The 60059-nt window shown below is 52.1% G+C and overlaps 1 protein-coding gene across 1 annotated transcript; it reads left to right on the top strand.

The window, feature by feature from the left end:
* Positions 1-6293: 6293 nt before the first annotated feature.
* SPOCK2 (SPARC (osteonectin), cwcv and kazal like domains proteoglycan 2) lies at positions 6294-32723 on the top strand. The gene is made up of 11 exons (XM_047825354.1): positions 6294-6774; positions 20661-20669; positions 21011-21056; positions 21299-21413; positions 22694-22808; positions 24605-24719; positions 25065-25181; positions 25653-25871; positions 27222-27284; positions 28668-28805; positions 28933-32723. The coding sequence occupies exons 1-11, from the start codon at positions 6586-6588 to the stop codon at positions 29076-29078; spliced, it is 1272 nt and encodes a 423-aa protein (XP_047681310.1). The 5' UTR covers positions 6294-6585; the 3' UTR covers positions 29079-32723.
* The last annotated feature ends 27336 nt before the right edge of the window (positions 32724-60059 follow it).

Here is a 60059-nt window from a genome sequence, read left to right as displayed (position 1 = left end):
AGAATCGGAACTTCTGTTATTTAAAATTTAGAGGCAACTGTGCATTTTAAGGACATATTGTATTATTAAGTAATTTTTCACAAGTAATTTACCTCTTTCAGTCTCCTCTCACGACTTTATGGTGGATTTTTCCAGAGGCTACGTGATGTAGTGACATCATCACTCTGATGGTTAATGGAGCGTGTGCTTATGTATTTTTGTATTTCCTAGAATCTTGTAAGTTGTAGAAATTCGTAAGACTCTCTCAAGATTCAGGGTCCCCTCTCACCAAATTGTAATGCGGTTCCTATTGGAAGATTTGCTGTGTTTATAATCAAATCTCCTTAAATATTATCAGTTAGTATTTCATCCTGTATTGAAATAGAGTTAAATTGCAGCTAACATCACTCCAGCCAGTTTTTGAGGCACTGACTTCACCCAGCTCCTCAAAGAGGAGGAGGGAAGACAATCCCATTGCAATTATTACACAAGATCTGTACTGTTATATAAGGAATTTTGGCATGGAGAATAATTTTGATTTTTTTGGAGGGGACACAGTTTGCCCCAGATGAACTCCTTACCCATGGTAGAAACATGATAAATGTTACTTTTGGTGGTTATTTTTTTAAGTGAGCTCCAGAGTTTACTACATTGGACATTGATGAGAATCCAACTTCATAAAGACACAAAGTTTGCTTCAGGTTCGCTTTTGTGTTGTGCTCTTTTCCTGGAGCTGACAGGAACCCGATGGCACCAGAGGTATATTGAGTTGAGAAACACCTCTCAAATTCTTTTAAAAATTTTTTATTTTTTATTAATTTTTTTTAACGTTTATTTATTTTTGAGACAGAGAGAGACAGAGCATGAACGGGGGAGGATCAGAGAGAGGGAGACACAGAATCTGACAGGCTCCAGGCTCTGAGCTGTCAGCACAGAGCCCGACGTGGGGCTCAAACTCACGGGCCGCGAGATCATGACCTGAGCTGAAGTCGGCCGCTCAACCAACTGAGCCACCCAGGCGCCCCCCCAAAAAATTTGTTTAATATTTATTTATTTTTGAGACTGAGAGAGACAGAGCATGAACGGGGGAGGGTCAGAGAGAGAGAGGGAGACACAGAATCTGAAGCAGGTTCCAGGCTCTGAGCTGTCAGCACAGAGCCCGACGTGGGGCTTGAACTCACGGACCATGAGATCATGACCTGAGCCGAAGTCGGAAGCTTAACCGACTGAGCCACCCAGGCGCCCCTCAAATTCTATCTTAATGCCTATAGGGAACATGGATATCAAAGCCCCAGGATGCTATAGCTGTTGTGGCTGTTTGGTTGTTAATAACAAAATTTTTTAATTTTTTTTTCAATGTTTATTTAGTTTTGAGAGACAGAGCTTGAGTAGGGAAGGGGCAGAGAGAGAGGGAGACACAGAATCCAAAGCAGGCTCCAGGCTCCAAGCTGTCAGCACAGAACCGACATGCGGCCTGAACCCACCAACTGCGAGATCATGACCTGAGCTGAAGTCAGAGGCTTAACCAACTGAGCCACCCAGGCACCCCTAATAAAATGTTTTTTAAACAAAAGATAAAATAAATTCACTTTGTGAAAAATAATCTAGCGGTACATTCATGCTTTATGTTTTTTTCAATATGCATTTTATACTTCAGTTTAAATGTTGTTTTAAAAACAAATTTCATCCTCCAGAGGTTAGTCCTCCCTATGCATTTAAGCACATATCATATATCATACTGTTAAATAGTTTTTCACAAATAATAAATAATATTCGTGGAATGCTCACATTTGTCATTTATTTGTGTATACGCTCATTTAATCTTTGCAACAGCCCACTTAAGTTGGTATTATTCATTACCCTCATTTTATGAACTGAGGCTTCACAAGGTTAAGAAATTTGCCTGAGGTCACAACAAGCTTATACCACCAATTCTTAAAATGTGATCCGTGGACCCCCTGTGAGTCCCTGAGAACCTTTTAGGGCTGTATGTGGTCCACACTGTCTTCTTAAAAATACTAAGGTATTATTTGCCTTTTTCACTCATTCTCTCATGAGTGTACAGTGGAGTTTTCCAGAGGCTATGGGACATGGTGACATCATCACTGATGGTTAATGGAATATGTGTTTGTATATTTTGTGTTTTCTAGAATTTTGTAAAGTTTTTTGTAAAGGTTTACATTATGTTTTTAGACTTTAACTCCTTTTGCTCTCAGTACTTCTGTACTCCAGCTACCTGTTTTCAGTTTTATCTGCTGTTACGGGCTGAATTACATGCCTGAGAATTTATATGTTGAAGCCCTAACCCCTCAGTAGCTCAGAATTGCAACTGTGTTTGGGGACAGGGCCTTTAAAGAGGTGATTAAGTAAAAATGAGGCTGAGGCTTTTAGGGTGAGCCCTAATCCAGTCTGGCTGATGATGTCCTTATAAGAAGAGGAACTTTGGACACACAAAGAAACATCAGATCCCTGGCCTCCAAGGTCCACCCCCTGGGTCTGTCTTCAAAAAGGGTTGGCGATGACATCACCAAGGCAACCGGTGATTGCAAGGGTCTGAGGATTACAGTGAAACTGACCTTCTAGCACAGACAGGCCCCAATTGAGGTAGTTCCTTCTGCCTTGCCCTGATCCAGGGGCTGCAATGCTGATGGCTGCTAACTTCTTGACATGAACAGTGATGTGGGGAAATGTCCAGTTAAGAACTAGAAAAGAAAATATTTCAATAAAGGATTGTTTGACAACCAAAGGGAAAAAAAAATCTGTGCATGCACAGAGGAAAGACCATGTGTGACACAGCAAGAAGGCAGCTAGCTATCTGCAAGCCAGGAAGAAAGACCTCAGGACAAACCAAGCCTACCAACACCTTCATGTTGGACTTGTACTCTCCAGAACTTTGAGAAAATGCATTTCTATTGTTTAAGCCACCCAGTTTGTGGTATTTTGTTATGGCAGTCCTAACAAACTAATATGCCTGTGCTTTTTTTTTTTAAGTTTATTTATTTATTTTGAGAGAGAGCATGAGTGGAGGAGGGGCAGAAAGAGAGAAAGGGAGAGAGAGAATCCTATGCAGGCTCCACACTCCTAAGCGTGGAGCCTGATGTAGGGCTTGAACTCCTGAACCATGAGATTGTGACCTGAGCTGAAATTAATTTGGACACTTAACTGACTGAGCCCCCCAGGCACCCCAGTAATATGCTTATTCTAACGCAGGAGCTAATCTGTGTGTCTTGAGCCAGACATTAAAGAAACTTGCAAAAATGTAAGTGCCCTCTTCTAGATTTTTTTTGGGGGGGAATATAGTTGTGTTTCACAAAATACGTTATTTTGTTAATATGTATTGGGTTCATTACTCTTCTTTTTAAATAAGCATTTTTTTCCGCGATTCTCAGGGGTTTCTTTAAAGATCTGATTCTTTTTAAAGAGCAGTTTTAAGTTCACAGCAAAATTTAGAGGCAGGCTTAGTTTTATTTTCAAGTACAATAGATGATATCTATATCTATATATCTTACATAAACCAAAGTTACATAAACCAAAGTTCTATTGAGGATTCCTCAATACACTTTTAGTGTAAAGGACTCCTGAGACCAAAAAGTTTGAGAACTGCTATACTACACTATACTTCTTCCAAATAGGATCATATTACACATGAGCTTCTCTAACAAGGTCTTCTCATCCGGCAATATATAGTGGGACATTAGTTGTCAATACAGGTTACATTATTATTATTATTATTATTAATTATTTTGTTATTTTAGAGCAAGCACATGTGCACAGGGGAGAGGGGCAGAGGGAGGGAGAGAGAGAATCCCAAGCAGGCTCCATGCTCATCATGGAGCCCGACAAGGGGCTTGATCCCACAACCCTGGGATCATGACCCCAGCTGAAATCAAGAGTGGGGCGCTCAACCGACTAAGCTACCCAGGCGCCCCCTACCTATATTATTTATAATGTCTGTGCACCAGTCCATTGTGTGTATGTATTGTACTTTAACTAGTTGGTCCCTGAGTAATGGACAATGAGTTGGTTTCCAGGTATGGCTATTATAAACAATTCTGGATTGAATATATTTATGCATTTTTTTAATGCTTGTGAAGTCATGCAGAAATGAGATTAAATGGTTTTAAAGATGTGGTTAGATTTAAATTTCTTATTTGGAAATGAGGGTTCTTCCATTTTGTATTGCTAAATATTAAATACAAACAGAAAAATGCATAAAACATACGTACCATTTAACAAACACACCAGGCAGCTTTGGGGCCCATTGGCCTGAAAAGGCTGACCTGCTAGTAATTCTCTCATAGTTTGGGAAAAACTTTTCTTCTTTATAAATTTCAACTCTCCATTTTCTACAGCTCTTTTACCTGTCATCTGGAAAATTGGATTCTCTCTCCTAAATTAGCTTTCCTATTATTAGCTTAACTAACAGTCCTGGACTCCTGTGGGTTTGCTTTCAGGGCAAATCAACTGACCCAGCTTGAAGGTGTGGCCCAAGACCAGTTTCTCTGGAGGAGCTGCCCAGGAGTGTGGGAAACATTTTGACCTTCAAAAGTCTGGAAACATCTATTGTCTTATTGATGGGCATCTTGTCAGTGCCTTTCCAAACTCTTTATCAGGCAACTTTGGTAATTCTAGAAGATAAGGGACTTCATGAGATAGTACTAGAAAGGGAGAGCTATATCTAGAATCTACTGCCTCAGTGCCTTGGTGGTCCACACTTAGCTTTGCTAGAAGACTAGGATTGAGATGATGCGGGGAAATGGCAAGTTTTAGTACATCTTCAGAACTATGGTACATCAGAGCCTTCTCTTCCCAACCTGAGAGAAGAACTAACATTTTGTAAACGCCCACTGTGCTCAAGCACTTAATATGTGATTTTGCATGAGTTTCACAGCAATCTTCTGAGATCTTCTGCAATCTGTAATGGAAACGAGATTAGGGAACTTGCCCAATAACACAGCTAACAAGCAGGATCACCCCCAGTCTGACAACAGACTGTGTTCTTCCACTATACCATGCTGCTATAAAACCCGGCCAGGTAGCTTTATTTACTGGGAGATGAAGAGATCAATGGCCAGGGCCTCACTGCAGCACCACCTCTAAATCCAACCGCAAAGCAAAAAGAAAACACGGAAAAGGAGCTATTGTTTTCTGTTTTCCCAAAGGGATCCCAACCCAAGCCATTGATGCGATCAGAATTCCCAGGCAGGCCAGATTCAGGGTGACTATGAACCGTATTACCTGTGTTTTTTCCCTCCTGATTAAGATCATGTGTTTCATTGCCTTTGTTTTTTTTTTTTTTTGTTTGTTTTGTTTCTTTCTTTTTTTTTTTTTTTTTAATATCACAGCAGCCAAGTCTTTTTATAAAAATACAATCTAGGGCTTGGGTCCCAAAAGTTCCTTATGTTTTGTCCTGTCAGATTCTCTGTTTCCTCTTCAATTTATCTGTAATGTAAGCCTCACCCCATTTCTGCTCTGATCCTGGGACTGCCCAGCCTCCAGCCTTTCCAACTGGTATGTCAACACATTTCTACAGGTAATGATAAGGGTCACAATATTAACAAAAACCTGGACACCTCAAAACCAGCCTCCCCCCGCAACCCCCTTCCCCAGTGGCTTATTAAAATCAACTTGAAGTCAAAACCATGAACAAATGTGCCTTTTCCAAATTTGCAGCCTCAAGGCAGATGAAATGGTCAAACGTGTTTGCCTTTTAGGGTTGCCCTAGGAAGAGCTAACAAAAGGGGTGACGGCCCTTAAACAGCTGCTTGGGGAGAAGGACATCTGCCTCTTTTACCAGCCATTCAGTGCTCAGGCCTTGCCTTGAAAAGAGCACGCCGGGCTGGGAAGCAATAGTTCTGGGGCAGCCAGTTGTTATATGGCTTTTGTCTTAACGAAGTCACCCATTACTGTTGGAGCCATAAGTCTGCAGGAAGCCAGCTGTCAGGGCTGTGGCACAGGCCCCTCTGGGTGGCAGGCAAGGGGAGACAGAGTGTCTGTGGCCAAATTCCCTTTTAGACACCTGAGCCTGGCTGGCTTTGTAACTGGAGAGATTTGTGTCCTCCCCACTCCCATCTTCCCTGGGGAGACCACGGGGCGCTTTCTCTTGCCCTCCACCCTTGGAGAGACATCGGGGACATCTCGGGCTTTGGATTCCTTGGTTTGCAACTCCCCAAGTGCTTAGCTGGGCTGGGTTCTGCTTCGGTTGGCTGGCGTTTGGCGCTCTCATCTAGCGCTTCCCTTTGAAATCTACCCCCTCCTTTTTTTTTTTTTTTTTTTTTTTTTTTTTTTTTTTAAACCAGGTATGATGATGTCAAACGTGATGCTGATGCTACAGTTACAGACACGGCCCCTGCTGGCGCAGCCTCTCTGATTTTCTCTCCCTCTCCGCGTCCAGCGCTGGGCTTTTTCAGACAAGTGCATCTCCTAACCAGGTCACATTTCAGCCGCGACCCACTATCCGTCTGTCACCGGAGTCAGACCGCAGGAGGAGGGCGGAAGAAGACGACGGCGTTTGCTTCTCCGACCGCGGGGTGGGAGGAAGGACATTAAAATACTGCAGAAGTCAAGACCCCCCCCCCCCCCCCCCGAGGTCGGACCCTGACCACGATGCGCGCCCCGGGCTGCGGGCGGCTGGTGCTGCCGCTGCTGCTCCTCGCCGCGGCCGCCCTGGCGGAAGGCGACGCCAAAGGGCTCAAGGAGGGCGAGACCCCCGGCAATTTCATGGAGGACGAGCAATGGCTGTCGTCCATCTCGCAGTACAGCGGCAAGATCAAGCACTGGAACCGCTTCCGAGACGTGAGTCTGCAGGGCCGCGAGGGCCGGGGGCGCGGGTCTGGGAAGGAAGGCTCGGAGCAGAGCCCCGGGCGCCGGAGCGGCGGCTGCACGTCGCAGCGACCCGCTCCGCAGCCCGGGCGGCTGACCGCACCGAGAGTAAACAACGTGCACCCACCCGGCTCCCGCCGGCCGTCGCCGGGACGGCTCGGCGCCCCCTCCCCGAGGCCCCCGGGCCCAGGACACCAAGCCCCACAACCACCCAGGGCGAGTCCTGGGCAAGGAGTTGCTCCAGGGGCGCGCGCTCCAGACGCTGTCTCCACTGCAGGCCGGGCGCGGAGAGGGGCGCGGGATGCAATGGGGGTGCAGGACGGGAGGGGTGGGGGCCCCGGCTGCGGCTGAACCCCCGACCAGCTCCCCCCCCCCCTTTTTTTTTTTTTTGGTGGCAAAAAAAAGGAGGCCCCCAGGCCTGCCCCCAGCCGGGTGGATGCTGCAGGCTCCACATACGGGGCACTGCAGAAGGGGCAGGTCTGGGTGCGGCCGGGAAGGTAGCGTCGTCTTGTGCGAGTGCCCTCTGTTCCCACCTTGGGCTTTGGGGGAGGGAGGACAGAGGGGAGAGAGCCCTTGGTTGGGGCTTTGAGTTGGGGTTGGGGGGGGGGGTCCTAGCAATCCTCATTAGGCGACATGGTGAAAGGCGTGTCCATGACTGGGGGCGGGTGACAGCAGTCGAAAACAGCCGAGCCCACCTTTGGGTGGCCACCAGAGCCAGGTCTGGGGTCCCCATGCAGGGTGGCGCGAACTCATGGAGGCTGGTTTTCCAGGACCAACCTTTCGTGGGGGAGCCGGGCCCAGAGTAGGTAGCGGCTCCCATCCAGAAGGAAGACTGCGGAGCCCGGTGGCCTTGAAAAACCAGAGGGGAGGGCCCAAGAGCTGGATCTGGGGTCTCTTCGCGGACGCCTGCCCGAACCCTGGCTTAACCTTGGGCCGAACTTAGCCTGGTGGGGGTTGGGGAGGCGGCTGCGGACTGACTGGCGCTGGCGTTGCTGCAGCACTTTGTTTACGGGCACCTGTAGATTGGAGGGGAAACCAGAGGCTGCGTTCCCAGAAGGGGGAAGTTGGGGCGAGGGGGGCGGGGGCGGAGAGCAGAGGGAGTGGCTGGGACCCAGAGAAGGGGGGGCGGGGTGTGAGGTGGAGGATGGGCCCGGATGCAGATGCACCAGAGGAGAACGCTGGTCCTGGCCACCTAGTGCTCTCAGATGGCTCTAATGTGACCCCGGTTCTTGCTTTTCATTTGCCACATTCCCTCATCAGACCCACCTGGTACAACACTGACCACACCGGTGACCTTTCTCATCTTCTCTTAAATTGTGAGCGTCCAGAAGTTCCTTAGAAATGTGTTTAAAACACACATGCTTCATATGATCTCCAGCCAAATGATGGAAAGAGGCAGAGATAAGGATTTTTTTGTTATGGTGAGAGAAGTGCCGGTTTCTCTTCAAAGTCTAGGGTAGGTTGTAATTCATCAGAAAGAATCGCATTCAGCCAGGTGCTGGGGCAGAGTGGCCAGGGCCCCAGAGCAGGTAGTTTGCCCCTCCTACGGCTGATCCAGCCAAGGGAGGCAGGACCCTCAGCGAGGCCTTTTCCGAGGCCCCTGCAGGCCCAGCACAGATTAGCTGCAACCGCCTGCCGCTGCCTGGGAAGCAGCCCCACGGCGGCAGCAGCAGCGAGGGGGCGGCCGCAGGCTGGTCCATCCCAAATCCACGTGTCACTGGTCCAGGCCTCCCTCTGACTCGCTGGCTGTTTGATCTTCCAAAGTGAGACTGGTGAAGGTCAGAGGGAAAAGAAATGCTTAATCAGAACAGTAAAGGTGTAAAAATAAAGATGCCTCCCCATCTCCCTTCCTCCACCTGCTTCCAATAGCCAACTCTGTAGGTGAGGATAAATGACTGACTGCTTGGCCCCCTGACACAAGGCTGCCCACCTGTCTCCCTGTACTGGTGCCAATCACTTCCTCCTTCCTCCAATGCTTATCACAGGAAAGGCAGCAGATTTGAAATTCTGCAGGAGCTGACCCCATAGGGTCCCTGGAAAGCTTTAGGGCATGTATTAATTTGGGTGGCCTCAGGCTTTTATAGTGTCCTCTAAAACACCTTTTAAGGTAGCCTTGGCTTTGGGAAGACAGAATCAGGGAGAGGAGGACAAAGAAAGCTAGGCAGGAGGGTCTGGCTCTGGAGTTCCACTGGCAGCTTCTGCAGAAGGGCAGGAGGCTGCTAGCTCAGAGCCACTGCATTGCACAACTCTAGAGGTGCCACAGTATGAATGGCGCCCCCTGGAGTTGTGCAGTGCTCAGACCTTCCACAGGGACTGTGCCACCACTATAGACTCTTCTCATCCCTCTTCTGTTAGTAGAGGCCCCGCTTCATACTCTAAAGCCTGAAGCCCCTCTAGTTGTTCACAGTAACATAGGGCTTTATATACCTTTCATCAGGCCAGCTTTCCTGAAAATATGCCCCTTGGATCCTCAAAGGATCCTGGCATCGCCAGGTCGAACCAGAACCTAGTTCATAACCACAAAATGGCGCAGCCCCCCCCCCCCCCGTTTTCCCTCAGTAGAAGGGAAGCAAGCGGGAGGAGTGGAATGTTGTTGGGGAATAGGATGGAGGAGTCAGTACGGAAGGTGAGGGACAGGTCTCATTAAATGCTGTTGACTGAACTGAGGGGAGAAGACTCAGGGAATCACGTGGAAGAGGTCAGGAGGATGAAGAAGAGGAAGAAAGCGTGGGCAGTTGCTGCAACATAGAATTGGCCTGAGCTGGTTAGAAGGGAGTTCAGTTTCGAATTCTTTCTCTGAGCACTAGGATTATAGGGAGGCAGGATTTACCAGCAGAGTAATCCTCGCCTCCAGTGGGTGCAGGGCTCTCGCATCCTGTGCTTGGGTAGATTTCCTCTAATGCCCAGTGCCTTGCTGCCAGGGAGGAGAGAACGTCATGCCAGAGGAGAGGAGGAGGTTGGGATCTAGCTGTGCTCTACCCTAGGCAGGCCTGGGCTTTTCAGAGGCTTGCTCCCCAGTGCTATTATCTCCAGATTCCCTCCCTGCAGAACTGGGTGGGATTTGACTACAGGTCTCGGAATAGAGCATCCAAGGCCTCATAGATAGAGATGGACACGTGAGAGGAGGCAGGCCCATTACACAGCATTCTTCCCGGCGGGCTCCAAGAGCCTGGCTGGGCAGCACTGAGTGTTCTTTTTCTTCTTGGCTCTTCTCTACTTTGTACTCCACCTCCATTAAACTTTAATGATATTTATGGGCGTCTAGCACAGTGCTCGGCCCCCAGGAGGCATGCAGTTAACTAAGGTACCTTGAATCACCGATTGTGGTGAGTGCTTACATCTGCCAGTCCCTGCAGTAAACACTTGATCTGCATTGCCTCTCATGCCCCTTAACATCCCGTAACATCCCGTGAGCTATTTATCATTCTTTGTGATGCACCCATTCTATGGTTGAAGAAACGCCCCCGCACAGAGAAGTTAAGGAATGTAACTTACCCAGGGGTTGAATAGCTGGTAAGTGGTAGAGCTGGGATTTGAATCCAGGTCATCTGATTAAAATCTGCTTTTAGGGAAACTCTAGGCCTAACCCTTAGTGAAAAATGGGAAGAAAGAAGTCTCCCCTAGTTTGTGCCCTGTGAGCCTTCAAGGTTGCCCTGGGCTGGAGCCGCTCCTCCTAGGAAGAGGGGGGCAAAGCCCTCAGTGTCTTCAGTAGCCTGCCACCAGCTTGCTCCCCACCCCATGACCTAGTGAGACCCGAAAGGCGAGGCAGGAGTGCAGTATGCTAAGAGAGCTCCGGCCTGGGAGTTGGAAGGCCCGGGTTCAGGTTCTGACGTTGCCACTGGCTGGCCAAATGATGCCAGGTCCGTCCCATCCCCTCTCTGAGCTTTGGTTCAGGCTGGGAGGCTAAAACGAATGTGTAAGCATGGAGGCATCTTGTCAGAGGGCTGCAGGGCACCCCGTTTCAGGCACTCTCCAGCCCCGTCAAAAACTGCCAGATGGATCATCATTTCTGTGCCCCCGTCCCCATGAGAAAGACTTTGATGTATGCTCACTCACTCACTCGTTCGCTGCAGATCTGAGCACCAACCCTGTGCCAGGGGCTTCACCTGATCCTGGGAGCTGGCTCAGGGAAGTCATGCCTGCTGGTTACTCATGATTCTCACTGTTTTATGACCACCAAGTAAGCCAGTAACAGGTTTTAGCCACAAAGGGGCTCCCTTATCACCACCCCTCCCCTCTCCCCACTCCATACACCTAAATCGATGCAAGTGTGGGAATGAGCTGCACAGGTGTTTGTGAATAAGTGTGGGTGTGTGAGAAGAACCCCAAACTGGGTCAGAATGGATTCCATAATTGGGATTTGGGGATGGGAGGGTAGGTCCTTTCCTGGCCTCCTTCCGCATTCTGATTTTGAATCCTCTCCCAACTGGTGGGGCTGGCATCTCCCAGAGCCTCGTCAGCATGGTGAGGGGCACTTGAACACCCGGCGGGGCTCCAAGCCTTGGGAAGAGAGGGAGAGAAGAGCACTCTTTGCCTGGAGAGGCTGTCGTATGGTCCTCTCATCTTCCAGGGAGGCTAAAGAGGGTGGAAGATCAACACCACCCCCTCCCATTCTCCAGAAGGTCAGAAGTCTGTCTAGAGGAGCAGAAGAGTGCTATCCTGCCCCAAGGGCCCAGGGAGAACACTCAGCCTGTCTTCCTCATGGGAGGACAGAACTAGCTGTGTGACCTTGCGAGAGCTCCTTCCCGTTTCTAGCCCTTGATTTTCCCATTGGTTTAATGGGCTGGCTAACAGAAGCATCTACAGAGCTCTTATCATTCTTTGACTCTAGGAGGATGGCACCAGAGTCAGTCAACAGCCCCTTCACCCGAAGATGTACCCCACCCACCCCCTTCCGCCTCTCCCACGAGCTGGGCAGCACAGTCTTTGGGTTGAGGGAAGGGATTTTCTCTTTGCTCCAGAGGAAGTATCTGTGACCAGAGCAGGGTAGGGTTTGCATTAGCCAGAGACAGAGAAACCTGAGAAATGGGGCCTTAATGATATCTTGGGGCAAATACCAGGAGGTAGTCCTACGCCCCTGTGTATGTTTCCCTGCAGGTGTAACATGGGTCTTCTTCGGGTTGTAAACAGGGAAACTGTATGCCTAGGCCTAGGCCTGGATACACCGCTGTACCTTACCTTGGTGGGCAGACCTAGGCCCACCTACAGGCTATGGGGTGCTGTGGTTCTTGACATGCGACAGCCTCTTAGCTCCTAAGGGCTCAGCCAGAGTTCATTTGCGGGTATAGCCCCTTCCTCAGGCTTCCCACGGTATTTATTGGTCATAAATTCATTTGGCACATGTTGGCACTGCCTCACGATATCACCTCCACTGTGGGCTTGTATCTCAAAAGTCCTCCCGCCGGCCTTTTAAATGTGTGTTTATCACGTTCCTCCCACGGTTAAACTCCTGAGGGCAGGATCTGGGGACAGACTGCTTGCACACCTTACCCCCCTGTCCTCCGGGGGGCTGTGCACACAGTAGGTGCTCAGTGTAGATGTATGCATTGTGGAATGTGCCAGAAAGGATCTCAGCTAACTCGTCCTGTGAGCCACCCTCCTCACCGTCCTCTCTGGGTAGCAGCATGGTGGGTGCTGGGGCTCTGGGCTGAGCCATGTTGCTTATCTGGGGAGTTCTCTTCCTCTTTCTGGACCCTGGAAGGTTGAGGCAGTCCAACTAGAACCCTGGCACCCTGACTCTCCAATGATTCATTTGGAGGAGAAGGGAGTGCATGATGCCTTGAAGGCAGATTGTCCTTCAGCCCCTGTGTCTGTGGGCCTGGACCTGGCTGATGCCAGCCTCACCCTTTCAGCCTCCTCCGCATCCTCAGTATGCCTCCAGAGCAGTCCATCCACCTGTCAGACCCTGGAGCAGCTAAGCACAGGACTCTCGCAGGCAGGGCACAGGTTCCCCACGGCAGGACCTCCTGCCCCCCCCCCCCCCCCCCCCCAGCTCTCTTCCCTGACATCAGAAAAGATGTCAAGGCTTCACTCAGCTAGACGGATAAGCCAGGCCTGGCCAGTGTCTTACCTCTACCTGAAGGACGCCCTCTGGCTCTTCCCCTGCTCCCTTGTTCCCTTGTAGGAGTCTGAACTTCAGGCTCTTTCCCCTCTATTCTCAGAGCTCTCAGCTTGGAAGAGCTGGGGGAGCAGAACCATGGAGCCTCAGTGGCTCTAAAGCACAAGCTCCCACATTTTACAGATGGAGATGCAGACCCAGAGAGGTGCAGGCACCTGAGAACCCTTCTCCCCTCTCAGCCCCGTGTTCTTTCCTCACACCATGCCTGTGTTTCCTTGGGGAGTAAATCCTGTCTCCACTCATGTTCCAGAAGGGAAATCGAGGTCTTGAGGCAGCTCAGAATAGAATTTCCAACCCCCTCTCCCTTGCACCCCGCCCCTGTCCTCTCTGCCCTTTATGGACCCCTGGGGCTGCCGCCTAGAACCAGAAACCCAAGGGCGGGGGTGTGGCTGTGATGCCCAGAGCAGTGGAGAGGTCAAGCCCGTGGAGTGCGGGCACGGGTGCTTGCATACCTGCGGCCAGGTGGAGCCCTTGGCATGCTGGGAGTGATAAGCACATTTTGGCCCTGCAAGGAAATTCCTCCAAGGGGAGAAGGGGTGGAGGCCGAGAGTCTCACAGATGCCTGTCTCCTTCTGTTTGCTCAGGCCGAATACGTAGCCCCTGCCACTCCCTCTGAGAGAGGAACAAATATTTAATGACTGCTCCTGTTTTCACAGCCTCCACAGGGCAGGCACTGCCCCCTCAAGATGCCTCCTGCCTGGGTATGTGACGCAGGAGTCGGTATTCGGCTGAGAAGGAGCCTAGATGGTCCGCACTGGGCCCCTCCTCACTCCTTTCTGGGTCCCTCACTCAGTGCTCCTCTGGCTGTTTGTAGGGGTGGGGGGCGGTGGGAGGAGGCCCCAGCCACAAGTGCCCCCCCCCCCTCCTGGGCCTTCTCCTGGGGACTGGGCTTCATCGGAGGCTCCCTTGCCTGAGGAATGAGGCAAAAATAGTGCTGGGCACCGGGCCTTTTGGAGGTTGAGAGGGGCCTGGCCCACTTACATTTTTAGAGGTTCTCGATCTATTAAAAAATGAAGAAATGCCCTAACAAGGTTACAGAAGTTGTGCTGTATTTAAAGTCTCACGATGGACATCTTTCTGTCCTGTTCGTGTGCCTCTGTGCCTCTGCCTTGTTTGGTGACAATATCCAAAGTCTATATTTGAGGCCCCCCCCCCCGTGACCGTGAGACCCAAAAGCGCCTCTGCCCCCCTCCACTCCCACTGGAACCCTGGCTTCAGTGGTCCTGTTTCGTGGCTTTTGAAAGTGCAGTGCTCCGCAGTTTCTGAAGTCCTCTGAGACGTTGTGCTGGGTGCCCCCGCAGCTCAGGGTGGAAGGCAAGGGAGCCTGCCCATTTTACGGACATAGAGGTGGGCTACGGGGAGGGCAGTATTCCAGCAGGCTGTCTTGCTGGCAGTCAGAGGCAAGGCCAGGCGGGAGCCCGGTGCCCTGATTCCACGTTGGGGGGGGGGGGGTGGGCGTCAGGCTCCCCATCACACTCTGATGCAGAGGCAGGTGGAGATTTGCCCAGGTGCTTTTTAGCCCAATACATCGGGACCCCGGGGGCTGCTCTTCTTCTGCTACATTCACTGTTGTGTCCCGTCTCCCTCACCAGATGGAGAGGCTGGGAGAGATTGGGTTAATTCAAGCTGTGAAGTGAGCGGGTGATTTGGGTGCTAATTAAAATGACAGGAAGTAAACAGCGCTTGGAAACACCCAGCATGCGCCCCCTAAGCCCGGCTAGGCCTGCGCACATACCACCAGCTCTCCCCCAGCTTGGCACAGTGGGCCCTGTCTCCATGGCAACCGAGCTGAGCCGCAGAGATCAAAGCAGGAGATGGGTTAGCTCCAAACCAGCAGAACCGGGGGCTTATGAAGGGGTTTGTGGGAAGCGCCTGAAGAAGACTGGGTCCAGGTGTCTCTCCCCACCCTTGCCAGCCCCTCCTCTGGCTACAGGACTCCCCGTCTAGGGGTTGAAGTGGAGCTGATGTGGTGGGAGGAACCATCCATGAGCTGGGATTGGGCCTCCAGGTCCAGCCCCTGGCCTGGGACTTTCCTCACCTGCTAAAGTTTATGGGTTTACGGAGCGGTATGGAGTCCTGGTTAGAGGGGCATGGATTCTGGAATCCCAGTTCTGGGGGGTGGGGGGAGGGGTGCCAGTACCCTGCTGTGCAATTGATATGGGATCCTGCGTAAGTCACTTAACCTCTCCAAGCCTCGATTTTATCGTCTAGAAACAGGGATAATAATAGTAATTTTCTCTCAGGGTTGTTGTAACGAGTAAGTACCTGAGCCGATGATATAAGGTGCTTAGCACAATGCCTGCCAAGTGGTAATTGCTGAAAAGATATTAGCTGTTATTAGCAGTATTTTTACTATGTGCTAGGTGCTGGGCATAGACAGGTGACTTTTATAAGGTGTCTGCCCTCAAGGAACTGGCCATCTAAATAGGGCAGAAGCAAGGGCATCCCTTGGTGTAACTGTACCAGCTGCAGTTGGCCCGAAGGAAAACTAGCTATGGGGCCAGGTTAGGGAAGATGATGGCCGAGTCGGGCTTTGAAAGAAGAATAGAAATCCTGGGGCCGGATGCAAACACACATCCCACTTGGGGAAGGAGGCTATGCCGAGGTCCGGCCATGCTGAAGCATCGGCTGAAAGGACATGGGGCTGGTGTAGCCAGGAACAGATCGAGAGAAGGCTTTCTTCTGTAGGTGACCGGGAACGGTGAGGATTTTTAAATACAGTATTTATTGTAGTTTTTTCCCTTCATTAGAAAGTAAAACATGTTCACTGGGGTGCCTGGCTGGCTCAGTTGGTTGAACACGTGACTCTTGATTTCGGGATTGTGAGTTCAAGCTCCACACTGGGCATAGAGCTTACGTAAAAAATAAAAAAAAAAAAAATTAAATTAAAAAGAAAAAAGTGGGGCACTTGGGTGGCAAAGTCAGTTAAGCATTCCATCTCTTTTTTTATTAAAAAAACTTTTAAATGTTTATTTATTTATTTATTTATTTTTTTAATTTTTTTTTTTTTCAACGCTTATTTATTTTTGGGACAGAGAGAGACAGAGCATGAACGGGGGAGGGGCAGAGAGAGAGGGAGACACAGAATCGGAAACAGGCTCCAGGCTCTGAGCCATCAGCCCAGAGCCCGACGCGGGGCTCGAACTCCCGGACCGCGAGATCGTGACCTGGCTGAAGTCGGACGCTTAACCGACTGCGCCACCCAGGCGCCCCTAATGTTTATTTATTTTTAAGAGAGAGGAGCAGAGAAAGAGAGAGAGAGAAAGGGAGACACAGAATCTGAAGCAGGCTTCAGGCTCTGAGCTGTCAGCACAGAGCCTGACACGGGGCTCAAATCATGACCTGAGCTGAAGTCAGACGCTTATCCAACTGAGCCACCCAGGTGCCCCAAGGCATTCCATCTCTTGATCTCAGCTTAGGTCTTAATCTCAGGGTCATGAGTTTAAGCCCCAAACTGGGTGTGAAGCCTACTTAAAAAAAATGTTTTGGGGCGCCCGGTGGTTCAGTCGGTCGAGCGTCTGACTTCAGCTCAGGTCATGATCTCACGGTTCGTGGGTTCGAGCCCCGCGTCAGGCTCTGTGCTGACAGCTCAGAGCCTGGAGCCTGTTTCAGATTCTGTATCTCCCTCCCTCTGCCCCTTCCCCGCTCATGCCCTGTCTCTCTCTGTCTCGAAAATAAATAAACATTGTTTTTAATGTTTTTAAGTGAAAAAGAAAAAAAAAATAAAACATGTTCACATTGTAGAAATTTTGGAAACTTGGAAAAAAGCAGAAAGATGCCAAAATCCTTTGTATTCCTATCCCCCAGAGCAAACCATGTTAACATTTTGCTACAAATCCTTTTTACCTACTAACCTTTAGGATTCTTTTTCAAAATGAGAACGAAGTATATATTCAGTGAAGAGTTTTAAGGAGGGAGAGATGTGGTCAGAATTGTGTCTGGAAGGACCCCTGTTGCTGTGGCCGTGTCGAGGACAAACGGTGGGAGACCCGCCGGGGACGTGGCAGCGACTGAGGCTGGGGTTGCCAAGGTGGGACAGGGGCATGGTGGGGAGGAAGGCAGGCTGGAGACAGCGGGTGAGGTGGACAGGATGTGCAGATGATAAGCATGGCCTTTGCCTTGCTCTCGTAAACTTGGCGAGGGTGCCGTGATGTGCACGCCACGGGAGAAGGCGGAGAGCCCGGGTTCCCGTGAGTCAGCCTGTGCCTGGCGCACTGAGCATCTGCTTTGTGTGTGGCGCCCTCAGAGGGAGGGAGTAGCTGCTCTTTTTCCTCCCCGAGGCCCTACGTTACGGGCGACAACGCCAGAGGAGATGAGGACAGCATTAGACCCAACGTGCAGAGCTGGAAGGACCCTACCTTGGAGAGCTGCTCAGCACCAGTGAGGGCTCTACCAGAGCCAGCCCACCCATAGGGCATTTTAACATGTTCGGAAGGTGGTTCTAATGCGCAGCCATTGCTGAGACCCACATGGCACAGAGGAGGACCCTTAACCCCGAGGATGCTCAGGGAGCCAAGCTTAGAGCAGTCTCCGAGCCCAAAGGCCTCCCTACCTCTTCTGCACCCCCTTCTCAGTGCAAGACTGTTCCTCTCTCAGTGAGCGAGGCCTCGCCTACGCACGTCGGGTCGTCCGAGGGGTCCTGACCCGGCTGTTCCTCTGTCTTCTGGCCCTTGGCTGGCTGCCCTGCCTCCCTGGGCCTCAGTTTCCTCCTTTTTTATGGGGTTGATCCTATTGGTCCTGCCGGTTTCTCAGGATCGTGAGGGTAGAAGGAAGACAGTTACATAAAACTATTTGGAGAGGACGTAATTTGAAAGCACCGTGAAATACAAGTCGTGGTGCACTTGTACATTCCAAAAGTTCTTCCACAGGTCTGCTCTGTGCTGAGCACCGCTGGGCGCAGGGGTGGTCACGGCTGCTGAAATCAACCGGGTAAAATAGACGTGCTCTTCCTTTGCCCAGAAATGTGGATCTCAGCCCAGGACCCACCTTCCCTCTGGCCTGGCCCTCGCTCCAGAGCACTGGGCAGGGGCTCTTCGGAATCCTTGTTTCTCGGGGGAGGACATGATAGATCAGCAGCAAAGCCGGGACAGCACCAGGCCCCCTGTTTCCTGAGATGACCCTAGTGCCTTTATGAGGCCATTTGTCACAACTGCTAATAAGCCCACTTGGGTGCCATAAATAGACACCATTGCACTGAAAGGCATTATTCACACTTACCAACAAACACCTCCTTTTCAGCGTATAGATTGTGCCAGCCCACACCCAACCTCAGGGTCCCCTGAGTATATCCCTGGGCTCTGCCCCTGTGCCACCCACAGGACCCCATCACCCTTCCCCAAGGGATGCCCCAGGGTGATTCTCCTCACACTCCACTGGTCTCTGCTGTCCCTGGGGGCTGGGGGGAGAGCTCTGTCTCCTCACTTGCAGGGGCTCCTCATGGGACCTCTCCCTGCTCCTTTTCTGCTCCTCTGCCCAGAGTCCTTGGTCTCTTGTTCTGCTATAACAGCTTTTATTAGTTGAGTGCTTTCTGGACACCGAGCGCCCCTCAGACACCATCTTTAATCTCTGAGTGGTCCCAGGAGATGGGTGCTGGGCTCCTAAAGGTCAAGGCGCTTGCCCACGGTGTGCTGCTAAGGGGAGTATGGGGACTGTGTGACCCTGGGGCCCTCTCTCTCTCTCATCCCCCTCTCTAGCTGGCGGCTCCCACTCTCCTGGGAGCGAAGGCTGCTTAGACATGGGCGGCAGGCAGGAACAGGCAGAGTGAAGGGTACGGAGAGAGAGAAGGGTACAGAGGAGATGGACAAAAATGCACAGAAACACCCATGAAGGCAATACAGGTAGCACAGAGCTAGCACAGCCAGGCCCTCGTGGGGAGAGGTCTGCTGGTCTCTCTCCCTCCCCTTGCCCCCAGCCCCCCCTCACCTTCTCTGTCTGTGTGGAAGAGGCAGGAGGGCCAAGCCCGAGGGAGGGCCTTGGCACCCAAGTGGGAAAACTGGGGGCTGCTCACAGAAGTGGGCTTTGTTAACCTTGTTTCTGGATAAAAACCATCTGGCATTGGGTGAGCTGCCTCGAAGTGTCCTTGTTTCCTTGCACGCCCAGCATGCGCTGTTACCTACACGTGTGTGCCTGCGAACACACGCTCACAGACGGGACCTGCACACCAGCACATACACACGCTACAAATGTGTGCCTGCGAGGGCGCACGCGTGCACCCAGGGCCCTCGTGAATGCACACGCGTGTGCAGAAGCACATACACAGGCATACACTTGGCCTCGGCCCCTTCCTGGCCTTCGCCCAGGAGGCCATGTTGATAAGGGCCCTCGCCCCTGCCTGGTGCCCTGATGCTTGGCAGCTTCCAGAGTCAGTGGCCTCAAAGCCCTGGGGCTTTCAAAGCACTTGTGGGTGCTTGTTGCTGCCTCCATGTAGCTGCCCTCTAGTGCGGGAACCCCATGCCCTCTTCTCCAGGCCTGCCAAGGGTCTGGCCCCTCCCCACCCGCACCCCCACCCCGCAGCGTGGCCTCTGTCTTCCATCCCTGCACAGCTCTGATCTTTGGGTGGATGGGACTCAGGATGAAGGGTGCGGCTGCACGTGGCTTCTCATGCCCCTTCGCCCCCCAGCTCCAGAGCCCCATCCAGAGGAGGCCAGCAGCTGGCTCCGTGATGTTGCCAGCCTGCGGTCCCAAGAAGCCGTCTCCCCGCCTGCCTGCCGGAGCTTCCACCAGGAGCGCCTTGGGAGCTGTTTGCTGGTTTCAGCAGCTGCCTCTGCCCCACAGGGGCTAGTGGGGAAACCGAAAGGAGTTGGGGATTTTGTGCCAGTGAGCTTAGGCCGGGCGGGAGATGCTCTGCCTTGGCCACGGTAGATCCGTGGGCCCAGGGAGGCCCTTGTGGCTGGAGCAGAGTGAGGGGCTATCTCCCTGTGCCTTAGGTCTTGGAGACTGTGTGCTGTAGCCAAAAGAGAGGTCTGTGCTGGGTGCAGGAGACCTGGGTTCTAAGACAATGGGATCTGGGATGGGTCATGTCCTGTCTCTGGGCCGTCCAACCTCTCCTGCAAATAGAGGGGGCTCGGCCAGATGACGTCAGCAGGCTTTCTCAGGACCCTGGAATCTGAGGATTTGCAGCTGGACCAGGGTAACCAAGGAAAACATTGACATCGGGAAGGACCACAGCCCCCCTTTCTCTCAGTGCACCATCTAAACACTATAGGAAAGTCAGAACTTGAGTGAAAACAGTCTCTGTGCAGTGGAAGAGAGGCCCTCCCTCTTGCCCCACTCACATGGTAGCTGGTGGCAGGGTTGGGGACTACCAAGGGAAAGACCCTGGCTGAGGGAGAGAGTGGCATTTCTGGGACACTTAGGGCACAGGTGTGAGAATCACTGGTCCTGGGCACTATGGGTCCCTTAGACATCTGTCTGATGGTCAGGCCAGGGCAATGGAGAGATGGGGCCTTGCCCTTTCAAAGCCTCACCTCTAGTGCTCCTAAAGCCAGCCCTGAGTGGGCCCAGGCCTTAAGCTCCCTGTAGTGAAGACATAGGAATACTGTCCTCCAATTGAAGGCCATAGAGCTTAGAGAACTGTATAGTAATCAAAGACCATTGCCCAGCACCCACGGTCACATGAGGAGGCCTGAGCGCACTGGGACCACATGGTCTAAGGGTGGGCATCACACTAAAATCCCCATCTCCCCTTCTCTCCTCCTGCTCCATTTCCCGTGATCTGCTGCTGCTGCTTCTGGATCCCCAGGAGGTAGAGGTAAGTACCCCCCGGGGTCTCTCTGTGGTCTCTCTGCAGCCCTGCACCCCACCCTCCTCTCCTTTCCCTCTACACCCTCTCCCTGCACCGCCCAGCATGGGATGGAGGGGTAAAGAATATAAGGGAGAGGCCAGAGGGATTCTGGAAATGGGTTTGGGGGGATAGAATTCTGGGAGAGGCAGCTAGCAGGGCCCGGGTCTGGGCAGCCCCTGGGGTGACAGCAATTAGCTTGGGGGAGCAGTGTCCCAGCCCTCTTCCCTCTTGGCCCTGGAGTTGAGCCTTGCCTCTAGGATGTAAATCTTAGCCCTTCCCTTCTTCCTTACCCCTGTGTCCTTCCTTAGGATGACTACATCAAGAGCTGGGAGGACAATCAGCAAGGAGATGAAGGTAACGTGCCCCTCCCAGGTGAGGGAATATGACTGATACTCCTGAAGATAAGAGGGCACATCCCGACCATGGCCTTGGGGGTTCTGTGGCGGCCAGGCCCTGATGGCAGTTGAGCTGAGGAGCTCTGGTTATCAGGACTACTGGAGAGAGGAGCTTCCCAGCTCGGAAGTGGGGCTGGGGGTCCCTGGGCTCTCTGGCATTGATTTCTAGGTGACCTATATTCTGGCCCTGTGTCCTTGCAGCCCTAGACACCACCAAGGACCCCTGCCAGAAGGTCAAGTGCAGCCGTCACAAGGTGTGCATTGCCCAGGGCTACCAGCGGGCCATGTGCATCAGCCGCAAGAAGCTGGAGCACAGGTGAGGGGCTTGGGGAGGTGGCGGTTTTTGGGGCATTGCTTAAATAGCAAGGGCCTGCCTGATTGTCTCCTATGTGGTAAGTTATCTATTGCTGCAAAACAAACTTCCCCAAAACTTAGTGCTTAAGACAACAAATGTATTATCTCACATGGTTTCTGAGGGTCAAGAATCTAAAAATGGTTCCGTTGGGTGGTTCTGGCTCAGGGTCTGTCATGAGATACAGTCAAGATGCTGACTGGGGCTGCATCATCTGAAGGCTGGATTGGGGCTGGAGGATCCACTTCCAAGCTTGCTCGCGTGCCTATTGGTTCTAGTCATACGGACCTCTCCATAAGGATGCTTGAGTGTTCTCAGAACGTGGCAGCCGGCTTCCCCTAAGTGAGGCGTGTAAAAGAGAGAGAACAAGGAGGAAGCCACAATGTCACTTATGATCTAGTCTCAGAAATCATACATTGTTACTTCTGCTACTTCTCTTTATCAGGAGTGAGTCTCTAGGGGAAGGGAATTAGACTCCATCTTTTGAAGGGAGAGTGTCAAATAACCTGTGGACATATTTTAAAACCACCACACTGTATGAGATCAATCACCAAGCAGTGTGGGACTCAGGGAAAGTCATATCTCTTCTCTGGGACTCAGTGTCCATATCCATAAGACAAGTAGGTTGGTCCAGATGGCTTAAGGTTCCTTCCAGCTCTGACATGCAATGACTTAATGAAATATTTACGGTTGTAGCTTCTGAGGCTTGCAGAGGAGGGAAAGGTATTAGCTCTGTCCCAAGGACAACACCTGCCAGGATCCAAGACCCCTGGAAAAGGTCCCATTTCCCTCCCCTTTCTCCAGGAATCCCGGTTTCTATGTGAACTCTTTCATAGAAGAGTTTGTAAATGTTGGTGAATAACTCAAAGACAGAACCCTTGGTGGCCAAACAAAACGAGTCTATGGGCCAGACGTGGCCTGTGGGCCATCAGTTTGCAACCTCTGATAAATCTTGCAGTCGGCCCTGGGGTTGCTGCCTGAAGGCCCTGTTGGACTCAGTGACCACAGGAAAGGGGAAGCCATGGGTCTGTCCCCTGCCCGGTTGGCTCCACCCTTATAAGCTGGAGGAGGGTCTAGCTGGGGGTGACGGAGAGGGTGGGCCGGGGCAGGGAGGAGGCCACATGTGCTACAGATTGCAAGGGCTAGCTTCTTGTTAGAACCGGTCTCTCGAACCTTCCCTTTGCGTGTCCCTCTCTCATTTTTGCCTCCATCCCTGTGCCTTCCCCACCCCTGTCCTCCTGTAGGATCAAGCAACCTGCCCTGAAGCTCCCTGGAAACAAAGACACCATCTGTAAGCCCTGTCACATGGCCCCGCTCGCCTCCGTCTGCGGCTCTGACGGCCACACTTACAGCTCAGTGGTGAGGACCCCAGGCCCCGGGGGTGGGGGTGGGGGTGGGGGGTTACACCTGAAGCCACAGGGAGCAGAGAGGACGACTCGACCAGGGCCTCCTGTGGGGCTCCCGGTGCTGAAACAGAGCCGGAAGTGCTTGGTCGGTGCATTAAGCGTGGCTGACCATAGAAGGGTCACCTGAGCCCTGGGCTAGGGCTGCCTGAGAGTCCCAGCCAGACCCTGCCCCTGGCCTTAGGCAGATGCAGGTAGGCAGTGGGGCTTGGAGGACATAGGTGATCAAGTAACTGCAAGTCAGAGTAAGTGAGGTGAGGTCCTCAAGAAAGTACCCAGGGCTCTGGAACGAAGGAGATGTGTCATCCAGTCGTCAGGGGTGACGGATGGATCTTTCCACAGGCATATTCCCACCTGGAGGGCATGGTGTTCACTAGCAAGCACCAGGCACTCTGGGGCAGGAGGAAATAATCCTCCATGAGACAACCATGTGGGAGGGAGTGGCGACGGTTGTGGGGGGGGGGGGCGGAATGGATCCCTACCTTACAGGATTTCTATGTGGGTTAAATGAGACCTTTGTGAAAGCATCTTATAAACTTTAAAGTACCATAGAAATGCAGGTGCTCGCTGTGACTGCTTCTGCTAGGGACCAGGAGGTGGTAGTTGTTTGGTTTTTGGAGGGCACTGTCAGCCAGGGTTGGGTTCTTGGGCTTAGGAACCCTTTTGGGGTGAGATGCAGATTTAAGAGTCACGCGCTATGGGTGATGATTGAAGCTGGGGAGGGGTGAGGCCGCCGGGAGAGGAGAAGGAAGAGAGAGAGAATAAGCCAGAGGCTGAGGGCAGAAGGTACACTGAGGAGGCGGGAGGGATACAAAGGATCCCAGTGAGCTGACAGAGGGAGGGGGTGGAGGACAAGAGTGCTGTTGCACAGCCCAAGGACAGAGCAAGATTTGGGCAGGAAGCTGTGGTCTGAGGGTCATGGCGGTAAATAGTAAGGAGGGAGAGATCATCAGGACGTCAGGCTTGCATCCCAGCCCCACGGCCTTGGACACATTACTGGGCCTCTCTGAGCTTCCATGTTCTCTGCTGAGCACGAGAGACAGAATTCCTCCCTCGCGGAGCTGGGAGAGAATCTAAAACACTATGACCGCTTCTTAGTAGCCATCATCTCACGGGGATAAGCCAGACACGACAAAGGAAAACACTTTCAGGGCCAGGAGTGGATGCGACCCTCTCCGAGGCTGGCTTCAGCAAACAGCTGTGGCAGAGGGTTTTTAGTAAAGGCTGGGGGAATTAGCAGATGTTAGCAGATAGCTGGCAGCTTTTGTCCAGAGCTGAGCAAAGCCCCCCGGAGGTAACTGTGCAGAGACCATTGAGGGAGGGGCCAGCAGTCAGTTCCCCAGGGACTGAGGGACTGTGGTGAGAAGGAAGATAGGCCAGAAGGCAAGGAGGCAGTGGCAACAGGCAGCTAAATAGAGGGGTGTGAGGGGATGGGGTTGGGGGTACGGGGAGACTGGTGTCCTGGGAAAGATAACTGTGCAGAGAGATTAAGCTAGTGCAGACCAGGGTTCATGGGAGCCTTTGAATCCCTGGGAGGCCCCTTCCAGGGCCTTCAGCCCCCTCACACTGTGGACCTGTGGCTTCCCAGAGGGACCAGCAGGGCTAGCCCTCCAGGCTATTCATGGGGACTGTCCCTCCTGTCAAAAATGGGGAAGACAGCTGTGGCTGCCTGGTAGGCTGGAAGGACCCCCAGCTACAAGGACCCACGGGTGAGCCCCGCCATCACGCAGCCTGACCTTTCTTCCCGTGCAGTGTAAGCTGGAGCAGCAGGCCTGCCTGAGCAGCAAGCAGCTGACCGTGAGATGCGAGGGCCCCTGCCCCTGCCCCACAGAGCAGACCTCCCCGTCCACCACCGATGGCAAGCCAGGTAATGAAGAGTGCTGGGCCACAGCCAGGCTGGGGGAGGCCTCACTGCCAGCGTCTCCTGGGACGTCTCCTTCAGGGCTCAGGGATGGCCAGAGCAGGAAGGGAGAAGTGGCAAAAACAGGGACCTGCGGGGCTGGGGCGCTTGGGGCTCGGGTATAGGGAGCAGGTGCTGTGTGTTCTCAGTGCCAGGGACTGCGGGGGGAGGAAGACGAGGGGTGATTTCTCCCCTTCCCCCTTAACCACTGCCCAGCCTCTGGCCTGTCGGGCAGCATCCCAAAGTGAGATCGTGCTGTGCTTCGCCCCCACCTTCACCCCTGCCCGTTTCTCCCCCTCCTACCGACTACAGAGACCTGCACAGGTCAAGACCTGGCTGACCTGGGGGACCGGCTGCGGGACTGGTTCCAGCTCCTTCATGAGAACGCCAAGCAAAATGGCTCTGCCAGCAGCGGGGCCAGCCTGGCCGGTAGTACAGAAGCTTCTTGCTGTGCCTGGGAGCGGGGAGGGCAATGGGGAGGCAGGGGTGCACTGAGCCAGCCTGCCTTGTGTTACCTCCTGCCAGACCCTGAGCCTCAAAAAGGGCCTAACCCTGGAACAAGGGGAGGTAGGCTGCAACTTGGCAGGAGGGGTTCAGGTTAGCGAATAGGAAGAACTTCTCGACGAGTGTGGAAGGATCTTAAACCCTGAAATGGGTAGCCACGGGAAGGCGGGAAATTCTCTTCCCTGAAGGGCTCCCCAAACAGGGTTTTGAATAGCTCAGGTACAGTCCTGTGTAGAGGCAGGGGGACTGACCTTCGGCCGTTCTTGAGTGTCTCACTCCCACGGTTACAATCTGAGCTGCCCTGACCCTTCCCCTGAATAGATGGAGAAGGGATGGGTGGACAGGTGGATGAAATGGCTTACCTTGAGCGTGACCTAACCGTGGCCTTCTCCCCAGGGCTGGACAAGAGCCTGGGAGCCAGCTGCAAGGATTCCATTGGCTGGATGTTCTCCAAGCTGGACACCAGTGCAGACCTCTTCCTGGACCAGACAGAGCTGGCGGCCATCAACCTGGACAAGTACGAGGTCTGCATCCGTCCCTTCTTCAATTCCTGCGACACCTACAAGGACGGCCGTGTCTCCACCGCTGAGTGGTGCTTCTGCTTCTGGAGGGAGAGTGAGTGTGGCGCCTCGCTGGCCCCGGCCCCCTGCCCCCCTTCCAGTTCACCTGCCTCCTGCTCCCTCCAGTGCCATGTCTGTCAGAGCCCGGGAAACCAATGCTTTAACTCCATTCCTTGTCAAGCTCCTCGGTGATCCAGATTTTGTGGGTCCTGGAGCACGTGCCCTTTGGGAAAGTAAAAACTACAAATGTCAAATTTCCAAGCCCCCTCGGGGCCTTGGAGGGAACTGATGGATCCTAAAGCTGAAGCCATATTGCCTTCTTTAGTGGTTCCACTTCTGGGAGTGTCTCACATTACTTGCTCCCAATCTGTGATCGTGTAGGTGACCATCAGCCTTAGAGATAGGACATCATTTGCTAGGTTTTTATATTCGGAACCAGAGCTGGACATGTGCTTAGAGGTCACCGAGGCCAAGTGGCAACCATCACCAGTGGGGAAACTGAGGTTCCAAGGGGTTGGCTGACCTGCTGGCCCGGAGGTAGGGAAGGCCCTGGTGCTCTGCCTCTGGTGTTCTGCCTGGTTGGTGGGAGTTCAGCATCCACGGCCTGAGGCCAAGCCTTCCACTAGGGCTCCACCATAGGCCGGTTTGGGACTCTGGGCCAGTCACTGAATCTTTCCAAATTCAGTTTCTTCATCAGATCTAGGAGACTGTTGTGAGGGTGAATGGAGAAAATCTGCGTGCAGAGCACCGTGTAAATCACAAATCCATCTGCCAGAGTGAAGTGCCTCGATCACTTTTAGCGGCCCTCCTGCCCAGTCTTCCTGCTCTCTGCCTTGCCCCAGCACATTCACCTTCCAAGCCTGGGAAACTCACTCTGTCGGTCCTATACAGCAGCCTCTTTGCGTAGGAGGCAGAGAATGATCTCATTTTACAACCAGCCAGGCCTCTAGTTGGGAAGGGCTAGGGACTTCTCAATGTCACAGGCAAGTTAGATTTGGCTGCTGTTATTCTCAGGCTTCTGTCTAACCTTGGGCCTTTCCCCCTGGGGAATCTGTGCCTTCCACCTCCTCTTCTGAATCCTGCACCCTGATTCCATGAGTTCCCAGCATCCTCAGAGAACCCCGGGCCTCTCGGGGCACCACGGCCCATGCCACAGCCAGGGAATGGCCTCCCCCAGTTGGAGTCTCCATGCTTTTTTTTTATACTGAAGAGCCCCTTTGTCGGTTTTCAGGACCTTAGAGGGATCAGTGCATTCCACTACCACTGTGGGGCTTCCCCAAATCAAAGCCTGGGTATTTTCATCTTGCAGAGCCTCCTGCCTGGGCTTCTAAGCCTTGGGGGCCTCTCATGAGTCCCACGAGCACCATGGGATGGCCCCCAGCAGAGGCTGCTTTTCTCCCCACAGAGCCTCCCTGCCTAGAGGAGCTGGAGCGCATCCAGATCCAGGAAGCTTCCAGGAAGAAGCCAGGTGAGGGGGTTGAGCTGGGCTCAGAGAAGGAGGCAGGGGAGGGCCGCCCCAGGGACCCCCTGAGGTGCAGGGACTCCTGCTCCTGGGCATTATGGAAGACATTGAACCCAGAGGAGGCCCTGGCCTAGGAAGACAGGAAAGGGAACTCCCTTCCTGTTCTTATCCTCGTGGTGGGACAGGGTCTCCCAACCAGCCCCACGATAAGTGTGTTTTAAGCACTAATTTTGTGCCCATACGTTCTGGAGCTGGAGGGTGGGATACAGAAGGTTTAATTCATTTCAGCAGGGGTATGTGCAAACTCAGGCGAGCCGCCTCCATAGCAGATGTTCACGTAGGCAGCAAATACTTAGGCGCCAGCCCCAGAGAGACGGCAGTAGACCTGGCCCAGGTGATGGGCAAAACAGACTTGGTCCCTGGCCTCATAAAGCACACAGGTTATTTGGGAAAACAACACACAATTGACACACCAAAAAGATAGCACTACCGACTGTAGCTTGCGGAAGTATGGTGCCAAGGGAGAGCACAGTGGGTAGAAATTAGCCTGGGGGTCTGCAAAGACCTCTGTGGGGAGCCGGTCTTCAAAGGAAGACCTGAGGGATGAGAATGAGCCAGCCCAGGGTGGGGAAAAGCTCAAGGATCTTGGGAAACAGTGAGAAAGGCGCCCCCACGGGCGGATGGTGGTGGCTGAGGGGACAGAGGGCCAAGGGGCCCCATAGTTAATTGGGCCCATGGCATCAGTGCCCATGGGACCAAGTGCTGGAACCACCCCACGAAGCCTTGTTGACCGAGAGCCCAGTGGCCTTTGGGGACGGGTGTTAGTGCTACTTCCTCCAGGAAGCCACGCTCTTTCCTGCTGGCAGCACCCCTCTCTGGTCTGTGTTCCCTGAGTGTGCTCGCTGGGCCTCCAGGTGCCCATCCTGTGGTGCCTGGAATTGTCATTTCTACGTGGGTCTCACCCGCATCCCCCAAGGGGCAGAGTCTCTGTCTGGGTCGGTGCTCTCAGAAGAAGTCTGTTGAGTGGACAGAGGAGGCGCACTTCTAGAGCCTGAGGGAAAATGCATGGGCCCTGAGGCTGAGGGGAGAAGCCTGGGCACTGCCGGAGAGGACAGCCAGGCTAGAGGAGCTGCTGCAGGATATAGGGGGTGTTGAGCACTGTGACATCAGGGAGGCGGATTTTCTCGGACCCCGTGAGTCGAGCCAGAAGAAATGCTGGGCGTCCCACCCTGGACGTCCGGCCTTGTCGGGTGGCTGGTACCTGGGGTGGCTGGGCTCTGGTGGGGTCTGGACCCTTGCCGCTCATGCCCAGGGCTCCAGGGCCACGTCTCCAAAGAGCTCACACCCCAGCGCGTCTGCTCTGACCCTGCTGGGCCCTGTCACCTTCAGGAGTCTTCATCCCGAGCTGTGATGAGGACGGCTACTACGAGAAGACGCAGTGTGACCAGAGCAGTGGTGAATGCTGGTGTGCGGACCAGCTGGGCCAGGAGCTGCCAGGCACGCGCGTCCACGGCACCCCCGCCTGCGGTAAGGGCCGGGCGGCAGCATGGGACCCTCTGACCTGCACCTGGGAGGGCTTGTGGGGCGCCCGCCAGCAGGGAGGAGGGCTGGCCGGCAGGGTCCTGACCTGCCCCTCGGCTCGTTCACTTCACAGACGAGATCCTGAGCTTCTCAGGGGACTTTGGGAGTGGTGTCGGCTGGGAGGACGAGGAGGAGAAGGAGACAGAGGAAGCAGGCGAGGAGGCCGAGGAGGAGGAGGGCGAGGCGGGCGAGGCGGATGATGGAGGCTACATCTGGTAGAGCCGTGGCAGGCCAGGGTGCCGACGGCCGGGGGAGACGGGCCAGCAGAGACCTGGACAGAAGCGGGCGGCTTATGAATGGATCCGGAAAATACAGCTGGAAGGACCCTGGCTCCAACGGGGAGGACTGGGTGTGTGAGTGTGCATGGCACGCGTGTGGCACGTATGGCCAGGACGTGTGAATGTGTGTGTGTGTGCGTGTAGCATGCGCTGACAAACGTGTCCTTGGTCCACGCTGCTCCAAAGACCTCCTTGTAGCTGTTTTCTTTCCATTTACTGTTGGTTTTAAATACACATCCACACACGTATACCACAAGGTCAAAATCGATGAAATGAGATGCTCCCTGCCGCGTCCCAAGCCCCATTCGGGCCCGTCCTGACACCCTTGGGTTGCCCTACCTGGGGTTCCTTGTCTTGATTGCTAATCTTGGCTCAACCAGCCCTGCCTTCTCCTACCCTTGCCTGCCCTCTCCCTCCCTGCTTTTTAGGGGTCCCCATTGCAGAGGGGAGGGAGGGCGGGGAGCTGTCTGCTGTCTGAAGTCCTCCTAAGGCTGGGCCAGTTTGGCTGTGACACTCCCGCCACCCTCAGATGACGTGGGCTGGGCCACCTACTACAGTGAGCCCTTTCTCTTCACCGGGTTCCCTGGCCCTGCAGAAACTCTCCTCTCCTAACCCAAGCCTGAGTGACCGAGGGTGGCTGAGGCAGAGAGGCAGGGGCAGGGGGTGGCCTTGCCAAGCTGCTGGGCGGGGAGCAGAGTGAGGAGGAAGGAAAAGGGGCCCAGGGTGAGTCTGCCTTTGCAGATCTGGCGGGAGCTCTGAAAAGCGGAGGCAGGGTAGCCCTGAGAGCCAAACCCTGGAGCAGCTGGGCCCCTCTCCGTGGGCCTCAGGTGGGGGCCTGGTCTGGGCTGCTCCCTTGGAGGCAGTGGGCAGTGGTTACACAGGTGGGTTCCGCCTGGCCTTGTGCCCCCGGTCCGCTCCGGGAGCCTGAGGATCAGGGAGCAGGTGAATAGGCCGGGTCTTGGCCAGGTGTGCACCCACCTCCTCGCTGCCCCCTTAATAGATGCTCCTCTCCCATCCAGGCCAGTGGAAAGGTCGTTCCTGAGACCTGGGGAAGGAGAAGCAGAGAAAAGTTCCACTTGCCATGACTTTTCTCCATCTCTCCTTAAGACAGAGGCGCCAGGCCCATTTCCATCCCCTCTCCTCCCAACACCAGGGGTTACCCTCTGACCATTCTGAGGGTCCCCTGAGGCCGCTCTAGTGGAGGGGCTTCTCCAAGCTCTGAAGTGTTCAGAGGTTGTGAAGTCGGAGGGGATAGGACTAGGGCAACCAGAATCTGAAGCCATGCCTCCCTGTCCCCCCAAATCTCCGTATCAGGTGGGAGCCCGGATGGATGAAACCATGCCCCATGGCATGACGCAACCGTGTTTTGTTCTAATCTGTCCCGTTCTCCCTGTTGAAGCAAATTCCTTAACACCTTCGTTGAAGAGTTTCCAACCTGGATCTGGGCCTCTCATGCCCTTCTGTGCGCAGTGAGCACAGTGTGTGTGTGTGTGTGTGTGTGTGTGTGTGTGTACGAGAGTCTAGGGGCCGTCCCTGGGGGCCTGGGATGTGAGGAAGGGTGCCTGTGTGCTGGGCGGGCAGCAGGTGTGGTGTCCCCCCGGCATGGCTCCCTGGGCAAGGCTCCAGCCTGTGCCTGCCAGCTCTGCAGCATCTGCTGTGTCTGTCGGACCTCATGGAAGAACCTCACCTAGTCTGCCCCTTTTACTGCACCCCGGAATCGACATCTTCCAAGTTTTCTCTTGGGGAAAATAGTGAAACTGCAGTTAGCCCCATGAACCCCGCTTCTCATTCCACAGCACAGCAGCACGATTCTGGTCGTGAAGGTGTCACGCTGTTCCAGAGCCAGCCCCCACCCCCGCCCCCGCCCCGCATCCCCATCCCGTCTCCCTAGCCCCCTCCCTGTCCTCCCACCTTCTCCCTCTGGCCCCGGCTCAGTTCAGGGAACTGCCCTCTGCCCTCTGAGCAGGCCACCCCTCTCTCACTCGGAGCTACTTGAAGCTTCCCAGAGCTCTCGCTAGGTATGGAGTCTGTCTGTCTCTTCCCTCTGCCCCAGCTGAGGCTTCCAGAACTGTTGCTGGGAGTGGCTGTTGAGGAGGCTGGGGCGTTCCCGGGTGGGGACGGGTGGGGAGGAAGGGGCACCCCTGTCTCACTGTTGCCCTCCCCTCCTCGGGGCACGTGCTCTCTCTGTCTCTGGGTCTTCTGACTGTGCACGTTTCTTATGACCTTGTAAATATGTTGTAGAAAGAAAGCAAAAGGCGCTGAACTAGACCCTGGTGGGACTCAGGGGTCCCACCTTGCCCTGTCTCTGAAGCCCCCACACTGCTTTTCACCCCACTCTCTGAGACTGAGGCCCCCCAAAGCTAGACGAAGCAGCTTGTTCCCAGTGGGTCGACAGCCTCCAAGTGACTTATCACACAAGCTGTAGGTCTTCTCGCGAACAAGGTTGCAAGGTGGCCCTTCCTTGGCTCCTCGGATTCATGCCCTTGACCGAGCTACCTGCTACCGGCCCCTCCCATGTCCTTCTACTGGGATATCCTCTCTCCCCTGGGTTAGGCGGGCAGTGGCGTTAGGGCTCTGTTGAAAAGAGCTCAGCCAAAATTTAAGAGCAGTTTCTTGTCTGGCCCTGGAGCTGCCCTTGGCCACCCCAGGCGTCCTCACCCGTGGGCGCTGGGAGAGATAGGAACGCCTAAGATGGGGGGAGTTGGAGTTGGAGAGAACAAATGTGCCTTGAGAGACCACTCAGAGGGTTCAGGGTGATGGGGAAGGAGGCATGGCGTCTGAGCTCAGGAAGGAGGAAGAGGAAGGTGAAGTTGATGAGGGCACCATGGGGCATCATGACTGCCCCCGATTGTCCTGCTGGTGCTGTGACCAACATGTGGTCAGTGGTCACACTTCCTTCCCCACGCTGTCCCCCTGGTGTCAGTGGCCACCCCCGCACCTTTCATGAGCTCTGTCTGCTTCCAGCTTCACCTCTGAGTGGGTGGAGTCCATGGGACCCGCGCCGGAATCTTCCATTTCACCAAAGCCTCACCTCAGCCCTTGGGGAAGACGAATGGCTAATGTACTGGCACCCAGCACCATTGTGAGGCTGTGGGCTGGCGGGGGGGGGTGGGGCACAGGGAAGAGACACTGGGGGCACAAAAAGAGACGGGAGACATCCCGAGGAAGTCCCAAGCAGAGCAAACTGCTTTATAGCCTGAAGCCTACTTAAATTGTGTTATGTGCAATAACTGAGCTTAGAGTTAAGAATTGTGTTCAAGTGCTTGGATTTCCGTCTGTATATTTAAGTGCTGAAATCGTATCTTTCAGTAATTTTAGATGTCTTAAAAAAATCGAAAAACAAAGTGTTAGACCGTGTGTGTGCATTGATGGGCACTCAAGCGTCCCGTGAGTCACCCCACCCTCTCCCTTTCCCCTGTGTCCCCAGCCCCTCACCCCCAGCACCCCCTCCACTTGGGGACCCCGCCTCGTGTTGTCTCTATCTGCCTATTACTCAGCCTAAGGAAACAAGTACACCCCACACATGCATAAAGGAAATCAAATGTTATTTTTAAGAAAACAGAAAATAAAAACTTTATAAACACCACCCACTGGCGATGTTCTGATTACTCTTAACCTTGGCGTCATTTTTCACAAGAATGACATTCACAGATGCGGTCGCAGCCTACAGACTGACGGTCAGCATGCTTCCCTTATTCACCGTCATGTGTGAGACCCCAGAGAGGGGGGGCCGGGAGAGGGGGGCCTGATGTGAGGGGAGAACCGAGATCAACTTAGAAGGATTTTTGGTCTTATTGCAAATATCCATGCAGTATATTTGTATATGTGCCAATAAACACATCTATTCCACAGAGTGGAGACCAAACCCTATGTCCTGCGTTTTCCATTAACTTATTATGAACCTTTCCCCGCATCATTGAAATTATTTGAAGACCTGACTTTAATAGTGGCATGGTGTTCCATGACATGGATGTACATGATGAATTTAATCATTTCCCTATTTTGGGACATTTGTACTGTTCCCAATCTCTTGACACTCTCAACTCTGTCTAGCCCTAGAACTTGCTAACCATGACCTTCGGCAAGTCGTCTGGCAGACAGAGAGAAGAGCTCGTCTCACAAGGATGACTCTTCGTAACCTGTGGAAGGGCTTTCTAACCAGTGGAAACCCTGCGTGAGGTCTAGTTAACCTCCCCCACTGCCCAGTGCCAGCCCACAGCCGGGGCAGGCTCGGCCTGGCTGGCTGGAACAGATCCTAAGGCAAGGGAACTATCTTCTAGGGGTGGGAGACCATGCCGGGTGGGTTTCTGCCTCTTGTTGTTTCTCACAGCTACCTGCAAGGTCAGCCTTGGAGGCTCAGGAGTCCTCCTGGAAGGATGTAAGGAAGGAGGTGTCTTGCCAAGGGGCCGCTCCCAGCATGCAGGATGGAGAATGGGGACAGAGGTCTCTGGGAACGGTTCACTGGCTGGGCTTGTGAGCGCCTGTTCTTTTAGAAATAGAGGAGCCATGGGGCGGGGGAGGGCCGGAGGTTGGCATCCGTCAGTGGAAGCGTCTCCTATCAGCCTATGAGGTAGGTACTGTTATTAAGGCCCATTTTGCAGATGAGGAAGGTAAGTCTCAGAGAGGTTCGGTAACAACCAACGTACAGCTAGTGACGGGCAAAGCTTGGATTCTGTTTGCTACCTCCCGCTGATGCAAAGCAGGCTGCCACCAGCATCAGGTGACTACTGCTCATGTGGGTGAGGTGCTCAGAGGAGAGTCACCTGCACGGGGTAAGTTCAGGAAGATTTTCCTGGAGGAATGGGACTTCGGCTAGGCCCCCAGATGGGTGGGAATGATCTAGTCGCTTACTCCTGGTTGCATATTAGAATCATTTGGGGGAAGTCTAGGCTCCCAGGCCCCACCTGCAAAGACTGATTTTGTTGTTCTGGGTTAGGGCGTCAGTGTATTTTAAGAGTCCCAGGTGGTGCTCCTGTGCAGCCAGATGGCTAAGCAGACAGAAGCATGTCCCTTGGGTGAAGACAGGATGTGCAGGAGGCCGGGACGGAAATAAGCCTATGAGGAGCCAGAGCTGGGCCCCCATCTCTGGACGGGGGCAGGGGGAGGCCTATGGGCCACTTCAAGGGCAGAAGCGCTTCTGTTTTATTGGTTTATTCAACATTTTGTCATCCCCAAGCCACGCCTTGGTACCGAGTCCGTGAGGAACCCTCAGCCTGCCGAGGATGCTGTGTCCCTCCTGTGGGAAGCCTCCCGAGTGATTATCCTCAACCTTCAGGGGAATACTGGTGTCTGCACTCATGACCACATTTATTCAGGCCATGGGGCAATAGAGGCCCAGGGCCCTAGCTTCTGACATCCATTGTCACCATGTCCCAGCAACCCGGGTCCCCAGGGCGCGTGGCTCAGTACTAATGGGGACAGGGACTGTGGATTTACTGCTCTCTGGTGCATGACCTGGGCCTGAGAACAAATCTAAAAGGGGAAAGACAAACTGCACACAATCCCATACAGGTACCAAGGAGCAGAAGCAGCCTCCCCCACCGGCCTCCTGGGTCCCGAGCCAGCGGCTGCTCTCACACCTTTGCGGGGGCACAGAGACCAAAAAAAAAAAAAAAAAAAAAAAAGCAAACAAACACGATTAAAAAAAACCCCAAAAACCTAACTTTAAAAATTTTTTAAATTTATTTTGAGCAAAACAGGTGGAGAGGAGAAAAAAACACAAATGTTTCTATGTTCCCATCAACATGCTTTTTCCATCATGTCTAATCCTGCCCACGACCCTGAGAGGTAGATATTGTTACACACCCACCCCCATGTTATACAGCAAACAACTACCCCTCTGGGGAGTGACCCTGGTGTATGGGGTCACGATGTCACCCCCGGCCCGGCTGACAGCCCCCACATGTCACTGTAACAAGCCGTGTCCTGGGTGAATATGGGTGGCAGCGTGGGTGTCAGGGAAGAAGTCCGGAAGAAGTGAGGCCACGTGGATGTTGCCTGGCTCTGCCTCCCAGCACCTCCCTTTGAGCCTCAGTTTCCCCATCTGTAAGATGACAACATCTCCCAGTCTTGTGATTCTGTGGAAGAATGCAAAGGCATGAATCCAAAAGTCAGTTTCTGTAAGGTTCAGCGTTTTCTTTCTCTCTCTCTGGAACATTCCACGGTTGCTGTAATTAACCCCAAGGGCTCACACATTTGCAAAGCAAAATTAACTGCGCTTTAAAAAGAACGCTGGAGAAGGAATGAGGAATATAAGGAATGGCAGCCATCTTTTTAGGGCTCAAATGACGAAGTGCTTCTTTTGGTGATATCTGAAGGTGCTTGATGTCCAGGCAGGAGGATGTTGCTTGGAATTTTGGAGGGCTGTGGCCAGACTTCGGGACATGACACTCCCTATAGTTGGGGAAACAGGCTGGAAAAGCCGAGCACCATCCCTTTGGCCTGAGCACACTGCCGCGCGACAGCCACGGGGGACGAGGCCAGGACTGTCACTGACAGCACCTCAGCAAGTGGCCAGAACAGACGTTAACCTCAGGCCCGGGCCAGGCCACAGTCTCCACATATAGGATTTCACCTGAGCCTACAACATCCCTCATCGTCTTATGGATGAGGAAACCAGTCACACGACCATCTGTGACAAGTCGTCTCGCTGCTGCCCACCCCCCCCCCACCCAACGATGGTGAGGCTCAGCCACCAGCTGAGGCTGAGTGAGTGACCAAGTCGGGACTTGAACCCAGGCCGCCTGTCACCGTCAGCCATGCTCTAGGCCTTCACCTGATGTGACTCTTTGTGCCACTTCTCTAGAAGGCTGGGCAGCCTCAATGCTTCTCCCTGTGAGAGGACTGGCCTCTAGAGAAGGCTGGATTGAGCCAAGGGGCCGGGCGTCTGCCCCCTCCTCCCATCCCTTCCTGATTCCTGCCGTGCAATGAGAGGTGGGTAGTCTCCTTCCAGGCTTCCCTGAACATTTGCTTCCCTGGCCCTATGGGAGAGGGGAGCCCTCCCTGCACGGAATCCTCTCAGATACATTTATAGTCAATGACAGACACCAGCAGAAACTCCACCCCGAGCTGGACAGCGTTCCCTCCCTCCTCCCCCTGGCCTCCCCTCTGACCCTAACCCGTGCCAGGCAGCCAGCCCCAGCGGGCCCCTCCAGGATTTACCTTGCCCGGGGGGGCCCAGCCCAGGGCGTGGGAGCAACCAGCTGCCAACATAGAGTATGTCTCCCCAAGGACCCTCAGAACTAGCCGGGAGGGGCCCACATCAGCCGGGCCAGGGCTAAGGGCTCCTGTTCACTCGCACACCAGCTGAGGTCCTGTCCCTCAGCAGTGAGCCGGCACCCCAGAAAGGTGCTGGGCTCCTCCCTCGCCCTTCCCTGCCACCTGACGCCCTGCACGGCCGGGACTCCACCTGACTGGGCCTCTTTGCTTCTGCTCCTCATCTGTTCTCTCCGCCCACATGCCAGGCTCCAGAGCCTTCCTTGCTCGGGATTTCAGTGGCCGCGTTGAATTTGAGTTTCTCCAGCTCAGAGAATCCTGCAATCAATCCCCGGGATATGTCGGAGCTCATCTGGTCTATTCCTGCCCCAGAGCCTCACCATCCTTGACCCATGGAGACGGGAAGTCCACGCAGCTGAGTTTATCAGCGCCCCCCACCCCCGCCCCTGCTTGCAAGGCTCTGTTTATCACAGCGTGGAGAGAGGGAGCGGGGAGGGATGGGAAAGAAGAAACAGAGAGAAGTAAGCTGAGAAGGCAGTCTCGTACACAAGAATACAGTCGGAATGTGATTCTTGCGGTGCAGGAAGGTGCTGTCCCGGGGTTGCAGACTCAGTGAGAGGGTGACAGGGCCTGTGTGACAATAGCATCACGGCAGGCGCGAGCCTGTACAAAGGGGGTCGCCACTGCTCAGATCTGTGTAGGATGACCGGGGCTCAGGAAAAGGTTCAGAGGAAGGCTGGAGAGGTAGGTGGGGTCAACCTGGCAGGGTTTCCTCCTCTCTGTGTGGCTCCTTGACTCCCCCCAGGTCAAATGCCACCTTCTTTGGCAAGTGTGTGGAACAGGGTTAGTGCAGCAGGCCCGAGACTGCCATCCTTTGAAAGGCCTGCTCACGAGGCTGGCCCTTGGCCGGGGTCTGGGAACTTGGATTTTGGGAATGCTCCCAGGATTCTCTGAGAAGGGCTGGCTGCGCCTAAATCGTTTGTGCAAACAACATGGCTGATGCGAAAGCCCTGCTCTCCTGCGGAGAATCTGGTACATCTAGGCAGGGGTTACCTATGTGACCAGCCCCCAGGAAACACCCTGGGCTCTGGGTCTCTAATGAGCTTCTCTAGCAGATGATGTTTCACACACGGTGTCGTGACACGTCGCTGGAGGAGTTAAGCGTGTCCTGTGTGACTCAGCGGGACGAGGACCCTGGGAAGCTTTTGCTTGGTTTCCCATAGCCTTTGTCCTGCGCCAATGTTGCTCTGTATCTTTGCACCGTGATGGGTCTTAGCTGTGAGTCCTCCTAGCAAATCACACCGGGAGTGGTCCTGGGGACCCTGACCCAGGGACTTTCTCGGGTCACTCGGTGTCATAGTTAATCTCGTCTTTCTCAGGATCCTGCAGAAGAGAGAGGTTGCTGGGTGAAGGGTATTTGTAAACTCCTACCTAGCCTGGGCTCCTGGGGACCGTGACACTCACTGTTAATGGGGCTAAGCCAGGAGGGGAGATGCAGATGGCTTTCGTTCGTTCCCTGAGGGCTTGCTTGCCACCAGGCCCCGCCCAGTGGGCTGCACGCCCTGAGTCCTCTCCTTCCGTCTGCAGGGTCTGGAGAGCCTGGGCATCTCTGGGAGCCACTGGCATCCAGGGGGGTGTCATAAGGTGAGGAAGAGGGCCTTCCCGCCTAGGCAACAGACCCCAAACCCTACGGATCCCCGGCAGTTCTTCAAACACAGGCTGGAGAGGAAGCTGCCGGAGAACCCCACGCCCCCTCTCCCTTTCTCTCCTAACACAACCCTCCGTTTCTAGCGGGGCGCCCAGGTGCCGGACGAAGACCACCCTTCCCAGCTCCCTTGCAGCTCCCCGTGGCCAGGGGACTCCATGGTAAACAGTGGGATGTGAGCAGAAGTGATCGGAGCCACGTCCTGGTTGTGGCCTTCAAGAGACAAGGCCATGCCCTCCCCTCTCCTCCTTCCTCTCCCCACGGGCTGGAACATGGACGAGGTGGCTCCATCTTGTCCAGGCCGCAACCAGGAGGCAGGAGCTGGGGCCCCCGGCACCCTGGAGTCACAGTCCAGCCCAGGACGGCCCAGGGCCTGTTATGGAAAGAGACGTAACTGTTTATTTTGTTTAAGCCAGTGTTATTTTTGGTCTCTGATACAAGAGCCAAATCTACATCCTAATTTTGAGGGTTTCAAGCTTTTTGGCCTCAACCACCGAAAGAACATTTAAAAAAATTTGTTTTAATGTTTATTTATTTTTGAGAGAGAGAGAGTATGCATAGGGGAGCGGCAGAGAGAGAGGGAGAGGGAGACACAGAATCCAAAGCAGGCCCCAGGCTCCGAGCTGTCAGCCCAGAGCCCGACGCGGGGCTCGAACCCACAAACCGCGAGATCAAGACCTGAGCCGAAGCCAAGAGTCGGACGCTCAACTGACCGAGTCACCCAGGCGCGCCTCTGTTTCATTTCTTTTAAAATGCCGTGTGTGTCTTCACTAAATTGTCTGAAAAACAGTCTTGACAATGGTCTCCGCTGCCCTGCTCCCCTCAGCCACCAGCTTTTCTGCTTCTCTGCTGCCCGACCCATTCCCGGCACCACCCGCCTCGTGCCACCCTTTTTCCCCCCTTCCAAACAGTCGTTCATTCAACAAACATTTATGGAGCCTAAATCTTCCCAACTTCAGGCCCCCCACGTTCTGTTCCCTCTGTCTGGAAGGCTCTTCTCCTGCCTCACCACCACCGGACCTCCGGCAAGGACCACCTGGGCTAGCACCTGTCTCTCGCCAGGTGACGGTCGATAAATAACTTGCTGAATGAATAAATTCCACCTCAGCCCTGTTCGTCTGTCACTGGGACACCTGCAGCAGCCTCCAGCTTTGTCTTCTAGCCCCCTCCTTTCTGGCACTCCCAGTCCGTCTTTGTCATGGCTGCCATGGAGACAGGATCACTGCCTCCCTCTGATAAAACCCTCAGTGGCTCCTCATTGGCCACAGGGTAAGAGTCCATTTCTATTTGGCTCTTTGAAAGCCTGGTGATTTGGCCTCCACACTCCTCACTAGCATCTTCTTCCCCTTCCTCCCCATCTCCTGTGCCTCCGAGCCTCAGTGTAGGCTCCACCCCAACCTGAAAATGTTCTCTGTTCTTCTTTGCCTGCGAAGCCCCTACACATCCTTCAAAACCCAGATCAGACATCATGTCTCCCTCCCACCTCCTCAGACATGGAGGGTAAGCCACCTCTGTTCCTCCCTGGCCCTGTGCAGGCCTATGTCTTGTCCTGGAACACGGCACTGCATCACCCTGATGATTCCCTGGAGGCCTTGTCACAGCTGTATCCTGACTCCTGGGCCTGGCACAGGGCAGGTAACTGGGACATACGTGTTAAATAAATGAACGGCTGGATGAATGATCTTGTTCCAATTCAGCCCTGATGTCACCATTGTCCAAAATATTTATCATCACTCCTGGTCCTGCTCATCACCATCGGGGATTCACTTCCCTTTGTTTGCTTGAACAATTTTATCCTTTCCTGGAGAACCATTCTGCAAACTGACTCCAAGCCAATGTATCCCAACTGTTTCTTGTTGGAAACCAGAATGTCAACATTTTACATGAATTGCTGAAAACGTTATATTTAGTTAAAGGAAACAAGTCTTTGGTAATTTCTTTAATTGAGTAAATTTGGTGCATTCATCTCAGGCATATTGAGTTTTGGGCAAATTGGCCTACTTTCTGCCTCCTAAACTTCTCTCCCAGCTTCTACTTATATTTCAAAAGATGCATTCAAAGGAATGAATCTCTAAGGGTGCAAATGTGTCTTTGGGGGCAGAAATATCACAGAGGCTTCCATTCCTTATCTTCCCTGCCCTTATCTGTATTTTACTTGGATTCACACCCCTGTGCTTTTCAATGTCAATTGAACGCTAACAGCACCAAGTGCTCACAGGCCCACGGGAAAGTGCACAGGGGCAACCTCGCTGAACTGCAATGGGGCCGCTGCTCTGGAGGGGCACCATCTTCCTCAGTTCTCTTTGGCTGTTTGGCCAGCAGCAGGACGGTTTTGGAAACAGAACCATATCGTCCAGGACAATTTGGTTGCAAGTGACAGAAACCTAATGCAGACTAACCTAGACAGAGAAGGCACGGATTAGTCCTCATGAAGGGGGTGGATATCGGCACAGCCCTTGGAAATGGAGGAAGATGTCTAGGAACCAGAGCCCGGGCATGGCAACTGTGAGGTTAACGAACGCCGGACACTGGCCATCTGTCACCCCCGGTTCACTCTGTTCCTTTTCAACCTGTTGGCCTCATTCTCTCTGGCCCGTGATGGGCATTCTCCACGCGGCAGAGAACGTGCTGCTCGAGCAGAGAAAAAGCTGCCCGCTCCCAGACTGTATACAGCAGTCCCAGCACAGGACTAGCACTGGATCCGTAACCCTACCAGGCGGTTGGAGTGCTGTGATTGGCCAGGCCAGGATCACATGACCGCCCTTGTGCCTGGCACACGGCTCTACCACTACCAGAGGAAGTGACGCAAGGAAGCTTCCTGGAAAGGAGCCAACCCAACAGTCTTTTACACAAGAGGAAGGGAGTTTAGCTTGAAGGAAAAATCTAGGGATGTGGATAAATGTCCCATCCTCCACTTGGGAGGACAGGATTTTTTTTTTAATGTTTATTTATTTACTTTGAGAGAGAGAAAGAGAGAGACCACAAGTGGGGGAGGGACAGAGAAGAGAGAGAGAGAGAACCCCACGCATGCTCCACGCTGTCAGTGCAGAGCCCGATGCGGAGCTCGAACTCACGAACCACGAGATCATGACCTGAGCCCAAACCAAGAGTCGGTGGCTTAACAGACTGAGCCACCGGGTGCCCCAGGGGGCCAGGATTTTTAAAGATTCAGACCCACCACCAATTCCAACCTACTGACCTCACCTAGCCACACGTCCCCGTTGCAACTCACCTCCATTCCACTACTCGCTGCTTAGCGAGTAAATGTTCCTAGAAGAGTTTGAGTGAATGTTTGCATATACGGCCCATACTCCTGGGCCTGCCGCGTCCCCGCCACCTGGAACACGTGCCACCGCATCTGTTTCCCCTTGTTTTGATCATATTCATCCTTTAAGGCCCAGTTCACGTGCTGCCTTTTCCATGAAGCCTCCCCGGATCCCACAATGCCAGAAAGGAGTTTCCAACAAGCAGTCTATCACATAGATGGGACGTCGTGAGCTCTCCGTCCCGGGAGCTTTCAAGCACAGGTCTGTTTGCAGGGGCGGGGGGGGGGGGGGGGGGGGCACCGTGGAAAGCTGAGGACCTCAGGGACGTGGCGTATAGTCTCCCAGGGCTGCCGTAACAAATCACCCCAAACTGGGGAGCTTAAGTCAACAGAAACTTACTCTCCCACAGTTCTGGAGACCAAAAGTCCAAAATGAAGGTGTCGGTGGGGCTACTTACTTCCGGAGGCCCTGAGGGAAGCCGGGCCAGGCCTCTCTCCTAGCTTCCAGGGGCCGTCCGCAAGAGTGGCATTCCTGGGCTCACAGGTGCCTCCCTGTCACCTCTGCCTCCGTGGCCGCGTGGAGTTCTCCTCTGTGCCTCTTTGCGTCCTCTCTTCCTTTTACAAGGACACCAGAGCCCACTCTAAATCCAGAATGATTTTATCTCAAGACTCTTAACTCATTACATCTGCAACGAATCTATTTCCAAATAAGGTCACCTTCTGAGGTCCTGGGCGGACACAAATGCGTGGCAGAACTAGTCGACACACTGCAGGGATCCTGTGTAGGACAAACTCAGCACAGGCCAAAGTGGCTGCAGTAGAGGCTGGACAGGTAACTGGAAAGCACAGGCCTCAGCCCCCGTCATCATCAGACCCAATTTTCAAAAGAAGCCAGAGAGCTGGGTTTTTTATGTAAAACATCTAGATTTTTAAAAAATGTTTGTTTATCTTTGAGAAAGAGCATGAGCGGGGAAGGGGCAGAGAAAGGGGGACGGAGGATCCAAAGAGGGCTCTGCGTGGACAGTGGCAAGCCCGATGTGGGGCTCGAACTCACAAACTATGAGATCATGACCAGAGTCGAAGTCAACCAACTGAGCCACCCAGGCGCCCCTACATTTTTAAATGCTGGCAACATATTCAAAATGTTTTTTTTTTTTTAAGTTTTAAAATTTATTTCTGAGAGAGAGAATGTGCGAGCAGGGGAAGGGCAGAGGGAGAGAGGGACAGAGGATCTAAAGGGGGACAGAGGATCTGAAGGGGGCTCTGCGCTGACAGCAGAGAGCCAGATGCGAGGCTTGAACTCTTGAACCGCGAGATTATTACCGGAGACGAAGCTGGACGCTCAACCGACTGAGCCACCCAGGCGCCCCTTAAAATGTTTTTAAGCACTGTGACCCACACATTTATACAATCATAGCACATCTGTAAGTCAGGTTCGGTCTCCACAGCACGTCTGTGACCTCTGGTGTATACTCCAACTAGGCTTCTGTGAGCTTGCTCAGAAAACAGGGTCTAGTTGCACTTCTTGAAGAAGCCACCAGATGGCGTGCCAGTCATTGCATTAGGCCTGCGTCTTCCAGCCGGGTCTGGGAACCGTCCAGGAGCTGAAATCTAACCATGGGGGGTTATCAAGGGGAGGGGTGGGCAGGGGGAGGAGACGTGAGGGTGGGGGTAGCGTGAGATTAAGCTCGATGCCAGAGGTCACTGCATCGCAAAGACTCTTCCGTCTTTATCTCCATCTTTGACGCCTGCTAGCTCTTGCTTGTATTTGCTCTCTTGGCAGACAAAACAAGTTCAAAGGGACATCCAAAGATATACTATAGGAAAAACAGAGGAACAGCCAGATAGTACATGTTCAACAGCTTTAGTCTAAGTAAACCAATTAACTTTAAATTGTTCTTTATTCTAAATAAACCAATTAACTTTAAAAAATTGACACACGCACATGGCAAAAAAATTCTAAACCATACAAAATATTCCTGCTCCCGCTGCCAATGCCTGCTGTCTCTGCTAACATGTCCTCATTGCTTCAAGAGCTCTGAATTCAGGGGTTAGGATTATTTCTGTTGTTGCACATATATAATATATTCTTATTTTTTTCATTTTTAAATTTTTTAGAGAGAGAGCACATGTGCATAAGCAGGGGACAGGCAGAGGGAGAGAGAGACAGAGAGAGAGAGAGAGAGAGAGAGAATCTTAAACAGGCCCTATGCCCAGCATGTAGCCTGACACTGGGCTCAATTCCATGACCCTGGGGTCATGACCTGAGCCGAAATCGAGTCGGACCCTCAACCGACTGAGCCACCCAGGCGCCCCTGTAATACACTTTGCTTGAAAGGAAAATTCTGCATTGTTTGTACAATGGAATTAAGTATATCAGTCCAGATGGTTACTGACTTGTCTGTAAATGTGACCCTGGTAATCCTTATTAAAATCACAGGGTGAGTGTATAATGGTTATGGAGAGGGGGCATTTCCAGGAATTTAATTACACCTAATTAGAGTTTGACTTTTAGATGCAATACTTAATGATACATTTCCAATATTTAATATAAATTTATTTTTACTTTTTATTATGGCTCTGTCGATTAAGTGTCTGACTTTGACTCGGGTCCTGATCTCACAGTTTGTGAGTTCAAGCCCCATGTCAGACTCTATGCTGACAGCTCAGAGCCTGGAGCCTGCTTCAGATTCTGTGTCTCCCTCTATCTCTGCCCCTCTCCGGCTTGTTCTCTGTCTCTCTTTCTCAAAAATGAATAAACATTAAAAAAAATTTTTTTTAAAGAAATATTCAGGGGCGCCTGGGTGGCTCAGTTGGTTAAGCGTCCAACTTCGGCCCAGGTCATGATCTTACAGTTTGTGGGTTCAAGCCCCGCGTCAGGCTCTGTGCTGACAGCTTGCTTAAGGCATGGAGCCTGCTTCGGATTATGTGTTTCCTTCTCTCTCTGCCCCTCCCCCGCTCACTCTGTCTCTCTCTGTCTTTCAAAAATAAATAAATGTTAAACAAATTAAAAAAAAAAAGAAATATTCAAAGATTCACAAAAATGGAGGAAATGGTGTAATGAACCTCCATGCTTCAATAGTTAGCAACTCATGACTAATGTTCCCCTGACCCCCATATGCCCTTTTTGTTTGTTTGCTGGAGTATTTCAAAGCAAATCTTAGGCATTGTGTCATTTCGTCCAAGAACACCTTAGTAGTACATGTTCTTTTATTTTGTTCTTCTGTTTCTGTTGTTCTCTTTCTTCACGAGAAAACTCATGGTCAACTGGCTTAAGACCAATCTCCATCCAACTCATGCCAATGAGATGGTCCTAGTGTGGGACCCCACACATTTTTCATCATTCCCATTGGCAGGTTTACTTTTCTCTTTTCCACTCATTTTTCAAGAATCAGACAATATGGGTAAAACTCAATAGTGTATTCAAATAATTACCCAAAACTCAAAGATGGCCACTGCCAAGGTCCATCTCCTGGCTGGCACTCAGTGCCCCTGTTCCATCATAGCTCAAAGTGTTTGGGGGTCAACTGAGGCCTGAAATGGCTGAATTCTGTGTAAATGAAAGGTAGTCTAGGAGTATCAATGTCACAAGTACCAAGGCTGAAAGTCACAGGGTTTCCATCTTCCTCAGTCTGTCCTTGCCTGCCCCAGAAATTGGTGATGGCTCTGTGTGGAAGATTCTATCTTCCCAAGATGGTTGCAACCACACCTCCCAATCCACATGCCATTGGGTCACCATGACATTGCCCCCATTGAGAGATAAAGTCTCTGTCCTCTCCTTGAATCTGATGGGCCTCTGGCTTGCTCATAACCAATGGAATTCAATAGAAGCAATTCTGATGACTTCCAACACTGGCCCGTAAAACACAATACAGGTGCAACCTGGCTAGCCAGAACACTCGGGCTTGAAGCCCTGTGCCGCCAGGTAAGTAGGGTCACCATCCTGAGGCCACCATGCTGTTAGGATGCCCAAACTATCACACTGGAAGAGATCACTTGTAGATGCCCAAGACCACATGGCGAGAGCGGCTTGGCCATCCCTGTCACATGATGATCCAACATGAGCCTCCATCTGAATACAGAGTCGTGAGAGCCTGAGCCAGAATCACCCAACTGAACCTTCCTTGAGTTCCTGACCCACAGAAATCATGGCAGATAATATAATGATTGTTTTTGCTTTAGGCCACTGAGTTCTGGGGTGAGTTGTTACTCAGCAATAGGTAACCATGTTGTTGGTTTTGTGACGAGTACCATAGCGTATCATGTTTTTACTGCTGCTGTTTTTATTGTATTATTTATTATTGTATTATTTATTTTGTATTATTTTGTATTGTATTTATTTTGTATTATTTATTTACATATAATAATATATAATAATAATTATTATTATACAATTAATTATTGTATATTGTATTATTTATTATTGTAATTTCAGTTTTGCCTCCACTGGAGAACCTTGACGGGAGCTGACAGCCTGACCACCTCCCTCTCTCTACCAGACTCTCCCTCTGAATGTGCTGGGAACCTCGGAGTGCCTGTCAGGAGCTCCTCACTGTTAGGAACTCCTCACCGTTAAAATTTATTGACAACCGGAGCCTCTTGTCTGCTAGCGATCTCTGCTCCCTTGGCAGGGCACTCCCTGTCCCCCCCCGCCGGGCGGGTAGTAAGATCTGCCTCATCTTGGGTCGAGGGAATAGCTTTCCGTGCATTCTGATTGCAGTAACCCCTGCACAGTCTATTTGTCACCATTACTGGCTCTTTGGGATGTGTCACTGCTTTTTCTTGTGAGAGAACAGGGAGAGCTTCTGACCCCCTGTCTCCCTCCTGCTCTGTAAGGGCAGATGTCAGCTCCCTTCCTGAGTGGGGCCTGCAGAGCAGGACTGCGGGGAATTTCCCTGGACAGACCACCTGGTACCTGCAGGCCCTTCGCCCCACATCAAGACTGACCTGCATCCTGTCCTCAGGGAGCAGGAGGGGACACCTCACACGCTCTTCATAAACCGACGTCCCCCCACACCCATCCCACCTCTCCAGAGAACTCACTACCCTTTTTAAGGCCAAAAGCGGCCATGAGCTTTCTTCAGTGGACACTAGCAATTACTAATTGACCGCATTTCTGTTTTCACTTTGGTTTCTAGAAAATGGATGGCCAAAGCTGTGGTTCACCGTGACAAGAGTATAGATCGTGCTGGTAGAAAAACAAAGGGAAAAAAATCAGTTACAACTCTATTACCCGGAGATAAAGAAACTGCATTTTGTGGTATAGCCTGCCAGATTACACACACACACACACACACACACACACACCTAAAAGTGGGACTTTATAACTTGCACAGTTTACATACAATGTATATATCTAGTCATGGCATTATATACCCTTCAATGGGATGGTGACTCTTTCTTGGAGACCATAGTCATTTCAACAAGCTAATGAGGGAGTGTCTGGCTGGCTCAGTCAGCAAAGCGTGCTACTCTTGATTTCAGGGTTGTGAGTTTGAGCCCCATGTTGGGCGTAGAGATTACTTAAAACTAAAACCTTGAAGAAAAAAAAAAAAGAAGCTCATGAGATTTCTAGTCCCCTTACTAGAACAATATGGCATATCCTTACAAATTTGGCATTAGTTTCTATCAATAAATAAACTATTTGTAAGCAAATTAGATTCTATAGGTGTAATTTTAATTTTTGTGGGTCCATAACGTTCAGCTGTGTGGCCATATCGTAATTTATTTTACTAATCCCCTATTGTTGGGCATGTAGGCATCTTCTAATGTTCCACTGTTACAAACTACTCTGAAAATCTCTGCAGCGAAATCATTAGGGGCATCTTGGTCCCGTCCTCATTTATGCTGGCTGCGTGTTCCAGGACTCTGTGGCGATTTTATACCTTCTCTGGAACAAGACAGGGCATGTTTAAATACACGCAGTGTCTGCAGATCCGAGAGTTGGAAGGGCTCCCTGCCGTGGCCAGGGTGTAGCCTGGGGGATCCTGGCCCAGTGTCACTCAGGGCTCAGAGAGGGGCCAAGTGGAGGGGAGACGCTGGTGTGGTTTCCAGCCAGCAGGGTGTCAAGGACGCCTGTGATGCAGGCTGCTGGGGACCCGGCCTCCGCTGCCCAGCCCGAGGAGCAGTGATTTATGTCTTGGGCTGAGGAAGAACAGGGGCCGTGTGTTCCCTCCTGGAGCCGGGGCTCGGCAGAGCCCGGGCGGGGGTTGTGGGGTGGGAAGATGGCAGGAGGGTGGCAACAGCTGGCTTCCAGGGACCTGGTACACAGGCTGGCGAATCTCTGTGTCCATAAAGTGAGCCTTCAACAGCAGGCCAGCCGCGTGCGGAGGCTGCCCGTGGAGGTGGCCAGGGACCAACCCAAACAGCCAGCAGAGAAAGGGGCCTTTGTGGCCAGTGGAGCACGGCTGCTGGAGTTGGAGGGAGGATGCCAGGGCCGTGTGGCCAGGGAGGTGGCCGGCAGGTGCGGCTCCCAGGTCGCCTGATAGTGCAGCCCCCGGAGGGGCAGGACGGGTCTCAGCATGCAGTGCTAGAGGCTGGGGCCTTCGGTCTCGAGGCACTTGCTTCCTTCCTTTTTTTTTTTTTTTTTTTAATCATTTTTTCCTTTAAAAGGGTTTTTTCTCTTTATTAATTTTGGTAATTAGAAGAGTGATCTGCTCATTTATGTGGTGAGTCCATGCAAAGCTGGAGAAAAGAGCATAAGGAACTCCCCCTGCCCCCCAATTCCCACTTCAGCCCCGGGGCCCTCTCAAAACCCCCCTGGGCTCCTTACATCTACGGCTAGGGCCTTGCTATTGTTTGTTTAAAAAAAAAAAAAAAGACTCTTTTTCGTCTGGGAGTAGCTGCCATTTTCAACCAAACGGATGGAACTGGAGGGTATTGTGCTGAGTGAAATGAGTCAGGCAGAGAAAGAGAGATTATCATGTGATTTCACTTGTGTGTGGTTTTTGAGAAACTTAACAGAAGACCATGGGGGAAGGGAAGGAAAAATAAGTTACAAAGAGACGGAGGGAGGCAAACCACAAGAGACTCTTAAATGCAAACTGAGGGTTGATGGGGGTGAGGGGTTGAGGGGGTGGGGGAGCTGGGTGATGGGCATTGAGGAGGGCACTTGTTGGGATGAGCACTGGGTGTTCTATGTAAGTGATGAATCACGGGAATCTACTCCTGAAGCCAAGACTTCACTGTGCGTGAGCTAACCTGACAATAAATTTATAAACAAAAGCAAAAAACAGGGGCGCCTGGGTGGCTCAGGTGGTTAAGCATCCGACTTCGGCTCAGATCACGATCTCGTGATTCGTGGCTTCAAGCCCCGCGTCGGGCTCTGTGCCGACAGCTCAGAGCCTGGAGCCTGCTTCGGATTCTGTCTCCCTCTCTCTGTCCCCCACTCGTACTCTCTCAAAAATAAATAAAACATTAAAAAATTTTTAAAAAATATTTGGACTTAGCGAATCAAGAATAAAAACTGAATAGGGGTGCCTGGGTGGCTCAGTGGGTTAAGCATCTGACTTTGGCTCAGGTCATGATCTCACAGCTTGTGAGTTTGAGCCCTGCATCAGGCTCTGTGCTGACAGCTCAGAGCTCAGAGCCTGCTTCGGATTCTGCGTCTTGCTCTCTCTCTCTGCCCCTCCCCTGCTCACACCCTGTCTCTCTCTCTCAAAAAATAAATAAACAAAAAAATTAAAAAAAAAAAAAGATTCTGTGTCTCCCCCTCTCTCTGCCCTTCCCCTACTCAGTCTCTCTCAAAAATAAATAAACATCAAAACATTAAAAAAAAAAAAAAAAGAATAAAAACTGAATAGCACATGGAATTGCTGTTTTTTTCATCAGTTTTTCCTCAGAATCTGTTAACATGACATGTACAATGATTGAAAGCATAGAAGAAAAAGGTTTACATTAGGGTCCCCACTTTTTAAGAAGTTTGTAGACTTTGTCACTGCTTTCCATGTAAGAGATAGTAAGTCCCCAGATGAAAGGCACAAAGTGCTATCAGAGTACAGGTTGGACAATGCTTATATGGTAATTCTCATCTTTCAAAGCATGTTTTTTTCATATTAGCTATCTGAGGCAAGCAGGGATGGGATTCTTCTTTATTTGTAATATAGAAAACTTTCAGGGCGCCTGAGTGGCTCAGTCAGTTGAGCATCCGACTTTGGCTCAGGTCATGATCTCATGGTTCATGGGTTCATGCCCCGCGTAGGACTCTGTGCTGACAGCTCGGAGCCTGGAGCCTGCTTTGGATTCTGTGTTTCACTCTCTCTGTCCCTCTCCTGCTCACGCTCTGTCACTCTCTCTCTCTCTCAAAAAAGAAATAAGCATTAGGGGCACCTGGGTGGCTCAGTCGGCAAGTGTCCAACTTCAGCTCAGGTCATGATCTCACGGTTCATGAGTTCGAGCCCCACGTCAGGCTCTGTGCTGAAGCTCGGAGCCTGGAGCCTGCTTCGGATTCTGTGTCTCCCTCTCTCTTTGCCCCCTACCCCCGTTCGTGCTCTGTCTCTGTCTCTCTCTCAAAAATAAATAAACGTTAAAAAAATTTTTTAAAGAAATAAACATTAAAAAAAAGTTTAAAAAAATAAATAAAAATAAATTTAGCAATATGCTCACAGGCCTCCAGATAGTAGGGCTGCTGCCATCCACAGTTAGTTGTAACACCTGCACGATCCGCGACTGTAGGAATCTACCAGTGGTCACGCAGACCCCTAGGGGGGCAGTGGTCTCACTGTTTCAAACAATATTGTAAAACCACTCTTTTTCATGTACCCTTTCGGTGGCTGTTTTTCTTCCCATAGGAAACTTGTCAGCGTTGGCGCTGCGGGGCTATAAAATACGTGTGTTTTTCTTATTTTAGAAGAAAATGTCAGATTGTTTTCCACAAAGGTGATGCAACACGCTCATGGCAAAGTTCAGCTGCCAAGTCCTAGACCCCCTCAGTGCCACTGCTATTGTGGCTTTGTTTTAAATTCTCTGTGGGTAAAAATTAGTATCTCATTGCTGCTTTCATTTGCATTTTTTGGAACTCTGATAAAGCCAAACGTCATTTCCAATTTTTATTGGCCACCGGCTTCTCTCTTCCCAATTCCTGCCTCACAGATACCTCTGGGGAGGCCGTCCCTCGTGGAATGGGGACAGATCATAGTCTTAAATGCCCCTCCCGTCACATCATATTAAAGGTACACGGTAACATGACTTAGCATGTTGATGCTAACATTGCTTCATAACCTCTGAGCAAGGCATTTTCATGTGGCACCAGGCCCCGCCTCTAACGTGCACATCCTTCAGGACCTGCCGATACAGCTAATCTGGGGTTCCTGCCTTCCAGAAGCAGCGTCTCCCTTCGCCAGCACCTCCAGCTGAGAGGGACACAGGCCAAGCTCCCCCGAGTACTCCGCTTATGCTTCCGGGTCACCAAATGACAGCCTCTCCTCCTCACAGGAACCCCCAGTCTCCGTGTGGGATTCCGAGAGCCTCCCCGCTTCCAGCCCTTAGTTGGGCTGGGGCCAGGGTGAGCCACCTTCCTACCATGGGGTGGAAATAGTTGCTCATCACCTGTGTGCTTTCCCTACAAGAGACTATCTCCCCGCTCTGGGTGTGGTTGAGTGAGGGTGGGGGCTGCCGGGCTAGGGTCAGGTGGCTAGCCTGGCGGGCCCGGGGGGGCGGGGGAGGTGTCTGGCCCCAACTGGGCTCTCTTTAAACCCGGGTCCCATTCTGGAAGTCCTTGCTTTGTTTCTCTGCTGCCTTTCAGAAACACAGGACCAGTCCCTGTCACTCTCCTGTCATGCCATCGAATGAGAAGGTGAACCCTGATGATGGTTCTGGAACCCACTCACAGGGACCGAGAACCCGTTGCATGCCAGCCCGTGCTGTGGGCTGAGTGGCGGGCCTGGAATCAAACAAGGCCTAGACTCTATGGGCTCACATGATGAATCCGAAATAAAGCGGATACCCACTAGTTACTAGGCACGAAGAACACCCAGCGGGCAGGAGTAGGGAGGGGGCTGTTTTACACAGGACTTCCTGAGAAGGTGACTTTCAACTGAGACCCAAAGGGTGAGGGGGCAGGAAAGTTCTAGAAGGAGGAGACAACAGCCATCACCCTGCCAGGGCCGGGGGGGGCGGGTGGTGGTGGGGGTGAGAGACAGCCTCTGAGTCACTCTCATCCCGCCGTTCCCCAGCCTCAGGTAGAATTTTCCTGAGGTGAAGGCCCGGGCCTCCCTGAGGTCCTCTAGGCACACCTTGTTGCCTGGTGTTTGTCTCCACAGCTCCAGCTGTCCCCTGGCAGGAAAGGGTGGGTGTCAGGCCTGCTCCTCCCTGTTCTTCTGCCCTCCAGCCCCGCCCCAGCCTCCCCACCACCACCCCACCCTGTAATTTCCCTGTCTGCCATAGGAGCTTATTTGGGACTTGCTCAGGGGGAGAACACAGTCCTCAGCCCCCTCCCTGAGACAGGGCCTCAGCCTACCCACCACCACCACCTCCCTGCAGTGGCCTGTGCCGTAAGGGGCTGGTGACAGAGCACTGGCCTGTAGGCACGGGGCTCAGACCTTCTCCTGGCCCTTCCGAGGCTCACTGGTGACCCCAACTTAGCATTGGTCCTCTCTGGGCCTTGCCAAACTAGGAGCACAGAGTTCAGTTGAAGGGAATTTAAAACCCCTAAGAATCTCAGATGACAAGGAGCCCAGTATTGCCCTTGTAGAGGAGGAAACTGAGGCCGTATCACAATGTGCTGGTTCAGAGGCTTTATGGTGTGGGGACAAGAAGCTGGGCCTGGAGGGGAACTTGTCTCCTAGTGCCATCTCTGATTCCCACCAGCCATGAGGCCTGGCTACGCAAGACTCCCAGTACCTCAGTTTCCCCATCTATAAAATGGAGACAAAGTTCTCTCCTCTCATGGGTGCCGTGAGGTTAAAATGCGGCAAACAGTGTTGTGAAAAGGCCTCGTGTAGAGCAGCTCCTGGGGATGGATGTTTGCTATCTGTACGACAAGACCCCAACTTCAGCCCTGACCAAGCCTCTCATTTTATAAACCCCATGCAACTGTGAAAAAACTTCAGACAGAGCTCAAAGGAGCAGCTGTTGGACACATGTCTTTCTTGGTGGCCAGGAGGAATTCGGAAGGAGCTTTGTGACAGGAGGCAGACACTCTTCAAGGGTGTCTATGGTGGCCGACTTTACTAATGTCCTTGAACCCCAGTTTCCCTATCTGTAAATAAGAACCCTAACACCTCAGAGATGCACATATGAGCAACTCACCAAGGGAGAAGCTATTATGATTATTATTACTATTAGTTCCTTTTTATCAGTGAGGGAGATATGAGGCATCTCCTCTGCCTATTCTCCGGACAAGGAGGAGTGGGCTCCAGAGACTAGAAGGTGGGCCAGGGGAGGCCTGAGAACCAGGAACAGGACCAGCCTTCAATTCTGAAAAATCAGACTGGGTCACAGGGGGACAAGGTGCTGGAGGAGACAAAAACAGGCCCAGACCATTTCCTGATTGGGCACTGAAAGCCAACACGAACCTTTTTGCTCCATAAATAAATTTCACATTTAAGTAAACGGGGAATGACATGACATTTTTCCCATCTGCAAAAGAAAAGGCCATTTATCCTGTCTCCAGCTCATTCCTTATTTCCAGTTCCTCTCTGACATCACCCAGGGGCAGCATGGGAGGAATTTTCTCTTCTCATCCCTTGTGGGAGTCAGGTCAGGCCCCTTTGGGCAGTGCTTGGCCCTCGAGCCGCAGACAGGCTCTGTTCCCACAATTCTCCTAGAGGTGCTTGTTGGGAACTCAGAATGGATTTTCCCTCTGAAGCAATATTGTCTGTGGTTCTTTGGTTCCCAGCCTATACCAGCAGCCCATTTGGGAGGCAGAGAGGAAAAAGCAAGGGCTTTGCAGTCAGATTACCTGGTATAACCCAGGCTCTGCTACATCCTAGCTGTGTGACCCTGGGGAAGTGACTCAACTTCTCAGAGCCTCACTTACCCAGTCTGTCAGTATTGGGAGACAATTCTCCAGAGAGCCTCTGTAATTTCTGGAAGTCTTGTGACAGCTTTTGCTTTGGACTATTTTTTCAAGTTATTTAGCAGACAGCTTTGGGAGATAAACCTAGTGTCTCTCTCTAGGGCAAGGGGAAGATTTCTTTGCCATCCAGGATAATAAAAACAATGTCTCCTGAAAGGGACAAGATTGGGCAGTTTTGCTAGAGGCCCCTTTCTAAAACTGGGGGTTTCCTAATCTCAGGGTTCCTCAGCTGTGACCCAAACCCACTGTGGGTGCAGCCTTCACCTGGGCTCACCTCCCCATTGGCTCATGAGACAAGGGGGCGGAAAGAACCAATGAGAACACAGAACTCCGGTCACCTGTTTGTCTGTAGTAATAAGTCCTTTGTCTCTGTCCGAGAAGTCTTGTGTCTTCTGCCAGCGTTCATGGAACTGGCCGACGGACTGCTGACTTGCGAGTAAAATCTCAGACCCCACACGGTCCTTGGCAGTCGATTGCCTGGCTCTCACATCCACCCCATTGCCGGGAGGGTGGGTGCGGGCTGTGCCTGGCCCTTGCTGGGGAGTTAATAAATGTTAGTTGAACAATGGTGGGAAGTTGGTTGCTCACAAGCTACTCAGAATTCCCACCCAGGATGCCAGCAGTGCAGCATGGCCTTGGCCCTGGGATTGGAAATTCCATCCTATCTGGGGGAGGCTGGCAGCTGGGACGGGCTTGCAGGACCTGGGTCCAGGGCTCCAGCGGGGTGGAGTTTAAGTCTTTCTTGACCACACGTTCAATTGCCTCTCTCCTCAAAGGCAGCCTTTATGATTAATTTGAAATATATCTTTCTACACCTTCCTTGGTGCACAAGTGTGTTCAGAGAACGCATACTTTATTTTTACGTAAATGATTTACACTGTATCATTTTGCAGTGTTCATTTTCCACTTAAAAATACATCCTGGACACCTTTCTGTGTCAGCCTACGTGGCTTTTAAGAGCAGCCGGATAACACTCATAATATGACTTAACGACCACTTATTCACCACCCCCTCCAGATGGACATTTGGGGGTTTCCACTTTTCATCAGTGCAAAGATGCACATGTGCACGCTGAAAAGCCTCCCTGGATGTATGGGGGAGGCTCCTCCAGGGCAGGAATGAAGATGCTCCATCCTCCTATCACAAATGTGGGGAAAGAGACCCGGAGAGGTTCCAGACTTCTCTGAGATCACCCCGTGCCACGCAGCTAGTGGTGGCCCCTGCTGTGTTCCCAGCTTCCTCTCCCCTCAAAAGAGGTGAGGAGGGGTTGGGCCATCAGGCTGCGGGGCAAGGAGGGAGGAGACGACTGGGTCACAGGGGTTCTTCTTCCTATGATACTGGCCAGGCACAATGGAGATAACTGATTAGGCAGCACGGAGGCCCCTGAGGAGCCACGTCATGGGTGCTAGAGGGGACACATGGGCCACCATGGGCCAGGAGAGACTTCTTAAGAACTCTCTCCCGGGCACCCCACTTCGGGAGAAGGCTCTGTCAAGCGTGACGCTGTGTTCAAAATCGATGAGATCCTCTTGGAATCTGTCCGCTCGCTACAAGAATAGGTCGCCTGGACGCTGCAGACCAAACCAGTCAGGTCAGCCAGTAGAGCAAGGCCTGGGGGTAAGGCCAGCCAAGACACCAGGCCAGTTGACAGAAACACCAGCTCGCGTCCCTGAGAGTGCCTGCCAGGCTCTGTGCCGGGCCTGCTGGGAACACCGTGGAAGGCACAGCTTGCTAAGGTCGGGCCTTAGAAGGATGTGACATTGAACACAATGAGCAGAGTAGAATGAACTAGTAGTTAATTAGTTGACTGCATACTAACGTGCCAGGCTCTGTGCTAATCTCTTTATCCCGCCTCTCCTATCCTCCTAATAACCCTGTGAGCTAGGTGTTCTTTTTTTTTTGGGACAGAGAGAGACAGAGCATGAACGGGGGAGGGGCAGAGAGAGAGGGAGACACAGAATCGGAAGCAGGCTCCAGGCTCCGAGCCATCAGCCCAGAGCCTGATGCGGGGCTCGAACTCACGGACCGCGAGATCGCGACCTGGCTGAAGTCGGACGCTTAACCGACTGCGCCACCCAGGCGCCCCAAGCTAGGTGTTCTTAAAACCCCCTTTTTACAGAAGAGGAAACAGGTCCAGTGAGGGTAAGAAATTTGGTCCAGGGCCCACAGCTAGTAAGTGATGCACCAGGGACTCAATCCCAGGCCTGCCTAACTCAGGCACTTAGCTACCAAACAGTTCTTAACATTTAGAGAGTCGCAGACCCCTTCGAGATTGTAACGAAAGCCCTGAGCCTTCTGATCGGAAAAGTGCCTGCAGTAGAAACACAGTGCACCCGTGCGCACAGGGCCCACTTCCTGGGTGTGTGTCCTGTGTTCAGACGGCACCTGTGTTCAGAAGGGACCTGTGCTTCGCTTAATGATTTGCTGTTGCCATCATGAAATGCATAAAACTTTTTGAACACTGAGTCCCACATTTTCATTTTGCACCGGGCCCCACAAATTACATCTCGCAATTACTTGCACTTTACACACACGCTACAATTTTGCAAACCACCTTGGATGTGCAGGAGCCCCATGAGGCTATTCAAAGACTCCTCTGCTTTCCTGGAAGGCTGTGTATGTGTGTGTGTGTGTGGGTCTGCAGGTGTGTGTGTGTGTGTGTGTGTATGTGTGTGTAGGTCGCAAGTTGTCGGGTAGAGCTGGTCACCCTGGCTGAAAGTAGGGCCAGTGAACGGAAGAAGAGGTGGGGGATGGCACCAGTTTCCACAAGGTCTGTGACAGCAACTTCCTCACCTCCGAGAGAGGAAGCCCGGTGCTGGAATAAACAGCCACGGTCCTAACCCGCGTCCTTACAGACCTGCCACCTGGGGACCTGCACAAGGAGCTTTTGTTGGGCCTCACGGTAAACACGGGAAGGTAACCAGAGCCGGATGTTCAGGCTCGCTGTCTGGGACAGGATTTTCTTTTTTTCTTTTTCTTTCTTTCTTCCTTCCTTCCTTTCCTTCTGTCTTTCTTTTTTGTTGTTATTGTTTTAAGAAAAAATATTTATTATTTACACCACTGAAATAGTCCCAGAAGAACAATATTACACCATGTTTATTTGAAAGGCAGGGCAGGATTTTCTTTTTTTTTTTAAAAAAATTTTATGTTTTTTAATTTATTTAATATAATTTATTGTCAAAGTGGTTTCCGTACAACACCCAGTGTATGTTTGTTTATTTTTGAGACAGAAACAGAGCACAAGTCGGGGAAGGACAGAGAGCGAGGGAGACACAGAATCCGAAGCGGGCTCCAGGCTCCGAGCTGTCAGCACAGAACCCAACGCAGGGCTTGAACCCACGAACCGTGAGATCATGACCTGAGCCGAAGTCGGACACTTAACCGACTGAGTCAGCCAGGCGCCCCAGGATCTTCTTGTTGAAATCATTTTATTGAGGGGCGTCAGGAGAAAGGAGGACAATGAGATTCCGTGTCCTCGGCTGGCTGAGATCTGCCCAGCTCTACAGTCTCTGAGTGCCACGTCAGATTCCTTCTTAGGTAATACCTGTATGTATGCATGTGTGTAGGCTCTATGCCCAACAAGGCTTCAACTCACCACCGGAGATCAAGAGTCACACGCTCTATCGACTGAGCCAGCTGGATGCCCGAAATGTGAGGCGGGATTTTCTAAGTCAGAAATGGCACTGCGCTCAGAATGCTGCTTCCTGTGGCCAGCTGGAAGGCCCCCAGACCCACCCGTGAGAGTGGAGACACCCAGGCAAGGGGTGGGCACGAAGACGGCCACACGGCACCCGGAGGACAGAGAGAACACAGAGACCCTCAGCAATCCTGAGAGGCCTGCTGGGTGGGGGAGGGGCCTTTATACAATTCTCCCTCTGATCTGTCACCTTGGACAAGTGGCTTAACTTCTCTGTGACTCAGCTTTCCCATCTGTGAAATGGGGATAATAATATTACCCTACCCCCCAGGGTTGTTGTGAGCATTGAATTTAGTGGAACGTCCTTCTAACCAAGTAAAATAAACAGTAGCTGTAGTTATTACTGTGATTATTATTTAAAGCTGGATCCGAGGATAAGGCTTCATACATAACAGTTGTGCTTTTCATTTGGGGGTTATTTTTGTTGTTTGGCAGTCGGTTAAAGCCTAGTAGGCTATCGCTGCTGGACGGTGAGGAGGTTTCTGTTACTGGGATGCAAAGTGCCCTGAGAGGAGATGCGGGGCTGGGGGGAGGGTCATTCCTCCCAGGACAGGGTCTCAAGAGACCAGGAGGGAACTGACCAGCCCTGGGTCTGTGGCTGCAGCTCTATGCAGGGGGTAGGCATAGACAAAGGAGGATTTCTTTTCTTTTCAATCAAAACAGCAAAGGGCTGTTTCTGTGTCTTTGAGGGTGATAGATTTCTGGGTTCCTGGCTTTGCCTCCCCAGCCCTCCACCCCCAACCCGTCTCTGGGTCAAGTCACCAGGAGGCTGTTCAGGGTACCAGCGTGAGCGGCCTCTTGCCTCACGACAGGGCATAGGGGCTGGGGCCCAGAGACTCCCCTTGCTCTGGAGCTCTGGCCCTGGGGCCCTACGGGACCTGGCAGGGGGTCACCGTCCACCCTCTGCCACCTCCCAGAGGAGATGAGATTGGCAGTGCATTCTTGCCATACGTGCAAGCTAACCTTCCCCAGGCTTTCCATATGCCAAGCCCTCTTCTGAATTCTCTGCCTGTGTTATCTCCTTAACCGTCTCAGTATCTGTGCAGCCCTCAGAGTCCCTGCAGATGAGAACACTGAAGCTAAGACAGGGACAATAACCAGCCCAGATCGCCCAACCAGGGAACCATGAGCCTGGACTGAGGTTCCACTCAGGGGAGGTCAGAACTATGTTCTTAACTACGGGTGGCCCCAGGTGGCCCACACGCCTTGGTGACAGAGGGAACCCTCAGTACTTTTACTGGCCTTTCAGGTTAGGTGAAGTGCCTGGCATTTGGTAGGTGTTGAATAACTGTCAGCTGTTATCATAGCTTCCAAATGGGTTTCCCAAGCCCCTTCAAAGACAACACCTTCATCCTCCGCTTGAAGGCAGAGGGAAATTGGGTAATTTGCTCAAAGCCACTCTTTCACTCAATTGGTGCAGCCTCCCACCCTCCGAGAAGCTATGGCCCCCGCACCTGAGAACCTTGGACAGTGGGCGGGTGGGGGGTGGGTTTAGGGGTGGGGAAGGCTCACACCTTGGGGTGGGTGGGACAAAGAGAAACAGGCCTGAACAGGGTAGTCCTCGCCGGATTCTCATATTTTGCAGAGGGCAACTGGGGTTAATTTGGGAATGTCTGTCCTTCCCTGAGATCAGCGCCTCTCCAAGAGGCAGGGCACAGGCTTTGTTCAAACCCTGCTTTTCTACTTAGCACCCACAAGACCCTGAGCAATTTACTTAACAGCTCCAAACCTCAGTTGTTTCCTCTGTGAAATGGAAATAATAAAACATCTACCTTGCAGAGCTGACTTGAGATTATTTTATGTCAAGGCCCAAACAGGACCTGGTACATAGTAGGTGTTAAACAAATGATGGCTAGTTTCATTCTTTGGTCCTCATCCCTGTCTTCAAAAAAATATGTTCTACCGTTAACTCATTTTTTCGTCTTTTATAAGTTCTTACCCTAAACAATAAACAAGAAAGCCATCCAGATATGTTTCACCATTTCCCATCACCTTAGAGTCTTAACTCCTGGCCATACCTCACCTGCTTGAGGGCTTTGGAGAAAGTGCAGAGACCATGAAATGGGTATTCATATACTCAACTGGCAGGAATATAATTTCAGAAAGTGACTTGGCAGTGTGTATTGAGGGATATTAATATGTTGACATTCTTTGACCCTAAAATTCCAAGACCAGAAATCTTTCCCAGGAAAATAATAAAATATATGAGCACAAACACATAGACTTAGAGTTTTTTTGCAGAAAGAGTTTCACATTACACTATTTAGAATAGCAAAAACTTGAAAGTTCGTCTGAATGTCCCAACTTAACAAATAGTTAAGTAAAGGTGTCACGTTTACTTTGTCTTTGAAGGTGATAACTAAATCAAATAGCATTAGAGTCAACCTTGAGTGACAGAAACCAAAAATTATAGCAGCCAGATAGAAGTTTTAGACATAAACTTTATATAAACAAGGTCCAGAGACAAGCTGTCTAGGCTAGTGTGACACCTCCATAATTATCAGGGATTTAGGCTACTTCTATCCAGTTCTGCTATTCTCATCGAGTAGCTTTGACCTCATGCTCCAATATGGCTGCTTGAGACTAGCCATCACGTCTGCATTCTAGTTATCATGAAGGAAGAAGAAGCAAAAAAGTTGCTCTGTGAATTTACACCTCACATATCCACTTACTTTCCATCGGTTCGAGCTTAATCATCCCTCAGCAGTGCATTCCTAGCTGTAAGGGATTTCAGGAAAGACAAGAAAAATCCTTACTTCTAGGAGGCCATGTGTCCCTCAAAAAACTTAGGAATTATGCTACAAGGAAAGCAGGGGAGAAAGGTTATCGCCACAACATTCATATAATGTTTTTTTTATATTTCCGTTATTTATTATGGAAAATTAGTAACGTATATAGAAATAGAGTGAATGATATACAGAACTACCTTCTACCAATTACTCAGTCTCAAGAATTATCATCTCATGGCCAACTGCTTTTAACTTGTCCCTTTTCCATTCCCCCAATTATTTAAAATAAAATCCC

Source organism: Prionailurus viverrinus, chromosome D2 (assembly GCF_022837055.1).
Source record: "Prionailurus viverrinus isolate Anna chromosome D2, UM_Priviv_1.0, whole genome shotgun sequence".
Lineage (NCBI taxonomy): Eukaryota > Metazoa > Chordata > Mammalia > Carnivora > Felidae > Prionailurus > Prionailurus viverrinus.
Note: the sequence above shows the minus strand (reverse complement) of the source record. Positions and strands in the feature narration are given on the sequence as shown.

Coding starts and splice junctions, on each gene's coding strand:
- SPOCK2 (XM_047825354.1), top strand. CDS start 6,586: ATGCGCGCCCCGGGCTGCGGGCGGCTGGTGCTGCCGCTGCTGCTCCTC. Junction 22,809..24,604: donor GCCACACTTACAGCTCAGTG/GTGAGGACCCCA, acceptor CTTCCCGTGCAG/TGTAAGCTGGAGCAGCAGGC. Junction 27,285..28,667: donor AGCTTCCAGGAAGAAGCCAG/GTGAGGGGGTTG, acceptor TGTCACCTTCAG/GAGTCTTCATCCCGAGCTGT.